This window comes from Mercenaria mercenaria, chromosome 17 (genome assembly GCF_021730395.1).
Source record: "Mercenaria mercenaria strain notata chromosome 17, MADL_Memer_1, whole genome shotgun sequence".
Classification (NCBI taxonomy): Eukaryota; Metazoa; Mollusca; class Bivalvia; order Venerida; family Veneridae; genus Mercenaria; species Mercenaria mercenaria.
The window spans coordinates 28948210-29020298 of NC_069377.1; the positions used below are offsets into that span (position 1 = coordinate 28948210).

Below are 72089 nucleotides of genomic sequence, written 5' to 3' on the forward strand. Positions count from 1 at the left end.
CGACAGATTACATACTCTCCTTCTGTGATTTCGGCATTCTCTATATTTCTCTGTAAAGTCATGTGCGCATTGTGCTGTATTTATGTCCAAAGACTGACGAATTGCCAAACCAAAGTACGTAGTCATTAGGTAACTGCAAAGTGGAATTAAGGTTCAATTTGTGTGCGTCTACATTTGAAAACTTGAGACATTTGAAAAACATATCTTTTTAAACTATTCCATCAACTAAGATTAGTGAGAATGCCACCTCTAATTATATGGAAATGCATCTTATACCTTTTATTTGTACATCATTGCAGAAAATCAATTGATAATTACAAAAATAAACGAAATTGTAACGTTGCTATTATAAGAAACAGTGTACTGGTTAATTATGAAAACGTTAGCACGAATGTGAGACAACCATTTTAATTCTTTAAAGAAGAAGTGTATATTTTGCCCACGATGAATACAATTTCAAATATATATATATTTATAAAAGTTTCAATGAGTTATGAAATATTCTCAGATTAGTTCGATATCGTATGCTTCAGTTTTAGAATCTGTTTTAATATTGTTCAGTGAAAGGGGTAGGAACATTTCGAAAACTGAACGGTTCAACACCACACGTTTACCTTTCGCTGTATTCTCATTTTATTCTGAAAAAGACCGAAAATCGTCATTAACATTTAAAATATCTTAAATACGTTTTACACATTTTGGCATATTTGACTATTTTAATATCAGTGCTATTTTTTTCTTGTATTTTTGCACTGTACAGAATTACTGAACTTCTTTCGTTTGAATGTGTGTTGATGTTATATTATTGCCAGAAGTAATATGAAGTTTTTACCAGAGGAATCCTTTCAACTTTGTTTTACAAATCGTATGTCGGAACAATATTATGACTGACAGTTTTGTGTTAACTGAGTAAACTAACTTTTATTATAATTGGAAACCCGTCTGCTTTCTTCGCACTGCGGAAAAGAACTTCAGATTTTACGGGCAGAAGTTCATTGAATACGCGTCTAGTTTGTTTTGGCTGGGAAAACAAGGCGGAGTATCAGTTCTGTTATCAAGTTTGTAATCTATAATTGAATTAACTTCGTGACGTTACTTCTTGATGCCGTGTGGCATTGAATGATATAAGAAAATATGTTTAATTTCTGAGGTTTACCTCATCGTAATATAATCGGGCAAAGTAAACAAGAAAAAAGTCAGATTGTCTGCAGTGCTGTTATTGATATTTATTAATATTTTCATTTGTAGATTTTTTAGCTCTTTTATTCGAAGAATAGGTAGAGCTATTTGACACAATCGTGCATCGGTGTCTGCGGTTAAGCTATTGTATTTACATTGGTATCTCAGTAACCAATCATGGGAATGGATTGAAACTTCACACACTTATTCACTGTGATAAAGTGACTTACATTGCACAGGTTCCATTACTCTATTTAGCTTTCTTTTTAAAAAAGTATGCCCCTTTTTCGACTTAGCAATTTTTAGTTCAGTTTTGTATGTAAGCTGTTATAGCAGTGCCCATTTATTAGAATGGATTCAAACTGCACTCCTTTGATCACTGTCATGAACTGACATGCAATGTACAGGTTTCATGTCACTCGTTTGGATTTTCACAAACTTATGCCTTTTAATCGACTATAAAATATTTGGTAAAACTTTTGTATGTGAGCTAGTATCTCAGTATCCACTTAAGGGAATGTATTGAAACTTCACTCACTTATAAACTGTGTTTATCGTATATGTAGTATACAGGTTCTATAACTCTACTTACAAACATATGCCCCTTTTTGCATGTAAGCTGGTGTCACAGAATGGATTAACACTTCATACATATGTGCACTGTGATGATCTGACATGCTTTGTACTAATGTTCTAATTTACATTTGTACAAAGTAATGCCCGTTTTTCTAGTTTTATATTCAATCAGTAGACAAGGCTTTGACTAGTCGAGCGTTGCTGCCATTTGACAGCGCTTGTTCAATTAACTGTTATTTTCTATCATAATTATGGAAGTGGTTTGTGATTAAAATAAACTTAGGAAATCTGCGCACAAGCTAATTTATACTATAAAGCAGTTTCATTTATGTGAAGGGATAAATGAAATATAATTTTGTGTTGAAGCTAAACGGTTTTGTTCCATTGATAATATAAAGTCAGAGCATTGTAAACACTAAAGGACGGATTGTCTTGCAAAGTATTGACTCTGTCAGGTTCGAGATCAGCAATGTCCCTTTTCTGTTCGGACTGTTAAACTAGTAAATGTCTTTTTCGGTTGTTCTTTTTACAACAGTGTAATCATTTTCTTGGCAAATTTCAATGTTCACTGTGAATTTAATGACTAAATATGAGCAATGCAGCCTATCATGATCAGACTGCACAGATGTGCATGTAGACACATAAACACAATTACAAAACAATCATACATTTTTAAGGTCACAGAGACGATCAGACTTTTAAGGAATACACATATAACTGATTACCGTGTTGTAAAATAAAATAGGCTGTAATAGCGAGATCATTTGAGCATGAAATATTTTGTTTTTGCTCTAAAAGTAGTAATAAATTTTACAGATTTACCGAGAGCTAAGTAATATTCTATTCGGCAATATAATAAATTATTTTCTCAATAAATTTCCAAGTATCATAAATCATTGGAAATTTAAAGTATTTTACTTCTTTTGATTATCAAAAGCATTTAGCAAAGTTGTATTATTCTGTTTCACTTCTTTGTAGTGATTAAACATAACAAATAGCCTAGCTTTTACTTCCTCTAAATTCTGAATTGTTAGTACAGCTAATTTATTTGCGAACTCTATTGATGTAAAATCGTCAATGAAACATCCGTCATCCAACGATAAGAACACTGTCTCGTATATAAAGCGTGCTTAGTTTATTGGTGAGCAGGCACATCGTCTGCTAGCGTTTATACTGCACTAATCGTCTGCATTCAATTAAAGCACGCAGTGAAGCGTGGACATTTCGGTTGTTCAATGTGCTGCCATTTGGGAACTATTTTCTTTCGGCGGAGTGTGAAATATATGGTGGTTATCAAAAAATCGATTAAGCCGAAATTCGTATAATGTAGTATTGTGGTTCCACTGGACGGAATTGTCTTCGACAATCCGTCCAAAAAAGCATGTGCGCAGGAAATTGCAATTGTACACTTTTCAATTCCATGTCTGTTTTTAATAAGTTGGAAAATACTGTTGAAATGTACTTCTCATAGGTCGAACATTTTACATTCCGGTATTTAGTAACGGTATAATAACATGAATGATAATGAATAATTTGTTCCAACCAGTTAAAAATAATATTTGTCCTATCTTAATAACCTTAATGCAATCGTCAAGATACATGTTCCAATATTCCACGTGTGCAACTTCGGCATTCTCTGTTGTTTGTTTGTTTCCTTTTTCTGCGAAAAGTCATGTTAGCGAGGAGCTATATTTGTATCCGAAGAATGCCGAATTGCCTTACGAGAGAACGTAATCACACGGTAATTGTCGAGTGCGATTACGGATCCATTTCTTTAATACACAACGACTACATTTGAAAGCTAGGGACATTTAAAAAAAACAAATTTCTTTGTAACATATTTCAACAACCACGATTAGAAAGAATGCTAATTCCTGCTCTCTTTTTTAACGGGAACCATACGGAAGTGAATCTGTAAAATGTTTCAGAAAGTCAATTGGCAATTACAAAAATAAACGAGACTTTAACGAGGCAATTATAAGAAACAGTTTTACTAGTTAACTATGAAAATGAGGTTGAAGAATATTTTTGTAAGATAGGGAAACAAATAAATTAGTCTGCTTAAATTAACATCCTATTAAATAGGCAGATATTCTTATATTTTCATTGAAACTAAAACCACATATAAGTCTGATATGCCAGCAACAAATATTTTGAGACAGAAGCATTCGGTGGATTTAATATGACCCACTAAAAATACAAAAATGAAAGACTCCACGTGCGGAAAAAAATGAGCAATGTAGCCTGTCGGTTGTGCTTTTAAAAATATTTTATTAGAACATATTAATTGAATCACATAATATCATAGTTTACCGAAAGTCAGCTAAATAAATATAAAAACACATTGACTTTCCTCTTGTTAACAATACGCTGATATACAATCAAGTACCACTTTGACAGCATATTGACGTTTACGAAGAAAGAGTTTTAAGTAGAACCTCTAAACTAGCTTCCTTATATACTCACGCTTTATCATGGTGTTCAGATGATTGCATAATAAGCATTGTGAAGTAGAAAAGCAATATGTATTGTCAAAGTGTTCTGTGTTTTAAATAACAGCATATGATTTAAGCCATATATCAGTACTGTGCTTTGATGAAGAAAAAACAACGTACCAACGTACTTTTCCATAATGTAAGTATGGAGCTTGCAATGCAATCATGAAGTAATCCGGACGTATGAAAGTAAATTCACTTACACTTTAGATATGCAAGCATCAGCAATATGTTTTCAATTATCTAATTAAGTACAGCCTTATTACGTTACACAAAATGTGCAAATTATTATGAAAGTTTTTAATGGAACGGAAAATTTGGCACTTACATGTAATAAATATTTTTAGAGGTCTTATCTACTGCATTACATCACGATGAATAATATGACCCGGAAAGATATCGTACAGTCTGCAATGTAAGCCAGGCCAAGTTATCAATAAACCATTGCCGAACACATTTATTCTTTCGATTGGTTTTCAATCTCTTTAATGAAGCATACTCTTACATAGAACATTAGGTTGTTGTTTTTTTTGATAGATCAGTATTTCGGGAGGGTCTAAAACTTGAGCTCAGTGGAATAAAAGTCTTCTTTGTAGAAATGTTAAGCAAAATGTACTTTATATTGACAGTCATTAAATTTTGAAAAATGCCCCAAAAATCGCAACTATGGGGACAGATGGTGCAGTGGTTAAAGGTGGCAGCCACTCAATCCGGGTCGTGGGTTCGAACAACACCGGGACCTTCTCACATAATATCAGTTATTGGTTTTCCAGGAAGCTGACTCGAGGATTGTACAAACAAGACTGTAGCTTTTATCGCAATCGAGCTATTGAATTACTATATACTAAATAATTCTATTCAATTCAATTAAAGCCTACAGTTCTTATAATAATTGATTAGACCTTGCAAGCACAGAACGGAGCAAAATGTAACATATTCGATTTCGCTATACTAAATATTTATGAGAGTTTGTTTTGAGAAGTAAATTATACACAATTCATCACCCTACTAGTCACATACTTCAACACCCTACTAGCCGTAATTGCAATCAATAGCATTCAATTTAAATGATGACGTATTTCGCCGGGAGAATTGATCTGCATAGAACTGTATTTCATATTTGCATAATATTGTTCTAAGCCATGCACTTAATGATATAAGGTTTTAATTTGTATATATAATTGATAACAGAAAAACTTACTGACACGTTGAAAGATTTTTTATATGTTTAGTTTCATTATCAGTGTACTGACTAAACTTAAGATAACTTTCTGATGTAACTCAGTCTGAGGTAAGCAAATATTTGCGAATTTACTAAAGAGCTGTTACTACCGAAAATACCCTCAGACAGATTGGTTACATTTCGTACGTTGCAAACCTGTGAAAAATGTTACACTTGACAGAATTTAATTGATTCAAACTGTAAGTGTATTTAATAAATCTGTCACCCTTCCCAGAATTTAATTGACGTAAACTGTGGCTGTATTTAACAAATCTGTAACGCTTGACAAAATTTAATCGACTTTAACTGTGACTATATTTAACAAATCTGTAGCGCTTGGCAAGATTTAATCGACTTAAACTGTGGCTATATGTAACAAATCTGTAACGCTTGAGATAATTTAATTGACTTAAACTGCGACTGTATTTATTAAATATGTAACTCTTGACAGAATTTAATCGACTTAAGGTGGAGTGCAACCTTTAACTCTTTTTTAAATACATCTATGAAAACCTAACGAAATTTCTGATTTATTCCCGTTTTCAGTTTGGCTCTTATTTAAACCACATTTGTTTGGTGCGCTGTCAAACTTGGCCTCTAACGGCACTTTTTGGGCGTCATTTTCATTGTTTCTATAAGGTTTTCAGCATATCCCTGTTTTAGTTGAAAGCGGACACAAATGAAATTTATACATTTATAAAAGATTTAAAATTCCCTTTCCTGTAATGTAAATTTCGTGAATGATCTATGATGTACCTTAAGGTTATGACGCAATAAAACGTCAGACTTGCATAAAATGTAACGTGGAGTTTAGCTGGAAAATTGTCCGTTTTTCGAGTATAACATTTTTTCGGGTCGAGGAATTTTGTTTAAATTTCAATCATAAATGCGCAAGTATCTTTACTTGCGTTTGTTTAACTAAATATTGTATGTCACTGCATTCGTTTATTCAGTATGACCGATTTTGTTTTCCCAACCCCCGAGCTAAAATGCGACGTTATTTGGTGGTATTTTTAAAATTACGCTAAAGTTTCGGACGATTTTGGAAAACTTGTACTATGAAATATGTTGTCGACATTCTATCTTAAAAAAATATACGTTCAATGAAAGCATATTCTGAAATATAAGAAATAACACATTATACAGTAAATCGAATAATAATAGAAAAAAGAAGTCCCGGCTAGTTTTGAGTTGCGAACTTTTGGTTACTTCAATTATAATAAACTTTATTAGCGTTCGATTTTAATACGTGATTTTAATGAAATTACTTCTGTCAAAAAGCGCATCATTAAATGTTTGTATTATCTTCATTATTAGTATTTGATGTGAATATGTGCTATAATGGACTCATGCATCGTGTTAGAATCGAAATAAGAAGTTCCCAAGTGAGATTGGTTGGGGTTAACGTCGCACTCCGTAGAAGCAATATAAAACTGATCAGGAGATGGTACGGGTGTACGGACAATGTCATAGCATATGAGTATGTTGTTGTCTTGGCCATTGACTAATAAAGTTTGTGTCGGCAGATTGCTGTTGCTCTTTTATCAAAATTTCGATCAAAATTTATAAATTTTGTTGTTTATTTTTCTTGCTCCACTTGCACTTGCACTTGTTATTGTAAATACATATTTAAATCTAAATACACTTAAAATTCTAAATACATACATGAATTCAGATGCATATATACTATAGCTGCTATTGACCATAAGAACAATTTTCTTAATGGAAATTGTCCATTACTAGTAAAATTTGGAAGGATAAGCAACCATGTCTGTAACAACAGACTATGAATTCCATAGCATTATTTCCTCAATAAAAGCCTAAAGTTACCTATCCCATAATCAAAGAGAATCAACGACAGCAAAAAGAACAGATCATGAATTAACATTAAGACTTTGTTATCCTCATTGCCATAGTATAACACTCAATTTCAGTCATATAAACTTTCACTTCATTAATTTCTACATGAAAATCATACCGTTTTGACAATATATTTCCATGTCATTATACTGCAAAGCACTTACTCAACCCTACATCACTCCGTCGAGGGAGGGGTTAGTATAAAGAAACCAAATTTCAATTCCAGCCGCCTTCTTCTTATGCCCTTACACTCATCTCCAAAAATGTATTGCAGAAAAAATACATCAATTAAAATTAATCATGTCATGAATTTCCCAGTCCAATACTTCCACTTTATATTTCCCGCAGCAGTGAAACTATGACAGGTCTATATCTGCATGTAGTTCTCGTGCGGCTAGCAGTGTTTAACATTATTAACCTTTAATAAGTAGGCTATAGTATTTATATAGTAGTCGCAACTTGACCCCGATGGTTGACCTTTGCATTTTAATACATAATAAAAGCACAATCTATTATTAAAAAGGAGTGCACGTAAACACGAGCTGCACGAGAACAAGGAAACATGAATATGTATAATATAAATTAGTGTATTGGAAAGTTTTAACTGATCAAATGTAAGTATATATACTTTGATACTGTACTGTATACAAACTAATTCCATAGAAATATACACGGCTACCCTAAGCACCCTTGATTTCTACAATGAAATAATCGATATGAATAATCAGCCTAAGGTCAACCATCGCAGTCAAGTTGCGACTTCTATACGACTTTACAACTATGCTTTGCACGGAATGTCACAGGTCAGAGGGTTAGGTAGACTGCCTGTACTAATCACTATAATCTGGCGCTGAGTTAACAAACTGTAGAGAATCTAAAATGATAGTATATTCATGGCATGTAACGCGCGAAATGATTATACGTCCTACACCTTAATACGTTTGAAATACGGTAATACCTCGATTTCTTTAAATTAAAAAAGTGGAAAACCACAGGTCACCCAACACGACATAAACGAAAATGTTGCAGGTTCGGTTTGATTGACGGTAGTGGAAGTGCAAGCCCTCTAGCCCCGAGATGAGCAGAACTAAACATTTTTACACATGTTATAAGTACCAGAAAATATTTAGAAACCTAGGATATACATATGTGCATATTGCTTTTTGTTTGAATAAACTCTCTCTCTCTCTCTCTCTCTCTCTCTCTCTCTCTCTCTCTCTCTCTCTCTCTCTGTTATTAAGTAAAAGAATTTCAGATTGAAACTTGTGAACATATACTCTCCAAGTGACAAAGCTCTATCCCTTGACAAAGTTACAACTGATGAAACCAGGTTCATCATTGTAGGAGACTTTAACAGTTACTCACAAAGCTTGGGATATGACCATCTGGATAAACGTGGAGAGGAAGTGGAGACCTGGCAAGATGATAACAAGCTAAACCTCATCAACAAGCCAGATGATCCCCCAACTTTTTACTCCAGAAGCTGGCGAACAACATCAATCCCTGATCTTGCTTTATGTACTGATGACATACATGGACATATCAAGCGGGAAGTCAGTGAACAACTAGGAGGTAGCGACCACCGCCCAGTCCAACTCATTATGGACCGTATAGCCTCTACTTCATCTAACATCCCCAGATGGAACTACAAGAAGGCCAGATGGACCTTTTACCAAAGTCTGAGTGATGAGCTCTGTAAAGACATCGGAGTGGAAGGTAGAGACATCAACCGGGTTGTCAAAGACTTCAACGCCAGTATACTTAAGGCTGCTTACAGCGCCATTCCAAGGGGAGCAAGAAAGGACTATAAGCCCTACTGGAGTGATGAGTTGGAGAATCTACAGGCAAAGTTATCAGAAGCCAGGGAGGAAGCAGAAAACAATCCCTCACAAGAAAATAACCTCTCTCTACAGCAAGCCAAGGCCAAAGTCCTCAGGCACAAACGGGAAGCACAGAGAAAGAGCTGGAGAAACAAACAGCCTCGCTCAACCTAGAGCGAGATGGCCAAAAGCTGTGGAGATTGACGAGACAGCTGAACGATGAAGAAACAGGAAGAGGCTCAGTAACTTTGGAAGAGAATGGTGAACTGTTGACGGGTAAACAAGCGGCAAACACTTTTGCCTCTAATTACAAAGATGTTTCCAACATCCCCATCAACAGGGAACGGCAAAGGGAAGCCCGAAGAGAACAAAGGGAAAGGCAGACAAGCCAAGTGACACCAGAATGCATGAAGCAGGGTCTTAAACTGCATGAGCTTCAGACAGCCCTTAGGCAGTTGAAGACAAAGAAGTCTCCTGGGCCAGATGGAATCACAAATGAAATGCTGACCCATCTAGGCACTGAAGCAATTTGCAAACTCCTGGAAATTTACAACTACAGCTTGACACAAGTACTGCTTCCACAGATATGGAAAGAGGCAGTCATGATCCCCATCCACAAGAAAGGGAAGGATCCAAAGAAAGTTGCAAGCTACCGCCCAATCAGCCTAACCAGCTGTGTTGGAAAGACCATGGAGAGGATTGTGAATGCACGCCTGAAGTGGTACATGGAGACTAACAACCTATTTGCAACGCAACAAGCTGGCTTCAGACAATTCCGCTCCACTGAGGACCAGACCACTTATCTATCGCAAGAGATAGAGGACGCCTTCCAAGAGCAGAAAGTCATGCTTACAGCATGGATTGATCTGCAGAGGGCGTTTGACAAAGTCTGGACTGATGGACTCCTCGTCAAGCTGATGAGGACTGGAGTAGGAGGTCACATGCTGAGGTGGATTAAGTCATACCTCCACAACAGGAGAGCAAGAGTCAGTTTAGAACATGCCAGTAGTAGGAAGTTCCTGTTGCGTCATGGTGTCCCACAAGGTGGAGTCTTATCCCCTACACTCTTCTTGCTTTTCATCAATGATCTGGTGTCTGAACTACCGAAAGGAGTTAAGGCTGCTCTCTACGCTGACGATCTGGTGTTATGGTGTAAGGAAGAACATGCCACTACAGCCACATACAGGATGCAAGAAGCCATCAAAAGCTTTCAGCTTGGGCTGAAGATTGGTGTGTATCGATCAATACAGAGAAATCGTCCACCACACTATTCTCCCTGTCGTCAAAGCAGAGGGCGGGTAAAATCAAGATGGGAAATACTTCGCTGATTGAAGCAGACGAGGCAAAATACCTTGGAGTGACCTTTGACAAACGGCTAACCTGGAAGCCCCACATTAGTCAAGCAGAAGGGAAGGCCCATAAAAAGCTTGCCATGATGCGCAAACTTGCTGGAACAACGTGGGGAGCAAACGAGCAAATACTCAAGACAGTATATCAGGGAACAGTGAGACCCCATTTAGAGTATAGCTCAACTGCCTGGTCCATTACTGCCAAAACTAACCAACAGGCTTTAGACAAGGTTCAGAACCAAGCATTGCGGATCATGACAGGTGCTACAAAGTCTACACCAATCTCTTTCATGGAGAAGCTAACAGGCACACAGCCGTTACAAGACAGAAGACTTGCAAAGGTTTTGCTTCAAGCAGAGAAGTTCAGGTCTTTTCAAGACCATCCCATGAAAGCCAAGCTAGATGGCTTTACAAAGAATCGGCTCAAACGTAGCAGCTTCGTACATGAGGCAAAGAAACTCAACCGAGAGTTCAAAACTGAGCTGAGCATTCCAACGACTCCATTAGGTAGTGAAGACATCATAAACCCACTAGCGAATGATCTGTCCTCAGTGACTGTGAGACTTGATGTTCCTCGTCTTGACCGCGGGAAGCAAGAGGATGAAGGCATTCGGAAGAGCCTCACAATTGCTATGATCAATGAAGACTATCCTCCGGAATTATGGACTCATGTCTATACAGACGGATCAGCCACATGCGCCGTCAAAGATGGAGGAGCAGGAGTTTTCATTCAGTACCCATCTGGCAAGAGAGAAACACTACATGCAGCCACAGGAAAACACTGCAACAACTATAAGGCAGAGACTGAAGCACTCATGAAGGCCGTCTCAATGGTTGAAGACTCGGCAGAAGAAAGCTCCTCAGTCGTCTTTTTCACAGATGCACTGTCTGTCATGGAAGCCCTGATCAACAATAAAGCTCCGCAGCTAGCCAGGAGAATGCAGAGCCTGAGTATGACCTGAAAAGTAGCACTTCAGTGAATTCCTTCCCATTGTGGACTTGCAGGCAATGAAGAGGCAGACAAACTGGCTAAGCTAGGAGCTCAGTCAGAACAACCAACAGTACCTGTGAGTTACAAGGAGAAAGTCACCATCATCAAGACACTAACGAGACCAAGGATGGAGGAAGATGCTTTTCATCTCCTTGATCGGTCTGAACAAGGGATGATGGTCAGGCTTCGCTCAGGGCACAACAAGCTTAATGCTCACATGTACAAGAAATACAGACTGACATCATCGCCAACTTGTCCATGTGATGAAGAAGATCAGACTGCGGAGCATATACTTCAGAGATGCAAAAGGCACGACCAGGAGCGAGCTGCGACTTGGCCAATAGATACCTAAATCCACCAGAAACTGTATGGAGGCATTGAGGATCTTAGGCAAACCACAAGTTTCATCGAGGCTACTGGTCTGAAAGTGTAGATGCGAACGACAAGAAGAAGAAGAAGTAAAAGAATTTACCGTAATAATATATATAAGTTAATATTTAATTACTAAATTATATCGTCTGCACAATTCCTTTATCGTTGTTTCGTGATATAGATTTTATATTTCAGCCTTAACACCTGTCACAAGACTTTTGTCTCTGCGTATTTATTTACTTGATGGTTTCCAATAACGTAGTGATTCATTTCACTGAAACTGTTTTGAAGTTTTGAAAGGAAGACGATTATGATATCAAAAACATGCAACAGATGGCAAACAATAACTTGGTCTAGAAATCAATATGATGCTTACAACATTTTCCTAACTGCAATATTTAAAAAAGAATTTACCGTAAATTTAGGTGAAGAATGAAATAAGAATCTGTTGAAATAGCTTCATCATTTTGTCTGTTTTTAAATTGTGCATAAGTCGAAATTTGCCCTCAGCAGTCTGATCAGTTCATAGGCATTCTAGAGTATTTACTGCAAGGTACTTTGCATATATTCTGTTGTAACACGTATGAACACATGTATACTTTATTTAAGAATTGAATAATAATTTCTGTGCGTTTATACGGGTATAAAGTACATTAGGACTTCCTGCAAATTCATGAATCACACAAGCGATACTTGGCCTTCCAGTGTGGTTCATAACCATATGAACGCACAAAAAAATAGCATTCAATTCTTGTATTTACATTTTACGATACCTTGCTACAAAAATAACTGATTTGCTTTCTAGAAGTAACAGAAAATCAAAATAAATGTCAAGATATTCTTCCGTCATCCTATAGCAGAACAGTCAAAAAGGCCCGCCCACGTTCAACGATAATTCGCCTTCCGATAAAAATAGTTCCTGGTTTTGGTTTGAAATATTTTAACTCCAGTGAAAATTCATACAGTCGTGTTCTGTGATCTTTGACACCAGAAAATTAGTTAAAGCTATAATTAAATGTTCTTTTTCCAAGTTTTGGCGTCCAATTTTGAAATAATTTTTGAAACATGACCATTCTGTTCATTGATAAAGTATGTTGATGTTTTAATGTATTTAAAAGTTAATGCCTTATGTAATACAACAATGATGCTTGTTCTACAGAAATTAGCCTTGAATATTATGCCATTCTTTATAAAACTTCCATTTGGCAAGTGATTTGAAGTCAGTGACCTTATCGTAGAATAACCCGAGTTTTTCGTTCTTATGAGTAGGCCTTCGTGATATATTCTTACGCATAAGAATTCAATCATAATCACACATAAAACTCGAATGCTAACTAAGTTAATTATAATTGAAAAAAATCCAGAAAATTCACAGCTCAAAACTAGCCGGGACTTCATTTTTCTATTTTAATTCGAATTATAGGCCTATGTGTGATTTTCTTATATTTCAGTATATTATGCTAACATTAAACGTGTAAATTAACGAAATCATGTCGACAATAAGCTCCATAGTACAATTTTCCGAAATCGTTCGAAACTATCAGCGTAACTTTAAAAATACCACCAAGTAACATCGCGTTTACTTCATTTTTCTATTATAATTCGATTAACTGTATATGTGATATTTTTTTTATATTTCAGTATATGCTTTCATTGAACGTATATTTTTACGATAAATGTAGACAACTTGTTCCATAGTACAAGTTTTCCGAAATCGTCCGAAACTTTAGCGTAACTTTAAAAATACCATCAAATAACGTCGCATTTAGCTCGAGGGTGGGGAAACAAAATCGGTCGTACTGAAAAAACGAATTAGGTGACATACAAATTTAGGTAATCAAACGCAAATAAATATACTTCCGCATTTATGATTTAAATTTAAACAAAATTCCTCGACTCAAACAAATGTTATACTCAAAAAAACGGACAATTTTCCAGCTAAACTCTACGTTACATTTTGTGTAAGTCTGGCGCTTTAATGCGTCATAATCTTAAGGTACGTCATAGATCATTCACGAAATTTATATCGCAGGAAAGAGAATTTTAAATCTTTTAAAAATATATATATTTCATTTGTGTCCGCTTCCAACTGAAATAGGGATATGCTGAAAACCTTACAGAAACAATGAAAATGACGCCCAAAAAGTGCCGTTAGAGGCCAAGTTTGACAGCGCACCAAACAAATGTGGCTTAAATAAGAGCCAAACGGAAAACGGGAATAAATCAGAAATATCCTCATTTTTTTTTCGTTAATTTTTCATAGATGTATTTAAAAAAATTTAAAGGTCGCACTCCACCTTAAACTGTGACTATATTTAACGAATCTGTAGCGCTTGACAGAATTTATTAGACTTAAACTGTGACTATAATTAACAAATATGTAACGTTTGACAGAATTTAACCGACTTAATCTGTGACTATATTTTTCAAATCTGTAACGCTTGACAGAATTAAATTGACTAAAACAATGCTAAATTGATTAAGGCTCTAACGCCTGACAGAAGTCATGACTTAAACTGTGACTATAACTGATAAATTTGTAATACTTGACAAAGTTTGATTCACTTAAACAATGACAATATTTGACAAATCTGTTACGCTTTACAGAATTTAGTCGACTTAAACTGTGTTTATATTTAACAAATTTGTAACGTTTGACATAATTTAACTGACTTTAACTATGCCCTGTGACTATATTTCTCAAATCTTTTATTTGGCTTGATTATTCTTTTAATAAAAGTATGTAGGAAATGTTATTGTGAAGCAAATTTCTTCATTGGAACAACCCAATTACCTGTAGGAATAACGCTTTGAAATGATATCAGTTATTTATGTACAAACCCTAACCATGATAAATCATTGATAAATGTTGTCTAAAAGATTATTCCTTTCAATACAACTAATTATCTAGATATACTGGAAGTGAGCGTTCTAATATGAGCCATGTTCATAATTCACCCTATTAAAACCGCGAAAAATGCAATGTTACATTTTACCTGATACTATCAAGTACGGTTTAAATCAAAGTTTGTAGGTCAACAAAAATTTGTAACAGTCAGGAAAGGAAAAATATTTTGATGATATTTCAGCATTGTATAAGGCAGGACATTCAAACAATTGTTTTTCCAATATTCCGTTAAGCTATAGCGTGCAACCTTCTTTTTTGACCAGTCAGAGAAAGCTAATTTTTTAAATGCGGCTTCTTATTCCTGAACACCAATGTGACTGTAGCAATAATTGTCGAAGAACAGCTCTACACGCTGAAAAGCGTTGACAATACTGATTCTGCAATTCTGATTTGTCGAACGTGGATTTCCAATTACTCTCCGTTTTCTTCCCTATCGGTATCTTTTTCATGAACAATTCACTTCATAAACTCTATCTTAATGCAGTATCGTTTTATTACCAAGGATTTTGCACATACCTTAAGTATATACAAAGCCTGTCAAGATTTAAACAAGAAATATCTTTAAAAATGATGGTCGGCGAATTGTAATAAGGAAAGAAGTTTATAATTTTTTTCATCTAACATTCATCTTTCATCTAACATTTTTCAAATTGCAAAACTAAACACCGCACTTTAACAATTTAAATGGTTCTCTTTTAATTTTTCGTAAAGGTTTCGTAGGGTTGCAATTTTGTTTATCCTTAGACGAATAATTACAGCAGTAGTTTGATGACTTCATTTCAGTATAATGAGATTCAGTCATTATATAGCATATATATAATGAAACAGATTTCAACTGAGTTCAATATTTGCATACCATACTAAAGAAAAATATTCATATATAATAAATCAGTCAAATAATTTATAACAAATATATCAAAGCAAACAAGTACTCATTTTAATATGCAATCTGAATAAGTCACAAAAGCAAGAAACCTTTTCATATACAGACGACAATTGTAACAAGGAAAATCTTTTAAAAAGCACTTCTCTACATAAAAGACTCTTATCACACCCTTATTCATGTGATACACAGACCGTATTCAGCTCTTTCTTCAATTTGATATATGTTGGTATTTGAAAAGGTTTTTATCATATTTATCAAACTTACTTATCATTTTGAGATATATCAATATTCTTGCTAAATATACTGAGCCAAGGTTAGCTTTAAAACTGTGAACAGCGTCGTTTAGGGTAAACGCTTTGTCTACGTTTCACTCAGCGTAGCACAATCAACAGAGAGAAAGAAATGGACACTTTCGTCCAATCAGGCAGATATTGCATAAATCTTCCATTTTGATAAATTATCTATAATGCGTTATCAAGTAGTTTGATTTGCAAACTGAAGTCACGTGGCATAGGTAACGAAAACGACTTTAGACGGCGTCGCCGAAAAAAAAAATATAATACGAAGTGTAACCATTGCATTTAGTAAAAACACCGGTGATTGTCAACAGGTAATCCTTTACTGACTTCCTCACTGCTGATCGTAGTTGTTAGCCCCGCAATACGATGTTGTGGCATACAATTTGTATATTGACACATTTTGATTAAACTGTCATACAACAGACCCTTGAGCTCTAATGTAAACAAGAATACCTATTTTTTCTTTAAAATTTAACAGATTTGAAAAGCAAATCTAAATTAATGCACAGTTGCATATGTACTGTACTGTTTTAGCCTATTAAGTTCGAAATGAATGAGGAGTAGTGGAATTAATTAAGCCCGCTTTCTATGATTATATCTGTATATTCAAAAACGTGACTTCAAAGAAAATCAATTAAGTTTCCTAGGGTTTGAGTCCGTGACATCAAAGAAAATCAATTAAGTTTCCTAGGGTTTGAGTCCGTGACATCAAAGAAAATCAATTAAGTCTCCTAGGGTTTGAGTCCCTTGTAATATTAGATGCAAATTATTTCTTGTCTTCTGCATAGCAATCTGTTTAAAATTTCTTGAGAAAGAATATATTTGATTTGGAAGATTAACCGTATAAATGTGTATTAAAACACTATTCTGACACGGCAATCATGTTCCAGGGAAAGAAAGTTGTCCTGCAAGGTTACCTCCTATCGCAAGTTATGGCAACAGGGCATGATATGACAATATTGACCCATTACAAACACTTGTTGCAAAATGGATGGTCGTAAAAATACTGCATGCTTTGTCATTTTTAAGAGATATGCGAATTGTTAAAGAAACCCATAACATGGTAAAATGATGAGTAGTCACAATTACAGTGAACTTGTGACAGTACTTCGTGTACTTGATTTTGACAGACATACACATTATCCATGACAGGTCAGTTTGACTGAAGCAACAGAACATTTCTGTAATATCCGGAGTGAAAAATAGATATCCCTTCATGTCTCAAGCCATGTAAAGTTTAAAGCGCTGCTGAAAGGTTAGTCAGAATACTAACACTGAGTAAATAGTTTTGCCATATTTATCCTTCAAACATTCAGAAGAGAACATGTATTGGAAGTGCACCGGACCAATACCATATCTTAATGACAATGTACGCCTTATCATTTGTCCGTTTATTTCATTTTGTCTTGTTTAATGAAAGCTGTAGCAAGTAATTACGCAAATTAATCAGCGAGAGAGAGGGAGAGAGAGAGAGCACTTAGACGATCACGTGGGACAATTGTGTTTTGAATCGGTTTTGGACACCAGAACAAATGTGTTTTCCGAAAAACTATTACTATCTCAAATTTACAGAATACTTGATATTTTGAAAATTCTGAACTCCTCTAAAGCTTGTTGAAACAAAATTTATTTCCAAAATCTTAATGAATTATTTATCGTGAATATCTAAAACTGTGCACGACTTGATAACACCTGTGTATCATTGGCATTTGTTGTATTAAAAGGCACGCCATTATGTGTATAATTTTGATGTTTATTCAAAGAACGTTTGAGTTTTAATGCACCCAATAACACCTGAATTTTGCTAAAAACTTTTACATGTACAAAGGTTTAGGATGCGGTGTAGGCAAAGCAATATTTTACGTATTAGTAAAACTTCGGTAGCTACGTTTTGTCAGATATTTTCATTAGCATAAAAAGGTTTACTTTTTTTTTTGTTTTAGTAAATGAATTCAATGAACAGTATGAAACAATTTTAACTGGCCCGATCACGCTGTGTCAGTCGTCTGTCGTGCGTGCTTGCGTGCGTGCGTCCGTTTATCCGTCGTCAACGATTTCTTTAAACGACATTTCCTCCAAAACGACTGAATGGATTTTGAATAAACTTTACACAAAGTTGTTTAAATGGATCTGGTTCATTGAACATGAGAGTCACTAAAGTAAAAATAGATTTTCAGCGATCAGACAAAAAAATCTTCGTCTTTGCATTTTATTTTGTTGTTAAAAAACTATAAATTTTAACCAAATGAATACGCTGAAATGCTGATGGCGATAAAACTAATACATGTTCCATCACAACGTAAAAGTTGACTAATGATAAAGCCAGCGCAACTTAACTTGCTGATAAATAGTGGCAGACATTATATAGTCAATCATTTACAAGCAACTTGATGGTTTGGCTTATTTGGACTTTTAAAAATACATGTGCCACCATTTTGATCTTTGAGTAACGATAAAACCAACGCAGCTGATAAATGGTGTCAGACAGTACCAAATCAATCACATATACCGACAATTGATAAGAATAATGAACGTTCAGATAACGTTGCTGCTAATTCAGATTTGTCAAGTGTGATAAATGTACTTCGTGAACATATATTTCCAGCCATGTGTTACATGGTACCATATGTAACATGACTGCACTGCAATAGCTCATTTTCTGTGTATGCGCGCAATAAATCGTTCCTAGACCTATAATACTGTCTTTTGCATATCCGTTTTATGAACAGGTTGTCAGGCATATATACCTGTGACCTTCAGCACCATACCACCGACTGTCGAACAACCTTATCATATTTGAAGGAAAATAAAATCTACAGTAAGATCCTTTGGAGCATAGAAAGAAGCCAAGCAAAATAAAAACAGAGTCGGTATAATTGAGTCTGTTCATGAGAGGCAATGGACAGTGCAACACCCCCCCCCCCCCCCCCCCCCCCCCCCCCGCTTCCTAGCACCGTCTTACGCGTATTTTTTGTTACATAGATATTGAATGGACCCCATGATCCCAAAGGACCATAAAATATTACATCACTGATTCAAAATGCGGTTAGACTTTTTACGGCCGCCGTACGACACTTAAAAATTGTTGTAACACTTAAGTTTAATGTTTACATAAAGATAATATTTGGCAATTTGTACATAAGCTAAATGTCTTATCTACTTAACGGGGAGTAATTTGACCTGGAAAGATCAAAACTTGCAAAATATTCAATTATTGTCTAAACATCTGACTTCAGAGTCTCAAATATGGCATACCTTTTACACACCACACTAACGAATTATGACGTAACTAAAAAGCAAACTAAACATCAACATTAGACCTCATGGCGTTATATAAGACGAATTTGAACTATTTTGAGGATGTATAACAAAAGTGGAGATTTATTCATCAATGCAATGGGAAGGGCATTGGTTTCATTGTATGAAATATATTTTCATGCCGGAACATAAACATTGTTTACAATAGGATAAACATGAGGTTTTAACAAATATTATTCAATATATTACGGTAAAACATATATATTAAGTATCTGTACAGTCAATCATAAATTGTGAATAATTGTCAAATTGCAGTTAAAATGTATATCATCTAAGTATGTGCTATATAATCGTCACAGTAATTACTGCCTATTTAAATGATTATCTTGTGTTGTAAAGCTCTGAAACTCTGTATAAGAAGCTACGACAATTGGCACCAATATATATTGTCTACAGTAAAATGTCACAAAGAAGAAAATATATGGTATTATATACGCTTAAATCTGGACGTATCAGCATAAAAGAGGTTATGAATTCAAAAGTCAAAGTTCTGACAAAACGAAGATTCAATTTGGCATAATTGCCTTATCGACAAATCAATACTTCCTCAAATTTTGAAATTGCTTCATTCGTACCAAGTACCTCTCTGGAATCTGAAATTGAATACACAATCGTCAGAAATTCGACACACACGCTGGCGTATCTAAATAAACTGAATATACTAACAACAACTCTGCCACGGAAGCTCCTCACGCTTTTATCCATGTACATGTTTGTGAATATGTTGATAATGTACACATCCATACATAAATTGCTAATGGATTGCTGTTTTAGGAGTTTGCATACTTGAAACATTGTTTTTCAATTGGATTTTATGTTCGTTAAGACGAGTACAAACCGCATTTTGGCTTCTTGAAAATCATTCAGGAATTCTTTTCTTTGATTTTCCAGAAATATATATGTACTACTATATGTTTATACCTATGTTTTGCATTTGTTTGTTATTCCATATTTTATTTTTACATAAATTTTTATTGCCAATACATTTGTACGTATCTAAATAAACTGAATATACTAACAACAACTCTGCCACGGAAGCTCCTCACGCTTTTATCCATGTACATGTTTGTGAATATGTTGATAATGTACACATCCATACATAAATTGCTAATGGATTGCTGTTTTAGGAGTTTGCATACTTGAAACATTGTTTTTCAATTGGATTTTATGTTCGTTAAGACGAGTACAAACCGCATTTTGGCTTCTTGAAAATCATTCAGGAATTCTGTTCTTGGAGTTTCCAGAAATATATATGTACTACTATATGTTTATACCTATGTTTTGCATTTGTTTGTTATTCCATATTTTATTTTTTCATAAATTTTTATTGCCAATACATTTGTACGTACACTGATGAACGGATTTGTAAAAAATATGTAGCCGCGTTCTTGAAACACGGTCGTTTGTATTAGATCTTTGTACATGTGTTCAAAACGAATTAAAAGCGAAATCCTTAATGTCAATAATTCCATCTAGAACAAAGACTAAATCTTTCATGTGGAACAAATATTCTACCATTATATATTAATTTGCAGTTTTACCGGCGATGTTACCTGAACGATGTTTACAATAGCTTTTCAATTATACAAACTGATCAATATTACTAGCAAAACGATGTGTTTTAACATGTTTAAAGAATTACGAAGAGCGTTATGTGCACAGTTTGATTGAACCTTTTAATTAATTACTTTGTCAAGGTTGTTGGTTCTGACGGAAGTTTTACAGTAATTACAGGTGGCATTATCCTTCCCTAGGTAGTACAAAATTCTTGATTAATCGGAAGCTGAAAAATCAACTGAAAGTACACAGGAGGAACAATTAAAGAATTCTAATATGTTTCAAGCTTTAATTTGATTCACTTATTTCATGCATCATTATTTTCTCATGAAAAACCTGTTAATAGGCATAGTTCTTAATGAATTTGAAATTGATGTTTTGGCCATTATCGCAATGTTATGCTTTCTGCCGCTTGTTTAAAAGCAAGTAAAATCAATCTAATTTATCTTCAAACTCTTACATAACATTGAAGTAAAAATGATAAAAAGCAAACCGTTCTGCTAAATCCTTTATCAAGTTTATAAAACTCCACAAACTTTGCAAGGTTGTACGGATGATACGACATATGCAAGTGTAATATCCGACGTATGCAAAAGTGATGTCCGACGTATGCAAAAGTAATGTCCGACGCTGCTTTAACAACTCTCATTCCACAAACAAAGTTTAAATATCCCTGTGGATGTATTTTTGACATTTGGTACGAAAAATAGGATATGAGGTTGTATTTAGTGAATTGAAACTCAATTTTAGTATGAGTAGTACTTCCAGGTCACAGCAGTGCGATTTTGATGTGATTTTTACAGTAAGCAAATCTCTCCTAGAAGACACATGACCCCTTCTTTTCACTTCATTTTATATCAGTTTTATCATAACTCTCTAAAATGAGGTTAGGATTTGTTCTCTGTCATTGGTCTAGCTATGTTTGGTAGCTCTTTAAATTATGTCAGTTTTATATAGAATATATAGGGAATACTATTTACTGGTATGTGACAAATATGTGCCTATTATAGCATACGTCTAGATTGATATGTTTTGCACAAGATTTAATATTCGCATAATGTTTAATATAATAAACTTACAATGCAGATATCATTGATCTAGATATCAATGTTTGCATATAATTCAGTATTTGCATAATGTTAATATATTACTTTCACTTGACGGTCCTGGTGGCCTCTGTGACAGGGTGGTTAAGGTCGCTGATTTTGAATCACTTGTTCCGGTTTGATCCTCACTCGGGGCGTTGAATTATTCATGTGAGGAAGCCATAGAGCTAGCTTATTGAAAATCGGTGGTTATACCCAGGTACCCGCATGTGATGTCATAATGCACGGAGAGGCACCTGAGTTCTTCATTCAGCATAAAAGCTTGAAAGTCGCCATATGACCTAACTTGTGTCGGGGCGACTTTAAACTTACCAAAAAAAAGAAAAAATTGACTGTACTATGTGAACTTAATTTGGATATTCAGGTACTTAGTGGAAAGTTAGTTAGTTGATAAAGGTACTAAGTTGAAAATGTGCTTACATTTCGAAAGATCTTACGCGGTCTATTGTTTGTATTTGTCAAGCAATAAACATACTTTAGCGCCTTCAAGATTTGATTTACTTCAAGACATGAACACTTTATGATGTAACAGTTAAACGACTTGTACACAATTCCTTGTAACTACTATATTATGTACAAAACTCATATTTATGAAATGTAGCAGAGTCTTCTGTAGTAATGGGGTACTGTGCACAAATGGCTTTTTAATTTATAATTGGGTTTGCTTCAAGTTGTGGTAGGCATAGTGTTCATATATGTCACTTAAATACTCATATGACGGTAGAGCAAAACTTTTTTGTTTGTTTGGGTTTAACGCCGTTTTTCAAAAGTATTTCAGTCATGTAACGGCGGGCAGTTAACCTAACCAGTGTTCCTGGATTCTGTACCAGTACAAACCTGTTCTCCGCAAGTAACTGCCAACTTCCCCACATGAATCAGAGGTGGAGGACTAATGATTTCAGACACAATGTCGTTTATCAAATAGTCACGGAGAACATACGCCCCGTCCGATGATCGAACTCACGACCCCGCGATCCGTAGGTCGACACTCTACCTACTGGGCTAAGCGGGCGCGCTAGAGCAAGACTTAAATCAACGGAAAAGGTTAGTCTGTTAAATAAATAACTGCCTCTTCATTGTCATATATTTATATATTTCTGGGCACGAATGTCAATTGAAAATTCAAGTTGACCATCATTTTTATCTTTTATTTCCTCTGTGCATGTTCGGAAATTTAACCCTTACTGCTCATATATCTTGTACTCAAAATCAATTTGTTTGCAACTTTTAAGAGAGGGAAAGTGATAGAGTGTGTCTATTATTCAACTTTGCTACCTTTGCAAAATACATTGATATGTCTAGTAAGATGATATATTATTATTCTCCGACAAGTTTAAACGTAGAGAAGAATATATGTTCGGACATTATTTTTCTGCTAACTCCCACATGGTTTGGAAACAGTCTTAATGACGTTGTTTATTTCAAAAAGCTGTTAACAAAAAAAACTGAGATTGCTGAAACATCGTCACTTAGGTACATTAACATTGTGCAGAAGCGATTTCATTCAGAAACAATGGCGCATCAGAGAAATTAGACATTTCCAATAAAATGAGAACATAAGTGAAATTATCAGAACCCGAGTTTTACACATTTAATCGCATTTAATGATTTCTTTCCTGTGAGATGGACTTAGTATGAAATAAAATTTGAAATCTTTTAACATTTAAATATTGAAATATCATTTGATGCTAGCACAGAGACTTTCAGAATGATTCGTTACGTTGAAACTTCGTACTTTGCAAGGATGTGACGTAAATGAACGTATTGGAAACATTTAAATGACTTTAAAGCAATTCTCCATAATAAACACATCCAAAACAAGAAATGTCTTTAAAAAAGACAAACGGCGTAGAGGTAATGCAATTTAATGTTACACAATTTCAACTCATTTATGTATAGTGCAAATCTTGCAACCTGGTACGTTAGTAGATTTTATACCGGTTTATCAATACAAAAACACAAGTCTCCTTTATCTATCTTTTTTCCTATTAATTTTCATTTTCTTATCATAATAATTATAAATTTAACGATTACCTAAGACTTACATATTAAATAGATACAGTTTTTCAAATAAATAATTCAGATACATCATTAAATAATTACCTCCCTTTATTATTATTATTTTTAATTTCTAAATAAGGGTTTTCTTGTGGAAACCTATAACTTTCCATAAGTAGCGCAGGTTGAAGTAGAGAGAATGTACCCCAATTTTGGCGGGTGTACGTCGATTGTATTCTTTACGTAAACGTCACTTCCGTGATTCCATATAACGTTACTTATCCTACGTATTTGCTAGCCAGAATAATTGCAAAGTATGTAATCTAAGAATTGTGCATGTGACTTGATAAAGGCCCTGGAGTGATACGGTGTTGCAATTATTGATAATAAAACTAAAAGTTAAACAATCTCTACGGATATTTATTATATATACAGTACAACTCGTAAATGACTTACTTATATACAGTACCAATAAAAGTAACACAATAAAAAGGTTTAAAAATTAGCATAAATTAACTTTAAAAAGCAGTATCCGGACTTTCGTTTGAATAAAAGATCTGTACCATCTATCAGGGATAATAGATGTTGCAAAAAACAAAACAATGCTAACAATATAATAAATCAATATTTCAAATAACATAGAAAATAAAATTATAATACACGAAAAAAGAAACCTTCATTCTGACGCATTCATCAAATTGAAAACGAAAGGAATTTTCAGAGTGATGTCCGACACAAATTGCTTTCTTATCTGCACTTTGATTTTTTTTCCTGCTTCTTTATTCTGGTGAAACTTATTTTTCTCCTTTGTGTTGTTTAATCTGATGCCACTTTATTGGTCAGAGTAGACATTTACAATAAAAATTTAAAATTTTGCAAATCAAAAGGAAAAAATCTTCATTTGAGATTGAAAGCGAAGTACGCAACGGGGAAAGAAGTGTACTTTCGATTTCTCTTAAGATGATAAATTACTAAAGGCTTTAAAGTTAGAATAAATCATTTATTTTTGGGTTAAAATGACTAAATATCCTCTATTTAATATGTGCCTTCTAATATTCAATATTATTTAAGACATAGTAATAAATGGTTTATCTTTTCAGCGCGCACCTGTTCCGTGCCCCGCTTACTATAGAATATAGGTCAAAATCCATGTTATTCAGCTACGCCAAAAAAGGAAATGCTCGTAGCATAGTTTATACAAACAGCTTAACATACACAGCAGAGGGCCCCTGATGCTGACCAGTTAAGGCCGTTGACTTCAAAGCACTTGTTACAATTCTACGAATAATTTAAACCCTATATGTTACCTAAGGTAATCATTTTGTGTAGGTGTGACTCTAAACTCAACTCAAATGTCAGCTCTTAACGTTTAGCCGGCTTAATTTCTAAAATAGATTGGTTCGTCATTCAATTCGGGCAATACCATTTATTAAATGAAGGGATGTCCAATGAAAATGTACAGACTGCAGACTGATCTTGGACTGCCCTGGTCGCAAAGGCAGAATTACTTACCACCTGCGGGTTAAAGGTTATACTGTATTGTGGAAATAAAATAAAATTAGTTAAATGCAAATCTGTGTCAAAATATTTTTTAAAGCACTCGGATATAAGAAAAAACGTAGGCACCTATCTAAGGATAGGAAAATAAAATTAATGCTAACTTTTGTCTGAATCAGTATTGGTTTTGAAAAAAAAAACTCTTTCACGATTTCTGTGTTTGCCATTTGATTTAATATGAAAGTCGTGGAGATAAATACCTTAAATTGCATTATATTAAACTGGATAAGTTGTTTGCACTTAGGAAAAAATGGCCTCCCACCTTATATTTCGTTGCTTAAAACATAGTTTTGTTATGCATCAGACAAAATGAAAAATAAAACTGTTTAATACAGCCAGTGTGGGCAGCACCGTCATAATGACGAGTATTGGAAGTAACCATGCAACTCGACACCCGATGGACTCCCAGCGGACTGCTAGCTTACAACTTCTGCTTGCTGGGTTTATGTCATTCAACTGACTAGTGGTTAGAGTATTAAAATGAAATAGACTTGTGTTATAATGCTGGATTATACTCGGATATATATACTCGTTAGTTTACAGAAATCTTTTCTTTTAAAAATGAAGAGGAATTCAAGCGGCGTAGCTAACATTCGTGTTAGAATCTAAAACCAAATTAAAGTTCTTTAGAGTTTTCGATATTTTCTTTCACTTAAATTATATTCCTTAGCGACAATGGACTTTATGGAATATATAGATGGAGAAAATTTTACATTAGACATTTATCAAAATGTTTCATACATGTATCCAACAGAAATGTTTGAATATATTGACTTTGCGGTAAGATTTTTCTTTTAGAATTACAAGTTTCTTTACTGTAGCTTAACCTTCACCCTGCTTAATTTCTACAATGGACTGGTCTATCATTCAATTTTGGCAGTTCCATTTATTGTTCGAAGGGGTGTTCACTGAGAATTTATATACTGAATAACGGATTTGTGACTGATCTTGGTCTGCACTAATCGCAAAGGCAGAATCATTTGCCACCAGTAGGCTAAAAGTTCAGATAAGAATATGTTAAGAAAACTGTTCTGCAAGAAATAGCAATTAAAATGATGACAATATTTTCTATTTCTCAGAACTTTATCTCAGTTATATATAACAGTTGCTATTTTCAACGGAATGCCCTTTTACAATTATGAAATTATTTAAGTAAATCCGATTAGTTTTAATTAATTCATGTTAGTTTCAAAGGGTTGGTGGGAGCTAAACAAAACTGATAGAAATTGGAGAAAATGTTTTCAAAAGATAAGTTTCTGAATATAATAATTCAAGTAACAACCACATGTAACACGTCTGTATATTTGCAACGTTTTCGTATGTATACATTTTCTCTGTAATCTTATGGAAGCGTTATCTCTATAGGCATATTCTGCATTGAATATCAATTAGTCTAAGAGTTCTTGTAAAATGGTTGTTTCTACCTGTATTAAGTATTGGCTTTGGCATAGTAATATTCTAAATTTGATATGCATGCATGTATGCGTGATGTACTTGTTGGCCGCTGAATTGTGCAGCATTGCTGAAATACTGTATTTTAATCTGTTTAAATGCTTGTTATTGTGTGGAGTAAAAATATTCTCGCAACACAATATATGTTCTTACATGAGACTGAACCCGTAATACTTAGTTTACTGTTGACTTTTAATAATTACTGTCTTGAAAGTGTTAATATGCATATTCCGATGTAGTGGAGCACATCTGTCTTCGACACGGCGTGTGAATGAACCCTTTAACCCTTAGCCTGCTGGCGGCAAGTGATTCTGCCTTTGCGATCAGTGCAGAACAAGATCAGCCTGCACATCCGTTCAGTCTGATCATGGTCTGCACTGTTCGTTACTCAGCTAATACATTTTCAGTAAACATCCCTTCAAATAATAAGTGTCCAAATTAAATGATGGAACTGTCCATTCTAGTAATATAGCAGGGTAAAAGTTAAGGTGATTATTCTGAATTTTGATCTTGGTAGAATAATTGATCTATTCAAAGCTTGAACGACGGAGCATTATCACTGAGTTGTGTGAAACATGTTAAAGGTATTTTTTTTTATTTTATTTATCTATCCTGGTCCACGATCCGAGATAAATGTTGTTGCTACGATAGTCAGTATATGACAATATGTTAAATCGCGAAAACATATGTAAAATTGTCTCATCAGTATTTTGACCATGCAATTCAAAATAAGTTTACAATGTTCGTAGTAGAAATAAGTTACAGTAAGAAATAAAAGTTGAAAATGACATTTCATATCAGTTTTAAGCCGTGTGTTTTAACAACCTGGCATTCATAGGTCAGGTGAGTAAAGTAATGAAAATGACGAAATCATTTCGTCAAAATATGAAATAATGTTGAAGCTTTTACACTAAAACATTTTTCCAAACACGAGTGATGTTGAATAAACGCATTGGCCACATCTTGCATCAAACTATATAGCCGACAGAGGCAAATTAAACTAATCATATTTGACAATATTTCTAAATTAGAAATTAAATTACAACTTGAAATTCCTAACTAAATTAAAATGATCTATGTGCTGTATAATTTGAGGAAACTGAAAATCTACATTAATACAGAAATCATTGTTTTAACATTCTTATTCACTTAAATTTGTAGGCTTTGTATTTAAGCACTTTCATGTTCATTTTAATTTATTTAAGGCCACAGACGCTGCATTGAAGCTTTAGTTTGTTGTAAGCTCTGTATTGAAGTACATTCTTATTCATTTAGATTTGTTCCTAGCTCTGTACTGAAACATATTCTTATTTATTAACATGTGCTATAGGCTCTGTATTAACGTGCATTCTTATTCTATGGAATTGGACGGACATACAATATTCTGTCTTTCATACATCTTACAAACGCTGTTTCCAAGTTCACCGGAAATTTCTAGAACTCTACTGTACGACACTGACAATCCAATATATGAAGTTTATCAACTAGACCATGTTTGCGTGTTCTGCATGAACAAGCATGCCAACATACATTGGCAAGGGACATTCGCGATCCTTTGCATCGTATATCCTCCTAGCATCATTGCAATTACTGCTTGTAATGAGCGAGGAATAGACTCTTCTTTACATCCTAAGTTAAGAAAACCATTGAAAACAAACCTCTTATGCTCTTTACGTATAATATTTGCTGCTTTAGCAAGGATGAAAGCTTCATTGTCAAAATCATGTTCAGAAGCTTGCTGAAGAGCATCATCTATATCTTCATTGTATACTAATAATGTTTCACGACCTTGCTTACATGTATGAGGTTGTAACTCTGGAATGTTTGCCAGTATTGTTTTTTTTTTCAGTTTTGTGGCATGAATATATGTTACTAGTTTTCCCTAACTGCTTAACTGTAGCTTTATAAAGCTTCAAAGATCTGAGAGTTTGAAAACAGGTAGAACATCTGAATCTGAATGTACATCTTCAATGTAATTAACTAATTCAGCCAGTGCTATAACATTAATTTGTTTTTCTTCCATAGTCTCTTTAGTTGTAACATCATTTTCCCTTCTAGCTCGATGGAATAGCTCTCTATAACATTTTATATGATATACTGCTTCTTGGGATATCATGCTCTAGAACTCAGTTTTTGCAAATGAACAGTATCTTGTAATTCAAGCGCATATTTCCTAACATTTCGGCCTATTTTCAATGTAGATACTTCGTGAAGATTTCCTTTGTTATCTCCACAGAAGAAACATTTATCTATTTCACTTCCTGGCAGCGGCTCCAGTACTTTTACGGGTCAATCTTGCTGGTGTTACGTTCAATGATGCATCCATACCATTTGTACGCTTTTCAGCCTTTTGCACTTTAAGATCCCGATTTCCTGCCTACAAACGTTATGCCATCTTGCATTGTTAACACAAAATGCTTCTGTAACGGCAGGACCATCTTAAAGTAACTGAACCAAACTATCTGGTAATGAAATATCGTTTGATTTAAAAGTTTTTTTATGTCATCTTCTAATGAATGATCTGCACATTTGTAGTTTTGCTGGTATGTATTTTTGTCTTGACGTTGCAGGACATTGTAATGGTTCTTCTGCTGATCGCTGACATATTATACATTTTCCCCAATCAATAGGTGATCTAGAACATGTTGCAGAACCTTCTTTGCTCTTGTTATGTTCAATGTTAATGATTTTAACAGGTTTTGACATTGTGTTTGTCTAGGTTTGTAGTACATTAGGATAAACACTGAAAATAAATATATATATATATATATATATATATATATATATATATATATATATATATATATATATATATATATGATATAATTTTGCTATGCCTTTTCCCAAAAAGTGATGAACATGTGTTGATAATGTATCAAATTCATGATCATCAAGCACTGCTTTTTTACACTCAGCTTAAAAATTATACAGTAAATACATTGCATATCAAACTATAGCACAAACATGACTTGTTCTATAGAAATTTTACTGTGTCATAGAACTATAACGTATTTATCTTTGTAATGTATCAGAACAACAAACTTAAAAAGATGAACATTTTATTTAATAAGCGTATTATTTATAAGAAATATAAGAATATGATAACATGATAAGTTGACAGGCCTCATTGATTTTTTTAAACATTCTCTAAGAAATGTTTAGCCTTCTTTAATGAAGTTAAACAGACCATGATGTCTGCTATACAAATGGCGTAACTGCAACAAAGGGAAGCAACTCAGTTATGTAATAATTTAGTTAATAATACTTATATCTATAAAATAAGTATAATTAAACAATATATGTATAAAGATGATAAAAAGACATACATTTAGTCACAAAAATAACTGACGATTGTCTTAGATCCTTGTTTTCCTTCCAATTTTCTATCAATTGCGGCCATTTTGAATAGTTCGACCACTTTCCAGTTTTAACTTTTAGACATCTTATTCTCACTTTCTACCAAGTTTCATGCTTTTCCCACAAACAGCACGATTTTTCACGATAATGCTGCACTATTACCTCATTTTTAAAAGAATAACAGTGTTACACTCACATTATGATCGAACCTTATAATCAATCAAAGTTATCGGTTCTGTCGGGATTTTCATAATAATTACGCGTGCATTATGCTTCCCTAGCTAATATGGATTTGCTCGACACCTGATAAATACAAAGCTAAAAATAATCAAATAGCGGGAAAGTGATTAATTAGATAGCAAATTGAAGATCTAAATGATGTGAACCATTTGAATAGAAATGCTGTAAACTTTTTGATGCATCTATTTCATGTGTTCTTAATTTAATACTTAAAACCTGTTACATTTAATGTGTGAAGTCTTTGATAAAGATTTGACGGTTCGGACTAATGAACGAATAAACTAAGTGGCTTAAAGGAGCTTATCTAAGTCATGCTAACTCTCAATCTCAAAGAAAATATTTTCCTTCACATCTAATTGTATTTATAAGCGTTTATTTCAATATGTAACAGTTTTTTCTTAAGCTTTTTTGTGCTAACAATGGTACGCGAAATAATTAACTTACTAAAGGAGGTCTTGATAATACAGTGATGATTTCATCCCTTTGTGCCAATTGTTTGCTGTCAGTGTTGTCTTTATTTCACTACTGAAATCATCCAAAATATAAAGTTATAGTAACAAAGAGTAAAGAAAATAAATGAAGGTTATTATAGTATTCTTCTCATTCAAAATTTTACAGAACTCTTCTTGCGAGATGGTCGAGATGATACTATATATACAAAAGTAATATGTTTTCGCGATGACGCTTAAGCAAAACAATAACTCATTTACATACAAATCTAACAAATACCAGATAACATGCAGAATTACCATACCAGACAACCACATGCCATTTTATATGATTGCATTATAGTATATAATGATGGCAAACTTGATTTAGACTTTTTAATGCAATTGCAATCAATACAGTCCATTTTCAGTGATGAAATATTGTGCAGATAGAATTGATCTGGGAAGCATTTTGATATTTGTACAATATTATTGTAATGCCAGTCTCTTCATCAATCTAGAAGGTAAACTACGTTTATTAATAATAATGAAATACTGTGCCGATAAATTGGTCGTAACTAAATCATTAATACAGGTTTCGATAATTGCTTAATATTAATGTTATATAAATCACTTTATTTTACCAGGTAAACATAGTTCGTTCAAAAAGGTACAAGGTGGAAATAAAAAAAAGACCGTGTAACAGAATATAGCACATATGTATGTAATCATAATTCAAATGCTTTTAAACAGACAAACATTTTGCATTGCTTAACTCACGAATATGAGAGAGTGGGACACACAGTTTATGTTTTTGAATCGTAAATGATATCTACTAAAATCAGATTGACTTTATTCCCTGACAATAAAATATTTTATTCAATTTACATGTTCTGATTTCCATTATGACCAGCATGGTCGCAAACGCACTTTGTTGGTTTTCTCATGGTGCGGATAATTTTTGTATTTTTACAGTTGTGGTATCAAAAAATAAAATGTTAAGGTATATTTGCCAGAAGCACAGAGCAACACAAATCCGCATTTAGCATATAAGTTAATGACACTTCAAAGGAGTATTTATGTGTACAGATAAGACCTTAATGACTTCGTGTAAAAGAGGGGGACATCAGTTATTTGCAAAAACAAAAATATTGCTAAAAAGACTACGTTATACCTATATAATACGAAACAAACATGTTTGTGTGTGAAAATGATAGTGTTTTATGTTAAAATAGTATGTACTTAACAAATAGATAGCTTGCCATGGTAAACAATAAAAACACTGCCGACGTTATTTGTTAAACGAATGACTGTTACTAGATGCTGTTTTATTGTGTACTATATTTTGAACTCGAAACAACGAATGTTAAATGTTATAATTTTTCTTTAAACAGAGAAGTTGAAAGTATTCCATATCGTACTGCATTAACGCAGGAAATTATCCAAATTGCCATGCTCCGTACTAAAATATATTGTTTATTATTTACTAAATTGTACATTAAAAGTAATTTTCTGGTATCTGTGAGACTACCTCTTTCTGAAATGTATTCATGTGACAGAAGCTGTTTCGAAAGGAAATTTTTTCCCGTTTTTGACGTACAAAAAGTAGAAAAGTAGGCACGCACTGTAAATTATATTGATTATCATCCTAGACAAAGATGTTAAGTTAATTATTTTAGAGTAAGAGGAAACTACATTACCGTACGGAATCGCTAATTTCTCTAAAGCTGTCTCTTCTATCATATTAAGATCTGAAGCCTGAAATTTTCAAAAACATTTCACGTCTCATCAGAGTCCCATATGTATTTGAAGGACGTTTTTATCAGGGTATTCAGATTACTTCAGAATCTATAAATTGAATATTCACGTCATTTTGACGCAAAGGTTTATTAAGAAATCCAAATGAACAGATATTAGCGCTCAACTTTGTGTTTCCAAATCAACAGCAATATACAGCAGCTGAAATGATACTTAAATTGCTATTTCTGAGCGGACACGTTAAGCAGATTGTCTGTAGCGGTATTTATGACTTTTCATATTTTATTTTTCTATCGAATAATGTGACGTCTTTCACGTATCTCAATACAGATTATCCTAATGTGTTCTTGGATGAATCCGAACATGTTTTAATGGTAATCATACGAACTGTTATCAAAGCAGTTGTAAGAAACAAATATCCCAAATTTCTTTTAAGCTTTGCTGTTAAGCAAGGTGAATTCTGCTTTCCAATTATTTTTAGATAGAAATGCTACCAAAATTTTATGCTGTTGCATATAGCCCTGCTATGTGTTATCAGCAATATATTGCAACTATATTTAAGAAAAGAATGCTTTCAAGGGCAAAAAATAGAGAACTGTTCGGATTCACATGTTTGCAACATTCCTTTCTTTTTTCTTGAACTTGTATGTTTAGAGCATCTTTACTTTAAAATTACACATTTATTTAGATTAATATGCCAATTGTTGTTACGGGTCCACAGTCTTATACGCGAAACTGTACAGATCTTTAAACAGTTTTACCATTTGCTTTGACCGTTACGAAATAAGTGGAAACATTGTGCATCTTTTAATGTAAATGCTAGAAGTGATGAGCTACAAAGAAACATACTATAGTTAAGAAATATATTTTTAGAATTTGCCGAAGGTCATTTACTGGGAATAGTTTGTGAAATTTGCCTTCTCATATTGAAACGATCGATTTTGGAGAACAATTTTTAAAGTCTTCGTTTTGATACTGAAATGGTTACTTCCTGAGAATAATTTGTAAACGTTGCCTTTATATATTTGATCAATCATATCATTTTTTTTTTTCAAGTTTTGAGTTATCATTTGTTATTGTTAAGTCTTACATTCAATGTAAAATGTCACGAAAATCACATTACTAAAATATAGATTTTGGAAGTTGACAAAACTTAAATAGAATTGAAAATAACAGTGCACACCTGGTCAAGGGCGATAATTGGATAGATTTTTATAGTTCATCAGAGGCATGTGTTTATTTCCATCTGCGTGGGTGATTCTGGTAGAATGAACAAAAACATACCTGACTCTCGATGTATTTATGCATGTTTTATTGTCATTTTGAATTTGAAATTAAAAACAAATCTCATTTAATCTGGGGAGTTTTGAAATAAATTTATATTAAAGTCAAAGAAAGCACGCAAAAACAATAATGAAACATAATTATTTTGCAATTGATTATAACCCAAAACTTGCAGTGAACGAAGCTGACACAATAACATTCCGCCTAATCTGCCCAAATAGTAAAAGTAGTACTTCTTTATTTTAATTAAATGTTATTTTTATGCGTTCATAAGGTTATAAACTACGTGGTGACTTCTTGCAAATAACAATCGCGCACCAATCCTCAAATTTTCATTTCGTTACAGTTGCCACAAAATTAAATAGACAAGTTTGTATTCCATGGGTATAGATTCAGGACCTTCTCGATATCTAAACAGAACAGCCATAAAAAGAACCGCCCACGTCCAATTGTAATTCGCCTTCAGGTAAAAATTGGTGCATTTTCATATAATAAATCCATTAAGAAATATCAAGCCATACAATGTATTGATTAAACTTTGATCTGAACCTTCAATAAAATTAATTTTAGCTATGGTTTAATGCTCTGTTGAAATTTTGGTGAATTTTCTGAACGACGCCATTTTCTCCGTATAACTGATATAACAACACCGATGTTGTTTAATAAACAGAAATAAACTTTATTTATGCAAAATGTTTAGTAAATGCAAGTATTAGGCTATAAACGTGTTCACGTCTTATGGAAATTCTGTCTGCATGCAACTATATTTCGTTGCAAAATATACTATGTCTATATGAAAGTTGTCGTTACAAAAATATAAGGAAACTTATACATTACGTTGCTTGCTTGTATTATTTCGTAAAGCAGTGAAAAAATGCGTGTATCTGAAAAAAAAAGACGTTCATGTAAATGTGTGGGTATATTTAAATTGGCGTTCACTTGCACAGATAAATTTAGCATTCAGGCTGCCATTATAAACACAAATAAATATGTAAAATCTATAACCTGTATCAACAGAATATAGAATGTATACTAAGTTGTAAGACCTATTTCTTACTTGTACGAAACACGTCTAGACAACAATGATATATTAGCATTATTAACTAGTTCAAAGCTTTTCAATCTACATGTTTTAAGTATGTATTGAGCGTAAATTTTCAATGTAAAATATAATACAAACAATCAAGTAAATAAGAAATTGTTTAAGAAGCATGGAACGTTACCATGATAAAACATACGGTTTTAAATGGTATTCAAAGTGCAACACCAACCGTAACCCCTAGCACAGACTTTAACTGAAGCGCGTGATGAAATTCTAATAGCATTACAAAAGTCAGGAAATAAGTTTTCAGACACGGATTATTTTACCGTTAGAAGTTAGCTTTCGCCTGCGAGTGATAAAATATGTTTGTAATATATGCAATTTTATCAAATTCTAATCATTTTAAAAGCAATTATAGCAGAAATTAGAACAAATATTTACGTCATGGGAATAATCACATAATTCAAAACGGCAATGAAAATCCTCGTAGACATTCCGTGTTTCCGTCTTTTATAACTCATTACCAGAGTACTTTATCACATAAGATGATCTACAAAACTGAATAAAAGTAAGTTGCGTGCTTTTCATAAACATGAACGCTGAAAAAAAAATTATTAAAAATACACCTACTCGTATTTATAAATGAGGGAGAAACCAATAATAGAAGGTTGTGACGTAAGGATATGAAAATGGACAAAATGTACGTTACGTTTACTATATGGTTTGATGGATAGAAATACTTTGATGTGATATAATTTAAATTTCTGAAATAATTTGCAGCATGCCTCGAGTAAGGGTACCTATTTTGAATAGTATAACGCTTTGTACATTATGGCTTGATATGCGGCAAGTCGAGGGTTCACTCCCTGGGCGGGTTATGCCTATGACATGAAAAATGGTACCGGTCGCTTCCTCGCCTGGCTATCAGCATAAAATATAAAAAGTGGAAAAGCACTTGTCAACCCAGAGTTAGCATAATGTAACTTGATGGGGAGTTGGCATAATGTAACTTGATGTCACGTGCCTATATCGTGATATTCTAGTGAGACAGCAATATTAAATTGGGCATTTTGCTCACTGCTACAAGTAGACACCGTCGTTTGAATGGCCGAACAAATGATGAAAAAGACGCTAACCTCGAATCCCGAAGAGATCATAGTCTCATTTATCCCTGTTTAATAAAATAGAAAAAGTGGAAAGGCTATTTAAAGATTCTTTGGAAGCAAACAATGCATCCCAGCAAAATGGTAGCAGACTCTGTTTAACTGAGTCTGTTTAAGAAAGGTTGTTAAATGTGCACAACCCTCATATCCCCTTGATCTCGGCTTTAGTGTTGTTCGTTTATACATGTACATTGAGTGAACTTAATGAGTAATACTGATTCCAAGTACGGGGAGTCGCAGTTCGCAGTCTAGTATATTAAAATAAATATCTATGTCAAAATCAAATTAAAGTCTCGCATACACAAACCTATAAAATAAAATTCATTAAAGAAAATCAATACAATTTATGTTGCCTAAGAGAGTAGTTTACGGATACCATTCGTTTTTATTATGAAATGAATTCTTTTGAATTTGATTATGTAAACAGTGTCATTTTTCCGGAATAGCTTTTTCCTTAATTGTACGTGCACCTAACGACCCTGATAAGTTAAAATTAGATAGTGTTGTGTTTGTTTGTTTCTGGGTTTAACGCCGTTTATGCAGAAAAATCTACATGTTCAGCCAAAGCAAGGGCAGTCAGGGACAAAGACTTAAACCATTAAATACTTCAGAGAAAATGTAAACCTTAACGTTTTTACACAGTCATTATATGTTTATAAGTCAATTAGGAGTTGAAATATTTGCTTTCGATCTATTTTGCTATATCCCATAAACCTAATTGTTTTGTGATGTGAAGTATGACGCTGATAAGACAACCATTTCCATTGTAAATCTTGTGGAGCATACGTTATACATCAATACTATCACAGCTTACAACTGCTAATTGATCGAGTTATGCTATGCGACATTAGTGGCCTTATTCTGACAGGTTACATGAAAAAGTTCCGATGTTTTTGCAGGATATGGAAGTTTGCAGGAATTGTATGAAAATGTCTGAAAGCTAATCGTTTCGGCGACAAATTTCTTAAGGTAGCAGACCTGAAATTGCTATCAGTAATGTCTGATCAATTTTCTTTTCACCGCATCTGTTTCCTGCATTCTAAAGTTGTTATAGAAGATATTGCTCGTAAGAGCTACAATAATGTACAGCCAAATAACACCGAAACGACAGACAAGAATACTTAATCGCACTGAAATTGCCGATTGTCAATACTGATCCATTACTTTTAATAAATAGTAAATATATATTTTACTTATCTGAATGAAATATGACAACGTTCAAGATATAAGTTACTGCGAAACTGAACCAGGAGAATATATGAAACTAGGACTGAAATGTAAACATGTGTACATGGCATTTTGGTGATGTTCTTAATAAAGATAATCTGATTTGCATCAAATATCTCAGTGTATACGTTTTTTTAGTTATTTTGAGGAAGTGACAGATAAAGAGTTTATATGTTGTGACATAATAGAAATGTTTCCAGAATTGAAGAATTCATATGTTGAGACATAAAAGACAGGGTTTCAAGAATTGATATATTAAACTGTCGGAAAAGGCAAGATGTACATATAAGCAGTATATCACTTAAATCTATTAACACGTAATGTAATTAGAAGACATGACGGGATGAAACACGTTCTGTAAATGTGCTCTCTTGTGAAAGGAGGAGCTTTCATGGCCATTTTGTAATATGATTCATTAAAGAATGTTCACGGTGCTAAGAAAGTGTATATACATTAATGCACTGTGTAAGGAAATTTTGCATTATTTTGCCAGGTAATAGTTACGACATTTTCAACATACTTCCAAGATCAGTAAAAATAACCACTATTTGAAACAGTTTTATTGCTTCTAAGACTTGGGAATACATTGAAGAAAATAAACACTATTTGTTGTTCGTTTATTTTTATTTTCTGAACAGTTTTTAAAGCGGCATGCCTCCAGATCGTTCAATAACAAAAAAAAAAATATTTTTTTAGATATCTGCTATATTTCTTAAGAAGGCTTTAAAACTTAATTCCATGTACTGACAAACTTTATGTTACGGAAACACATAAGAATTTGCTGTTTTTACTGCTTTTTACGATGAAAATCAAAAAGCGTTTGTGACGCTTTTACTCCAGGTAAACTTTCTCGATTATAAATATCTATATTTTAAAGTCATTATTCACTACTTCAGCTATAGCGCTATTGGTTACGACGATGAGAAAATGTTTTTATTGCCGCGGCGGCCCGAGGTTCGATTCCCGACGCGGTCATCTTTTTTTCTTGATTTGGAATTTTTAAAATATTTTAGAAACAAAAAATCATATTCTAATGTTCATAATATGACCAAACTTCAATTTGAAAGAAAGATTACTTTTTCAGCCAAATCTGGAGGCATGCTGCTTTAAAGCTCGCACACTGTTTTTAAATGCTATAATTAGGTTCTTTATGAAATAAACAATGTTCTGATAGTTGACACACATATATTATAAAAATAAACTACTAAACTTAGTTCTTAAAATAGCTTCAAACCACAAGAAAACACGAAGAAAAATAGAGGTCACATATCCTCTAAGAGAGATTTTTTGTCCGATATCTGTACAGGAGACTGACAGCTAAAATATGGGTATGAACATATTATATTATGCCGTATGCTTTTTGTTTCATTTTTAAAGAACTTATACAAACAATCCTCGTGAAAAGTCAAGTATGGATTGACAATGAAATAAAACAGGAACTGGCTCACATAATTCATGAAAATACCACTTGAGATTTTCTTTCTTTCGTTATTATGGAAGTACTGCTTGTTTACATATTGAGTTATTTGATACCTACACTAGATCCAACACCGCAACTATAAAATGTCACAAAAAACAACAATAAACTATGATGTGCAAGTTAAAACTTTCATTCATTTCACAGGAAATTAAAGGAAACAAAACGCTTCGTCGCATATGTTCTCAATAATTAACATACTGTTTAATATTTCATTTAAATTTGTACCATTATAATAGGACCCGTGCTCACAATCATCCCAAACTCATTTTCGATTAATGAACATGGCTTTTCTATAAATAATAAACTCAAACACTCACCCATCTGTATCATTTATCCCAGTGGGAAATTTCAATCACTTTTACAAAAATTTATTTTCAGACGTAATAAGCACCAGACCTCATAAACTTCATGCGTACATTTGAATACCTCAAGCCTCTATCATTGTATACCGTTTTGTGCGTGCGTGCGTGTGAGTCTATTTGCAAATATCTGGGACAGAGGACTTTGGTAGCAGAACAATGTCTGACAGTTCCTCGTTCCCAGGCTGTCACTTTACCTCATTTTAGCAATAAGTCTGTGTTTAGACCCTGTGTCTTGTTCACGAGGCCATTCAAATTTGTGGTTTCTTCTCAAAACGCTAGATAATCAGAGCAAAGAAGAAAAGGTCAGAATATATGAGAAATGGTTAAAAAAAAGAAAGATTATCTAGTCGGTAGCCAGACTAATTAGCAACCTATCGTAGAATGCCGTAGTCACCTACGGAGAATATATAATCACACGCAAATTTGCCGATATGCGTTATGGGTCCATTACCTTTTCAACAAATTACCGGTATATAGATTTGATATTTTTAAATGTCATGCCAGTCAAAGCTCAAGCAAAAGTGCTATGATCCCTACTAGCAAATTAAAGTACATATACAATTTTGGAGTGTGTAAACTGTGTTAAGGAATTATGCTTTTAATCTTTTTTTTTTTTAAATACAGTATTTTTAAATGTAAATAAAATATTTGTCAGAATGTACATACCAATATTATGACGGAATCAGATAGAATTACTGTAAAGCTATTCATGATATTAATAATAGCTGATTAATGCCAAATTGGGGTAACAAATTCAAATTGGCTTAAGAAGCGACAACGTTTAACATCTAAGGATGTTCGGGCTTCTATGCTACATGAAACACATGAAAAATGATTAATTGTATTGAAAATCAGCTTTTTAGATAAGTGGTTGTGACGCTACAACTTGAGAAGTAAATACTTGTAGGTCAGCCAAGTGGATCATGTTTGTTTAATTTTCAGCACTTGAAGTACAATATTTCGTTGCTTTTCTGCTACGAAACATTTTATCAATACATTATCTATCAAATGGAACACCAGACTGAATATCGCTTATATAGTGTGTAAATGTTTATACACAACAGATAAAACATCTTGATAACAAATGTAATACTTGTCAAGAATTATAAAAACCTTCCTTATCGCTACAAGAACGTTTCGGTTGAAAGTTGTTGGTTGAAAATTGTTGCTATTTGTTAAGGAGGATAAAACTTCAATCAGTCAGATCAAGTGCAGGCGCCAAAATAATAATGTTCCAAGTCGTTTGTAATACAGTTATATAGAAAAGCACCATTTTGAACTAAGTCGGGTTGGCGGGATGCGGGGAACGTTTTACTTATTATATGATTTAATTATAAGAGCCATATTTTAATAATTGAAACGAAGAGGTAAAAACGCCTGCCGAATGATTTCACAAGGGCGTAGCCCTATTGAGTTTTACAGCTGTATAATCGAAACAAACTGTTATTAAGATAATTATATTGATATATAGTAATGCAGTGTAATATTTCGATTCTATTCTCTCCATTATGTAAACAAGTACAAGAAATATGGAAGCACAATTTTATGGCACATGTATGGCGCCTAACATAGTTGGTCGATTTGACCTCAGTTTGTAATAGTATTATAACAGTGTTGAAATACGGGAAGAAATACTTCCCGCGGAATAGCTTAAACATCGAGTGAATAATTTTTCACACAATATTCAATACAGTGTTCGAGAATTAAGAGTGACACCGGTCTGTTTTTTTTTTTTTTTTTTTTTGTTTTTTTATTTTTTGTTTGTTTGTTTGTTTTTTTTTTTTCATTTTGATTCTGAAACGTCTTTTATATAATAAAGTACATCAAATGCCAAAACATAATTTCTTTGGTGTGAATAAGTCAAGTCAGATCTATGTCTCTATAAACATTAGACATAGAAAACGCTTGCTAAACGCTGACTAAATGTTAAACATACTTGTCACACAATAAAAACAATAAACAAATAAAACAGTAATCGACTCTTGAGCCATATGCCAAAATAAAACACGTAATGGGGTTTATGGTTTTGATTCCTGTTTCTAGAAACGGATGTTTACTTTTTGGCAAGATGTCTTCAATAACACATGCATTAACTCAATAAATGTATCATGGGTGATATTTAAACATAATTTAACATATTGACTTCCTGTGATTTATATCTAAATAAAACACAGCTAGACCTTGCACTCGAAACACGAACTCTGCTTGAGAGCAATTTAGTTAGAATGGTTTGGCATAGATTTATCTCAAATAATAAACAAGTCAAATGGTTTATCGCGGCCAGAATTTGTACAAACCGGACAGAAGTTGCGAAATTTGATATTTGTGCAGGAAAGAAGCGTTTACCATAATGTCCAGTACTGGACAGGTATAGTGACCATGCATAGAAACAGCCAATTTTCTCAGAGGGGGTCCGATCCCCCCCCCCCCCCCCTGGAAATTTTGAAATTTAGCATTTCATTTTTTGCATTCTGGGACAGAGTTTTATGGACTAACCTGTTAAATTTGGGAAAATGATAAAATCAAGCTTTCTTGAAGGTAAAATTCTTAGTTTCTTTTAGATAAATAATATGAATTTTGTCGGCGTCGTATGTAGCAGCAGCCGCATATACTTTACATGCAGTCCTAATGTTGCCTTTTTCGAAAAACATTTTCTTTCCTTCTTGTCTTCTTTCCTTTTTTAAAGATTTTCCAAAGGGGGTCCAGACCCCCGGTTTCTCCTCCCCCTCCCCTCTCTGGATCCTCGCATGGTGACATATCATGCTTTCTGTTTATGCAGGTAAACTTGTGTTTGGTTAAATTGGTAGACAATGAAAGCAGTAACAGTTTTATTAAAAAAAAACAAACAATGAGACAAACATTTCCAACATTTTTGGACGGTTCAAATATCCCATGTTAAACATACGATAAAGCCCGAAACGCGTGAAAATGTTCCGAATGTAAATCGGGTGAAGTAGGTATAGAGTTAGTTTATGCGTCTAGATTGATTAAACTGGGCGAGTCTACTTACTTATTACTTGAGGATGGAAAAAAAAACGTGTTTTTTAAATGTTGCTCTTAAACAAGGGTGGCGGGTGAACTACTAAAAGTACAACAACAGTTAATTCACAACAAATCGTACGGTATGTTTTATAATCAGTAGAAGCTAGTCGTATTTACGCTTATGAGACCTGTTTCACCCATAAGTAAAGAATTCACAGGTCCATCATGAAATATTTTCCCCAACGCGCATATACTTTACCTATTCAATATGATCGCGGCCTCATCGGCGATCAATAACAGACAGGTTTAGATAAAGAAAGCAATAAATATCATTCTTAATAAAATATTACAAAAGGATCAGCTTCTCAACTTTTGTAACTACATGTGTTCGCTGATATAATAAAAATGAAATCTGTAAGTAGACTCTGTGGAAGCAGAAACCTTAATGCAAAACAACATGTTGATATGAGCCGCACCATGGGAAAACCAACATAGTGGCTTTGCGACCAGCATGGATCCAGACCAGCCTGCGCATCCGCACAGTCTGGTCAGGATCCATGCTGTTCGTTTCCAAAGCCTAATGCAATTAGAGAAACCGTTAGCGAACAGCATGGATCCTGACCAGACTGCGCAGATGCGCAGGCTGGTCTGGATCCATGCTGGTCGCAAAGACACTATGTTGATTTTCTCGTGGTGCGGCTCATATATTCCTTACATGTACACTTCCTGACAACAGCATTGAAACGGACGTTATGATCCCCAATAACAATACGGAGTTCCGTCCATTCTATACAAACTCGAAACAACAATAGCTGATCGTGAAACTAGAATGGTTATAAGCGGAGGTACGTGCGAAGCTACTATGGTTCGATCGTGGCGTCGCAGTTTGCCGTCACAGATTCGCACTTTTCCAACGCACTAACACACACCACGCTTCATATTTAATTAGGTTGTGGATTTTGTTTTAGATTTAGTCCATTGTGACGTAAATAAAGGGAAAGAATCAGCAGTCAAACAATTCAGCAGTCAAATGATAAAGAATCAGTAGTCAAACGAAAAGAATCAGCAGTCAAACTATAATCAGCAGTCAAACTGTAATTAGCAGTCAAATCACTCAATAGTCAAACTATAACGACTCACTAGTCAAACAATAAAAAAATCTAGAGTCAAACTATTAAGCCGTAATATTTAAAAATAACCAATTCATTAAAACAATCTGATATATGAGGGAAAACTGTGGCATGTCAAACGTTGCTAAATTATATATGTATGTTATTATTATTGTATGTTTGTTATCTTGTCATTCATATTCTAAAAGTCATTATTGTTATTCTATATTTTGTTATTCTTATTGTATCTTTGATATTGTTATTCAATGTCGTGTCATTCATATTCTAAGTCTTACCATTGTTATTGTATATGTCGTTATTCTTATTGTATGTTCGATATTCTTATGGTAAAATTCATTATTGTTATTCTATATTTCGTTATTCTTATTGTATCTTTGATATTGTTATTCAGTGTCGTGTCATTCGTATTCTAAGTAACCATTTCTATTGTACATGTCGTTATTCTTATTGTATGTTCGATATTCTTATGGTAAAAGTCATCATTGCTGTTCAATATCTGACGTCATTCTTATTCTGTGTTATGTGATTGTATAATTTGTATAGCGTCGCTGTGCTATTTATATCGCGTGTGTTATTTATATCGCGGGAAATCCCACATACAATAAGAATATCAAGCTTACAACAACAATAACGTCTTTTACAATAAGAATATCGAACATACAATAACAATAACGACATATAGAATAACAATGGTAACACTTAGAATATGAATGACACGACATTGAATAACAATAACAAACATACAATAATAATATCATACATATATAATTTAGCAACGTTTGACATGCCATAGAAACCAATGCATATTGGAGTTCATGAGAATCATAAAAATTAAAAAATCATGTTTTTTAACTTCAGCCGTTTGATCAAGCTGCTGCTGTTGTTTCATTCGTCCTGTTTGCCGCAATAATCTCCCTAAATGGACTGGTCATTTATGTTCTGCTGTTCAAGAAACAGAAGAAAAGTCGTTTGTTCTACTTTGTACTCCAGCTCGCCATAGCGGGTAAGTAATTTAACGATGGCTTTCAAATATTATTATCGAAGAGGCTGGCGATCATATTTTATAATGGTAACGATATGTTATATGGAGAATATGTTTCTGCCGATTGTTATAAAGGGACCACTACCTTAACCAAAGAAAACTATAATTTCTGTAATAAATGTTTTGCTATTTATCTCAAAAATTGAGCATAGAAATTAGATATTATTTACTTGATACAAGATATATTTTTATGAAGTCTTCTTTTAAGCATAAATATAATACGAAATTATTTGTTCAAGAAAATGCGGAAATAAAGCTACACGTGCATCGATGTTAGGCTGTGATAATGTGTAATTTCATTTGTTTGAAACTGCAGATTTCCTCGTTGGTGTATTTTGTGTGCTTGGTGATGGTATAACGAGTGCCATGTACGGAGAGTATCACGGAGGAGATTTTGTATGTAGGATGTGGAGATTTAGTAAAACCATGACCATTATCGCCTCCAACAATATCCTCATTGGTATGAGTGTAGACAGATTTCTGGCAATAAAATATCCCTTAAATGTCGTGCGATTAGGTATGTGTTTTTTTTTCTTATTTGAGCCGCGCCATGAGAAAACCAACATAGTGGGTTTGCGACCAGCATGGATCCTGACCAGACTGCGCTTCCAAAGCCTATTGCAATTATAGAAACTGTTAGCGAACAGCATGGATCCTGACCAGACTGCGCGGATGAGCAGGCTGGTCGGATCCATGCTGGTCGCAAACCCACTATGTTGGTTTTCTCATGGCGCGGCTCATTTTACTCTGCCAGTTTTAAGATAAAATAAAAACGATAACAAAAATGTGTTATACAAGTAACTCGTTCAACCATTAGCATTCAACATCTAGTCTTGAACGTTAAAAAACAAAACAAGCCCATATGAAGTACATTAGCCTAATTGATAACATTAGCCCGTATGAATTACATTAGCAAGAATACTCATAAATATTCTAGATATATAGTGTTGTCTTTATCATAAATTCAGGACATGATCCCTTGTATGTGTGGGCTTAACAGGATAGCAAAGGGTTACAGTATACGCTTACTGAATGACTTGCTTGTCAACAGTTAAAACTATTGCCCGAGATCTAAAGGATCAATAATGTTGTCTACTGACTGGCAAGTCATTCTGTCAGTGTTTTACTTACATGACCTCAGACACAGATTTTCAAATATTTGATTTATTAACCAAGTAAACACGTGCTGAATATAAACAGGATAAACAGCACACACTATGGACTGGTAATTCATATAAAGATGCATAATACGCTGGAGATTTCAACGTTTAAGAACGAGAACTTTTATTAATATGTAGAAAGAAGCGCCGCTCTGTGAAAATCATCGTAAGGGCTTGCGTATGGATCCAGATCAGTCTGCACATCCATTGTTTGTCAATCAGTCACATACAACTGCTGAAATTGAAAAAGAACAGCATGCATGTGCGGATAAACGAACAATATGGATTCACTATTCTAAATTCTTGCTGGTCGGAAAGCCCTTAGAGCAGCACTCAAATGAATATCAATTGCTTGTTTCCATGTCAGATCACTTGAAACTAAAAGTGATTATCATTTGTTTATTGCATACTGAAAATAGAGTCGTATCAATATCTAGAAAGTAGAGAGTATCTTGATATTGAAGTTTTTTTGTTGTTTTTTTTAAATAAAGATGCTAAGCTTACAATTTTGCTGATGTTGCGTTCTACGTTTCCAAATTCTCTTGTTACAGATTTGATTGCTTGAACTTTCAGGAATGTGTAGGTTTCTAGACAAGGCTATGGTATTTGGAGCTTGGTTTATAAGTTTAGTTGTTGCAAGTTTCTATATTCCGTACAGTAAAGGGGTAAATGCTAACGCGTCGGCAACCAACCCGATGGATCAAATTGGCGAATGTAAAATCGAGTTTCCAGAGCACTGGTGGAAGGTAATAACGTTTAACGTAATATAATAAATAATATATGTTTGTTTCAACGTCGTATTGAAATATCTGTAATTTAATTATTGGACACCATATGCAATATTTTACGTCTTGAAGCCACGAGTAAAATGTATTTTTTTTGTGTGTGTGTTTAGGACGGAAAATTATTTTGATCTAACATGTTTAAAAATAAATTTGTTTATATCTGATATATTTATTAGTATTTTAACAGTTATACATGCGCAGTAATGTCATATACCGGTAGTTCTATGAAATTTCAAAATTTATTTTACTTTTTGATATGAAAGGTTTCTGTTTTTTACTGCAGTATGTATTAATAAGAATATCCTATTATTTACACTCAGTTCCAAAAGAAAGTGTGCACTTAGTTTTCTGTTATTTTTTTCCGGTTATTTTCGTGAAAACTTATAATGTTTGGTACCAAAATTTAAATCAGTTCGTAAACAAATTGGTGTGCATTTTAGATTTTGAGTTATACCTGAGAGTTAGTGTATGAAAAAATGAAACAAAAACGTCGGGGAATTTTTTGAAATATTTAAATTTGAAAAGTGCACACTTTCTTTTGGAACTGAGTATATAATTTGTGTCATTCTATATATTTTAGCGTTGTAATATTTGATAATTTCACTTATAATAACAATTATTATGTTTTGCTTACTGTTTTATTTCAATACTCACATCTGTGAACTATAAAGACGAATTTTAAATGATAGATAAAATATATTAATTTCAGCGACCCATTAATATATAACAGAAATTATTTAGCTAACATTGTACGAGCTAGGCTGCACTTATGAAATAAAATAGTTTTAGTTCAGTAAATGTATCTGAATACATTTTAAAGGTGTTTTTCTTACTTATATTGGTACTGAGATATTTGTTTGAATATCTAAGGCAAGTCGTTCACACATTTCAGGTGATTTTTTTTTCTTTCAAATCCATAAAAGTGGGTACTGTGAAAGTGATTAGTCGTACAAACTGACTGATCTATTATATTTACAAGGTTTCTTTAACAAGAACCAAAACTATTGTACAGAAGGAAGTAAACCGTTGTAACGCTTTTGAAATAATGAAGAAAATCATTCATTTTCCTTTTTACTAATATCTTACATTTTTTGTCAGTCACTTTGTCATTTCTTTATGTAATATACATATTCTATGCGAAACTTGGTGAACATGAAAATGTTGAAGAATTTCACCTCAACTGTGTGCAGGTAGCTTTAACTGAAAATATGAATTCTACACTGAAGTATATTGATTTCCTTCCATGACGTTAGTATTTAAAAGTTTATGCGAATGAATATAGAAGTGAATTTATAATATTGATTATTCACAGCCGTACGTGTTGACGGTAGCAATGATTGTATACATATTACCTACCATTGGTATAACTGTATGTTATGTTGGTATATGTGTCATCGTCTGGATGAAATGGCGTTCAAGACTAAAGTTGTCGGAGATTAGCACCAACGCTAGCAGTGGTAAAAATTCTCATATTAATTCTGTTTACATTAAGTGTGGACAGGGTAGTCTTCGCGTTGCTTTTGTTTCACGATACAATATTCGCAAGTCTTGTCTGGTTCCTTAGTCAATTAGATTTTTTTTCTCTCTTTCCGTAATTTTTTTTAAACCTTATATCTGACAATTCTATCTTGGATTACATTTTTTCTACAGTCCGAACAAGGATCCGCCATTTAGTATAATCTAACATTAATTTCACACCAATGGGAGGACCGATTTCAAATGCTGGTAAAACTTGTGGTCCAACACTTTTCTGTTATCACACTATTGCAGAGTTACTGTACTGAATATATCTAGTATATATTGATGTACTGTAGTCTAATAATATGTCTTGATATACTGTTGGTTCGTCGTTTATCTGTATATTAATGTTTTAATGTACATTTACTATTATGACTTGTGTAATAATTACAATAAAACATGATTAATCTAGATCTAGTTTAGATATTTTTGCGTCGCTTTCCTTTCACGATACAATGATCAGAAGACTAGTTCCCTTGTCGATTTGGCATTTCTTTCACGATATAATAATTAAAATCTGGTGTCAATTAGGAATTGTTATCGTTGCTTTTGTTTCGCGATAAAATGATCAGAAGTTTGGTTCCCTTGTAAAACTAGGTATTCTTCGCGTCTCTTTTTTTCACATTTGAAACATGATAAGAAAAGGTGATTTATTACCGTCATACAGTTCAATATATAATATGAATAGTGTACATTTTCTTTAACTAATTGAGGTTCTTCCATAATAACTATAGCAACATGCAATAAGTGTCCCTTTTTATATTTAATCATAGTTAAACTTCAAGGAGACAAATCATTGAATAAAGGACTGCTCCCAAAGGCGAAGGTGAAGAGCATAAAAATGACCTTGGTGGTATGTCTAGGTATGTATTCTTCTCTCACCGGGTGTATTGCAATGAAATATGCCAGTTGGTTGTATGTCTAGGCATGTATTCTTCCCTCACAGGGTGTATTGCAAAAAAATATGCCAGTTAAAATGGCATTGGTTGTATGTCTAGATACGTATTTTTTTCACTAGGTGTATTGTAATGAAACGTCTGTTAAGAATGACCTTGGTTGTATGTCTAGGCATGTAACACAAGGTGTAGTGTAATGAAATTTTATGTCATTTAAATGTAAATGCTCAAGTAGAACAATTAAAATGAATGCTAAGAAATATTTTGTTTCCAGAGCCTGCTATTCAGCCATCATCATTTTCCGAATCCATTTTAGATAAATATTTTACATCTGAAATAATTTGAACAGTTTACAGTCTTAATTCTGCGTATAGCTTACTAGTATCATAACAGAAGTTCATCCTCACAATCTTACGACTATGAAAAATGACTATTTCACTTGTAAAGCAATGATATAAACATCTGAATGTATTTTTTTTTAAATTTTACAGCGTTTTTTATCTCCTGGACGCCTTATTTTGTGACCATACTGATGAGTTCTAACGACCCAAATTCGGTTGATCCGAGATATTTCGTGATCCTGGGATCCTTATATCCTCTCAACAGTGCCTGCAACCCTTTGATATTCATCCTTTTTAACCACAAGCTTTTCTCGTGTCGACAAAAAGATCAACAATCTGGGCAATCTTATGAAGGTATAAGCAGCACACAAGTGACGACCACGTGACTAGCGACGTTGCTCTTGGCAGTGACAAAAATGTTGCACATGCGCAAAACAAATTCAAATGATTCCAGAAACAAAAAGGAATACACACAGCAATAACGTCATAAACAGAGTCATGTGATAGATAAAAAACTGTAAACGCGCAAGTGCAGTGGTCGGAGCTTTTTCAAATTACCTTTCGGCGGTCTTTAGTGGAGTTTATTTAACATGTGTACAAGACAATATATACTTGCGACGGCTTTCTAAGCACGTCCTGGAGCAGCACTGGTATGTTGTCTGGGCTTATTGAATACTATGACAAAAATTCATTTACATTTTTAGGATACATAATGAGTAACATTAAAGTAAATAGTTCGAAACCAATCTATTGTGGTTTCTACATAAATGTACATCGAACATCATTTTCTCATACAGCGTTTCGACGGTTTTGAATAAAAAAAGAATATTACTCATTGAGAAGTGAGACAATTTATATATTGTCACGAGCGCGTGAAATTTTCTTACGTCAAGGTATGATATATTCTCTATTCACTCAGAACCTACAAATAATTTTACTGTATGCTTATTTACACCGAAGTACGCATTTTACAACAAATTTCAATCTCACTGCGGGAAACAGATGCGCGAAAACGAATCTTATTGCGTATGTCGTTTAGCTTTAAAAAGACGCACATGACATAAGGATCCAAATTTATTCAATTCATTTTTATTATTTGCAAATAACATGAAATAATTGTCGTTAAAGATTTTTTAATTAATCGAAATAGATTCTATAAAGAGCAAAGCATAACAATTTTCGAAAAGTTAGAAATTCACGTAGTGAGTGATATACATGGAGTAATATGATTATATCTCATAAACACAGCATTTCATCAATTAGCATAAAATAAAATATTTCATTACAATTTGCCTCTCTTCCTACTTCACGTTGGCATAGCTATATACGGCATTTTACATCAGTTTATATTATTTTTTTATACATTCAAAATAGGTGACGGCTTTCTTCGAATGGTGAAGTTCCTTTAGGACTTTTTTACCTTGCGTTTTGACCTCACGTGCCATCCAAATTGACACCGGTGTGTGGATCTCAGTACTGTCAGTTTAGATCGCATGACATGAATTGTTGAAACATATGAGCTCATTTAGAAACTTTTTTCATTCTTTTATATGAATGGTTAAACACAATACTCCCTACTCCGTCTCATATTTTCGCGGATACAGATAGGAATTTTGTACATGTATCTATATGGTATTGTTATGTGATTAACGGTACAATGCAAACATTTTGAAACTCACGTGAAGGTCTCCAAGAAAATAAGATTTTAAAAGTGGTCAGTTTTAAGTTGAACACCTCCCATATACTCATAGTGCACAATCTATAAATATTGTTATACAGTATGTTCTTATTAATATTATATGCCGTGATTTATGGCAACAGATTCAACTTACGAAATGCAGAAAACGTATACAGTTTTGTTAATGGCTGGTATTAGTTTAATGTGTAGAAAACCTGAATGTGACTGCTATTATAATAGAAATAAAAATCCTGAGTGATAAATAGAACAATAAAAATGAGAAGATTAAAAAAACAAATGGGAATCTAATATGTATTTTACGAAGTCATTTAGGATATTCGAATCAGGATAGATTTGTAAATGTCGATCACGTGTGTTCTATGCCGGACTAAATTTTCTGTAAGTCATCTAAGAAAGCATGTTTGAAAAACACTTCTGTATTATAGATATGATTTAAAAGAAACGCGATTGTGTTGTGGCAACATATTTTCATATATCAAATATTGTACTGAATGGTTAATTGTAATAAATAATTGAGAAAACTCAACAACCATGTTGGACATAAATTTTCAACGATGTTAAATTTTGGGTTTAACTTTGTTACATTTTTGGTTTCTTGGTATCTTGGAATTCATTGAATATATTCTACAATAGTATTACGCTTGTGGCGAGAGAGGTGTTACGAATTGCTTCTTTTAGATTGCTCGGTTGCATTCTATGCTTCCTAGGACTTTATAAACTGCAACATCATCCGTCTTGAAGGGTCTTTTGGCGGCCACAAAATACAACACCGTACTTGAAGACGGCATTATATGTTTATACATATCAGAAAGCTAATTAAGGTTCAATTCAAGCATGCAGACTGTCATTAGTATTCATTTGTGTACTTATCATATGCTTTTATTGTTTAAGTTCTGCATAAAATATAAACAAAGAACTGTTGTTTGCTCGTTGAATGTAAAAAAGCCATTGTAAAGTTGAATTTTTGAACAAATTTTACAGTGGAAAAGCATGTTCTGGCCAGATTTTCGCAACAAAGCCTGAATAGATGTAAAATGTCACGACAATATGAGCCGCGCCATGAGACATAGTGGGTTTGCGACCAGCATGGATCCAGACCAGCCTGCGCATCCGCGCAGTCTGGTCAGGATCCAAGCTGTTCGCTAACAGTTTCTCCAATTCCAATAGGCTTTAAAAGCGAACAGCATGGATCCTGACCAGACTGCGCGGATGCGCAGGCTGGTCTGGATCCATGCTGGTCGCAAACCCACTATGTTGGTTTTCTCATGGCACGGCTCATATGATATTTATTATAAAATATGTGTTATGGTATTTTTATACAATCAAAATTGTTGACAAATCTTACATGCATATATAATGTCACTTTTCTTTCGGACAAGAATTATGACTACAGAAGTAAATCGATAAAACCTAGAAAGATCCTTTTGATGCCAGAAACTGGAGAGAACTTATCGGTGAGCAATGTTTGTAAGAAGAATGCAATATAACTTGCAATCGATAAGCATATCAACGTAAGAAGTTAAAAGAAATAAATGAAAAACAAAGAAGCAAAAAGTAAAATAAAATACTGTAACATAACATATTACAACTGCAAATTTCACACAAACGGATATAATCCGCAACAGTTTGCAAGTGATTTTATATGACACTTTAGCTATCCTTCAAAATATTTTGTTAACGAAACATTTTAGATTATAGATGATGCAAAACTGTCAACTTTGAATTTATTTACAAATCACGAATTATCTTGTTTTAAGTTGAATAATTATATGATAATAACATTAGATTTCGAAGTGATGATTCATAACAATTCTAAAATGAGGAAGCAGCCGACATCATAATGCGACAGCTTGCATAGTGCAATGTAACATAATATAGGCTGAGGTTGATCAAATTACGTTACGAATTAGTTTGTAAGAGTAATTTAGCGACTGTTTACAAAGAGTTTAATATCGTCAAGTGATAGGGTCTGAAGCATTTAAATTGAAATGCATTCTTTTATTGCAAGTAATATAGAGACTTTGAGGGATTTGTCAGAGTAAGTATTAAAGATTTTTATGGAATGAAACCAAATGATCCCGTACTTACGCGGCAAACTTGCAAGCGTAAACATCACAGTATGTTGAAATGGATGCAAGCTGCAAGATAGTCTTTTCATATACAGATATAGATCCAGCCTATCAGGAACATATTCTTCTCTAAATAAAGCTAAAACAAAATCAATAAATGATACACAAAATGTAGAAATACACATTGCAGTAAACTACTAACATCGGTGTGTTTAAGGCGTTTTGACCATAACAGTGGCTATTTCAATTTATTGTACTAAGTTATTGGACCAATAATGACAATCAGGAGTTTCCGTTCGGTTAGGTACTCTCGGTATGTCATTTCGTCCTTCTCCGGTATGACTGGAACGCCATGTGCTCGTATGAGCCACGTGAACCTCCGAAGAATGCCGAAACCTAATACGAAAACATAATCGCATTACCACGAGGACGAAACGAACAAATACAGGAACACATTTGGGCACCGCCTTGGAACGGTCAGAAGCAAAACACCACTAACCTTACTCTTACCTCCGCCATATTCTGTTCCAAAGCCACAAGGCAGTGTAAATAAAAGGTATCCCCGCTAGATGAGTCCCTAATACAAAATCCGGACATAAAAACTTATTTTTTTCAACGTGTTATACTAGATGTTATTGTTTTGTAAAATACTATCACTTGTATCAGTAATACCATATTTCCATAATCGCCAGTCACTAAAATGCAACACTGATTTGTCGATAGCTATATAGTGTTGCTACTCTCGTAAAATCTTTATAACGACCATTAACATAATGCTCGTCTAAAATACCCTAGTCTGTTATATAATGTTATCAATCAAGCAATTTCATATTGGCCTTGTTATTTGTCCAAAGGGTTGTCGTATTGGCCCAAGGCCGTATGCCGAGGGCCAATACGACTGTCCGAGGACAAATAACTAGGCCAATAGGAAATCGCTTGATTAATGATAATATTATTATTCAACTTTAGACTGTTGGCGGTAACACCATAAGAACTCTGTGAGTCACCTTATGGCAGCTATGCACGTTCAGATGAAAATTCTTGACAAGTTCTTTAGACTTATTTTAGAAAGCATCATCATTTTAGCCAGTAAAACAAAATGAGTTGTATGTAGGTACGTACTTCAGAATAATTTTGAGATATAATTTTGATGCGACATAATCAGCAGTAACTGGAACTTACCTTATTTTTTGGAATTCTTACTTAGTGAGTATCTTGTCATTTGAACTGTTATATAAACTGATTTAAAAGTCATTTCTTTTAAGTCTGCAGGCAACGAGACACAAACTTGTACACATATGTGTTGATCAAGATAATACAACCAACCAAGCACATATTATACACCCCCATGCCTCATTTAATTCTTATCCGAAATTGTTTGCAGTTCAACTGACACTCGTGTTCGCCAATTTATCCATCCACTTTCCAGCATGTGAATCATCAGAGCACAAATAGTCCACACTATCAAAATGTCTGTTTTAGATAAGTCGCATCCTTTTAAATAATCTGAGTTTCGCATATTTTCTCATTATTTTCCTTGACAATTGTCAGAAATTCTGACAGGAAACACTTGTTTGTACACAATACCGAATAAGCGAAAGTATCGTTGTAATATATCCTTTCCGCACCTGTAACGTAATTAAGCGTATTAGCGTCTGATGGCCCTTTCACGCTTCCGTAGAATCAACATTTATTACACGAAATTCATTTTGAAAATATTTCTGAAATGTCTAGGCCTTCAGCTCACAAATACGGAAATATCTTACATCCGAGGCATATACTGACACTTTCAGACAACATCAAAAAGGACCTTTTTAGCGATTTGACGAAGTTCCAAAACTCTCTATGTAGCCTTACTCCGTTACGGACCCCTGTGGGATTTGTGTTTATCCTGAGCTCAAATATGTTTTCGTAGATGCAAGGCTGACATGTGGTGCTAAAGCCCAGGTAATTTCAAATTGTTAGAAACTGCTGAAAATTGACTCCCCATTAGTAAAAAAAAGAAAAAGAAAAAGAGGTCAACGCGCATACATTTTGACGGGGTGACCCCTGCGCGTGACCCCTGACTATCGACCAATCCAAAGGCGACTTTCGTTTTCAAGTTTAGCATGTCTACTGTCATTTTCTTTACTCTCGGAAATAGCTGAAGGTCGAGTGACATCATTTTCTGTGTTGTCAAAAACATACATATGCCTGGCGAGATTGCATAAAAATGTGCCCGCTGTCCTAAGGATATAAAGACGTACATCATCGTACGTCCGCTCAGTCATACTTGGTTGAACATGTTAGATGAAATTTTTGTCAAAAATGTGAAAATGTTGTAATGTATAACTTTAATATAAAACAAAATGGCGTCATTTAAAAATCTAACGGAAGTGACTTCTCCGTATTGGCCCTCTCTTTTGAACCAGTCAGAATGCTTGAATTCCGTACTGGCCCTATTTTCTCGTATTGGCCCTGCTTTTCTCATATTGGCTGAGTTATGCTTTGTAATAGCTCTACTTCTTTCATATGATGTGCGCAATTGATCTAATACAGTGTGTAATATTGTAAAATTGAATAATAATATAGTATATAACGTTTTATGTAAACGTCAAAAAGAGTATACTAAGTATCTATACGCAACTTTACACTACCGGCAAATAATATAAGTGTTCTATTAACTGTCCTGTTTTCGAACACATATGAGCTAACACTGGATGGCAAAATATATTCTTTATTGATATATCTTGCTCATACGGGCAAACATTGCTATCCGACACATCCATTTGATTCCAGTATGTGCCAGTTAAGTCAGGTCCCGCTGTAGTACTGTTGTGAAACTATTAAGTAGGCTATCTGCTATACCAAAATTATATTTTTCTGTCAGAGAGTGAAAAGTAATTTAAAATTCAGATCGAAAGAAACTATCACTATATATCGGTATGTGCCTTTTATCTATCCTTTTTATCAAAATACATTTAATCCTTTAGATTTTATCTTGTTTGCCGTCTTTACAGTTCAGTTTTCTAGGCATAAGAGATATAAAATAATCATTTTAGATACGTTACAAGTTTAGTTTACAGTTTTTTCTTTACATGACACAGTGCAAATAATAAGGATAGTGTAACTACCTGTTGAAAATAACCCTCTAACAGATAGACAGATAGTTCTAATCTGGCCATTTCTTTTTCACATAAATAAAATACCTTAAACGTTTCAAATAAAACTAAAAAGTATTCATAAAAGGCCAGCAGCACCAAAATACAAAAACAGTTCGGCAGTCTGAAAAACCGAGATTTTATGAATGAAAATGCACATATCTACAACTCCAATGAAAACAGACATTCCTGTTGTCTTGTTTCAAGTTCAGCTTGTAGATAAAATTCTCCTGCCCAGTGCGAACCACAGTAATATAATCAGAAATCATAATGATAAGGTCCCAACACAGAAAGTGCAAGTTCTGTAGCAGAACAGTTAACATTGCACTGTGTGATATTCATGTTGCAAATGATATTTGTCACCAATAAACGGATACTTTAACTCATACTAAAAACTGATTGACATTTAAAATGCACCTTACTCTTTTCACTTGGCTCAGATAATTATGTAAAATCTGTTAACAAATGTATGTATGAACACTTTTTAAAGTCTCTGTTATTTAATATCATTGCTTATTTTCTATAAGGGAAGCATCCCCTTCAGATATCTTTTTCAGAATTAAATGAATAATTTTTATCCAAAATATATTAAATGCAACAATTTGTTTTATGTTGCCATAGGAGCAAAATGGCAGACATTTTATCAAACAATTAATCATTTCAAGACGATTATGGGTTAACAGTTATAGATTGATAACTTATATGAACATAACAAACCACTCAGCTCAGTTTACAATTTATCAGATGTAAATGCTAAACGTATCATAAAATCTAACAATTCATCAAAATAAAACACTCTTCAGGGATTTAAGTCGTTTTTCTACTGGATCCAATGCCCTCTCAAGAGCTATAAGATATCATTTGTCACGTTGTTTGATATAGTGTCATAATGCTTAATCTGACAAGCGGAATTCTAAGAAAACCTGTTGACATAGAAAATTCCATTGAGGTACGCGCTTACTTTTTATGATATTCAAGATATTAAGTTCAAATTACATAATATATACTAAAGTATTCACTTGTTGAATTAATGGAGCGACTTAGCGTCGTTTACTATCAAGGGATTTAGTCTAAGCAAGTGTGACCACATAAAGTCCTAGCTTGAAAACTGTTCATTGTATTAAAATTAAAAGATAACATTACCAATCCGTTTTTCGATACTAGCCAACTTTTGACCTACTTAAAGACCCAATAAAAGTTGTAAATTTGTAATTCTTCGACCAATTAAAACAGCGGGACTGGACAGCAATGAATAAATGCACATTTTAGTTGGCTGAAATTAGTATGCTGTTTCACAAAAAAGTTTCGTTACATTTTAACAGAGTATTACATACTGTCTCCAATGACGTTTATCGGAGAAGCATAAAAGATTACTGTAAACAGGAGAGGTATTTATACACGTAATATTGGATGTTTACCTGAATGATGATTGGTCTTTAATACATGAGTCTTTGAACTCCAAATCTGTGTAACTATTTATGTATAGTGTAGTTGGCGGTCGTGGTGAGTTCGGCTTTCTCCGTAAACATTGTAATGTACTTGCGGATTGATTTTCCAGCTTGATTAAACTAAAGGTTATATATGCAAGTGTTTGATATGACTGTGAATCACAAATTGCCGTCTATTTCCTGGTATATCTACCGAAATGTGTCAGAAATGCAGTATTAATTTTGAAATGCACAGGAATATTCTCTTTTGTAAATCGTCATAGTTTTGTCAAGAAATATTGTATTACTTTTGTAATCAACGCTTTATCAATACTGCAATCAAAAATTTTCTTTACATCAAATCTCGACCAATGTCGAATATCTTTCTTTTAATTATTTCTTGCTTAAAACTATTAGCAAGAACATAAAATGAGAGAACCTTTATATGAAAGTAAGGACAGATGTCGACCATTAACATAGTGCTCGTCTAAAAAGCTCGGTTTTACTGAGCCTGTTCATGGACGGTAGTGGAAATGCAAGCTACCGTCTATGCCCTCTAGCCCCGGGTTGAGCAGAACTCAACATTTACACATGTTATAAGTGCCAGAATACAATTTAGAGACATCCGCAGATGTATTCATACGGCGGTGCACATGGAACCTGCAATGATGCACAGGATGAAATTCCATGAAAAGCGGCGTATGGTCTCCAGATAAAATAATGGTTTAAAAGCTCCGTGGCCGAGTGGTTACGGTCGCTGACTTCAAATCACTTGCCCCTCACCGATATGGGTCGAGCCTCACTCGGGGCGTTGAATTCTTCATGTAAGGAAGGTCGGTGGATCTACCCAGGTGCCCGCATGTGATGAAATATTGCATGGAGGGACACCTGGTTTCTTTCTCTGCCATCAAATCTGGAAAGTTGCCATGTGACCTGAATTGTGTCGGTGCGACGTTAAACCAAACAAAACAAACAAAGTTTAAAGTCTATATTTGTCTTAACGCAACCTTACATTACCTGCAAAATGGTAATTGTGTGTAAGAGTTCACAAAACGTACTGTTCGCGCTATTATATTTATAATTCCCTCGACTGTTCCTACCAGACAAAACCTTTTACTGAACATGGTAACTCACTCGCAGTTGCCCTCCAGGATTCCTTAAAAGGATTTTGATGTATATATTTGCTTACTATTAGACACATTGCCTATTGGCGAACATTTATCCACTAATACATCAAACGAACGGCAACGTACAATGTATATGATAAGTTAATATATCTTGCTCGTATTGGCAACATTTCTTATCCGGTACACAATGTTTGATACCAGTATGTGCCAGGTAAGGCAAGTTCCGTTGTAGAACTGTTGTGAGTTATTGAAAACAAGTTTTCTCTTTTCTCTTAGTGACAAATGATATCCAACCTATATCAAATGATATTAAATGGCGGTTTGTGGATTATCAAACTGCTATTAATCCTGTAGATAAGGAAAATGACAAAAAAGTCAGAAAGAAATATCCTTGTTCGTCGAGTACCTAAAGCATAAGAAGTATAAAACAGGCATGTCTGAAGCGTTGCAAGAAATGATGAAATGTATGTAACTAATGTACGTTTTCTATGAAAATAGTAAAAACCTTGGGCTTATCCTCATCATTATATCTTTGCATTTAGATTTAAAATGTTTGCTATATTCGGAGACCTACAACCAATTCAGCTGAAATGTATGGACACACTATTTATTCTATTTAGCAATACTAAAATTCTTTGATAGCACAGTGAGTGTGGACGTTTTATCAAATGCTATTGAATATAAAATGAACCTGGAACTGCCTTGTATAGTGTATTTTCCCTTGACCTCTCCGAATAAAGTAACGCAACTGATAATAAAGCGGTTATGTCAACACTGCATTGTAAACAAAGATATATATGAGCCGTGCCATGAGAAAACCAACATAGTGGGTTTGCGACCAGCTTGGATCCAGACCAGCCTGCGCATCCGCGCAGTCTGGTCAGGATCCATGCTGTTCGCTAACAGTTTCTCCAATTCCAATAGGCTTTAAAAGCGAACAGCAGGGAGCCTGACCAGACTGCGCGGATGCGCAGGCTGGTCTGGATCCATGCTGGTCGCACACCCACTATGTTGGTTTTCCCATGGCACGGCTTATATATTATACTGAAATGCCGATCTTGTTAATGTATATGCACATAAAAAGAATAGTTTGTTGTTTTTTTTGTAGATGTTTTTGAAGCATCACTTTCAAAAGAAACAAAAATGGCTGTCAATAAAAAAGGTTAATCATTTAAAGACGGTTATGAAACTTCAGTGTTGGACTGATACCTTACACAAGAACAAAAATAACTGATCAGTATACAGTTAATCAGAGGTGAGTGTCAAATGGATCACAATATCTAGCAATTTATCAAAATAAAAAAACTCTCCAGAGATTGAAGTCGTTTTTCTGTTGGATCCAATGCCCACATTAGAGCAATAAGATATGATTTGCCACGTAGGCAGATGATTTATTGTCATGGTGGTTAATCTATCAGGCGGAGTTCTAAGAAAACAAGTTGACATAAAGCGAGTTTTCAGAAAGCTTGTGTTTCTAATACAGTTTCGATCAGAGTAAGAAGAAAATAACAAAAAGAAGAATGCGTTTTTACGAATTAGGAATAATGTCATATTTATTATCATTGACTCAAACACTAGACCATAAAAAAGGAAACTGAACCTCACTGTGCTGATTCCATAAAATTCCCTATAATTATGTAATTGAAACACTACATATCCCGGAGTCTTCTACATGTAGCATCAGCTATATTGAGAGTCGAAATCGTAGTGTCTAATTTGTAAAAGAACTTAACATTAAACATGCAGTGCGTCTCAAAATTGTCGGTCTCTCGTTTAATAAATAATAATGTTAACAAAACCAGTCCGAAAATCACAAAGACCAAGTATTTTATGATGCTTTTAAATAATATTGTCATAAATATAGAGGTTCTTTGTCAAAGATGTGTCTTCAGATTGCTGTAAATTTTGAAATTCATGTATGAACACAGATAGCAAAATTTAGATAAATATTTGTAGCCCGGTGAAAAAAATCCCTAGAAATATAAATACAGAACGCGTTTTACTTTTTGGTAAGTTAAGTGGCATTTATGTCTCACATGTAGAAGTCTGTTGAACACGCATACATATTGGAATCATCACAAAATGTAACTGGACTGTTTCCCTTCAAACATAACTGGAATACTTGATTTTCAACTGCTGGTTTTAAACTTAAAATTTAAATGTATTTATATTCGGTTATATTCAAGTAAAAGTTATTTATTGCAAGAGTTGATTGGCATACACATTTTAAGCTACAATTATAAGTTTTTATGATATTCCACTCGTTTGAAGTGGAAACACCAATTAACTAATTTCTTTTAATTAAAACATTAAACCTGTTGGAAGTTTAATATTATAATTGTCATCAAGCGTCATTCAGTACAAGTGTTTTATGCTTTGCAATCAAATTTGAAGAGATGCCAAATAAAGTTTTATGTATCTAGCTAGTATTAATTTGTTGAATTAACGAACCGACAAAGCGTTGTTTACCGTCAAGGTGTTTAGTCTGAAGCAAGCATGACTACATAAATTCATGGTTTGCAAAATTATAACATTTTTACAGGGATTTGTTGTATTAAAAATTACTCTGTTTTTTCTCTTTTATTTTCTTTATTTTTTGTTTCTTTTTTCAATAATGTAAGCAAGCACGTGCATACTTGCCTGTGTAAATGGCTGACATTAACAAATGAAGGACCGCTTTGGATCAGTCAGTGACACAATCACCACTGGAAAGTTTAATGGTGCGCTTTAAACCTCATTCTTAACTCACTCTGACCATGTTCTAAAGTAACAGAACAGTTTAAATAAAAGCAGTTATCCCTGCCAGGTGAATCTGCCATACACACAAAGGTAACAGAATGTGCAAAAACGCTCGTGTAAATAATCATAACAATAAGTTAATAAACAGGTTAAGTTTGTCCACAATGTCTTTGAAGAGGGCAGAAAAACAAGGGAAACCCTTAAAGGATCTAATCGTTGGAACAGGCCAGTAGACGAATTTCAAAGTACCTCAGCTGCAGGAGGCTTTCATAAGTGTTTTCACTTTTTTTTCCTGTGGGATATATGCTATGTTCCTTTCATAAAATGTTGTACCGATTACGCAGTAAGTTTTGCTCACAACGTGTTAGTTGAGCCTGTAATTCTCCGATATCTGTGAGATATACATCTTGATATGTAGCTGCTTGAAAAACAGGACAGCTACAATATTAAATACGCTCTATGTGATACTTAGTGTAAGAAAGTTATTTCCTCCGAGGCAGATATAATTTAACTGTTACATATCAAGAGGAAAATAGCACTACACACTTTAATAAGCTCCCTGGGCTGTTCAGCCACAATTATCTAATATATATTTGCAAAACGTTTCTTCAAAGTTTTGGAAGGCTTTTCTATGAACTTTTGGAAAAACCCGAATTTTTTTTTAAATGTCTTGTAACAAAAGTAACGAAAACAGGATATACGCAAACTTTGGTAAACAGCAGATGTAATACGAGGGATGTTCAGTAAATACATAGACTGACTTTACAGCCTTTTACCGGCAGGTGCAATTTAGTATACCTAGTATAGTTATAACCAGTAAAATGTCCGGTAACAACTGTAATTATTGCAACGGAAAGACATCACAAGGTAAAAAAAGAAGAGGTTATACATTATCTATAGTAGAGCACTAGCGGCCCAGTCCATGTTTTGACATTTTAAATGTAAATCACCAATAACTGCAAATAAAATTACACAATGTTTTGCAACGGAAAATTTCTGTAATTCCATGAATATGTAATAACGCTATAATATTTAACTTCAATTGTTCGTTCTAGTCTAAAAGAAACTTGCCTGTGGGTTGATCTAAACGTAACGCAAAAGCCATTTAGTACTCTGACCAAAGTTGTCGCCGACGTGTAATGGGATGCATCCGTGCAGTCTGATCATGATCGGCCAGTTTTTTTGTTTTTTTTTTTGGTAAACACCCCTTTTAACAGTTAATGGTACTGTCCAAATTGAAAGATGGACAAGTTCATTATAGAAATTTAGCAGGGTAAGGGTTAAGACGTCTTTGTTTGCTGAGTTATTGTTCCTTCTCTTGAGAAGGAACGCTTTGAATTGGTAAGTCACACTTGACTGAGCAACTGACCTAGAAAGCTGTTGTAATTACAAGCTGGCCAATCAAACTCCATGACCTTAGAAATAACCTCTGACGTTAAAATTATTATTTCCTAATTGAGGCGGCTCTCTGACTGAACGCGCTCCGCGGATTACATATTACTAAACCCGAGGATGGAAAAGTGGCTTTTTTAAACATGCCAAACATCTTATTTGTAACAAAGGTTAACATACATCGTTACCTTCGAATGCATGAAAACAAACCCCATTGCGACTTTCTAATTGTGCGCAACAAATTCACGCATCAAATGGTACTCTACATGTGGACTGACCGGGCAGTGTTTCTTAATTGCCGTATTTACTCTTAATTGCCGTATTTACTCAACTGAAAGTGGTAACGGATTTACTTTGTTGTAGGCTTTAACAACTTACATGTATGTTAGCGTAAATACTTTGGAAATAGCGGACTTGACATTTTTCGGTAGTAGAAAACAACATAATTCTTTTTCAAAAGTCTAGTTATTTTTGTATTTGGTACAGAAATAAACGCACCCATGGTGCAAAATGTAACGCGGGGATACGGAATGTCAATAAGATAAAATGGTCTTGTCCTTGTGTCCTGGGGTTCCACACACGGATGACCAATATTTAAAACAGACATTGCAACCAAAATTTTACAAGATTATCATTATATATTTATATAGATGTGCCCTAGAAGGAACTTTTGCTCTGCTTTAACTTGTGAAACTATGGCATCCGTCTACGCGTCGGATGTTTTATGTAGGCCACGATTTGGTGTTCTGGGGAAAATGTAGTACAATTTTAGTCAAGAACATGACGCAACGTCTGTAAAAAGAAAAATAGTTCGATATCATGACGGGGTGTATTCTGTGTTCCAATGAGGAATCGTGAATATCTTATCTTTTACTGTAACTGTTATTATTTTTCCACCGATGCCGATAAATGTCATACATTATTGAGATAAAATTTCTCGTTATGTTTTAGAAAAAAAATCTGAAAAGCATGAAATAAATTTTGCTGGTTTGAATAAGTGTTACACAGTAGTCAATTTACAAAAATGAATCTTTGACTACAATATTATGAATAGCACTAGTTGATCTTAGAACTAGATGTAGATCTTCTAAAGCTTAGACAGTTTAATGGACTTTGTTTTTAGACAGTTGCACAAAGTTCATTGACAGGATAATGACTTTATCTATAATTCTGTGTATGATTTTATATGTTACTTAACATGTTTTCTGAAAAATGATGACAGATTCCAAGTACAATTTTGTTAAATTTCATTTTGAGTTAATTTGGACAACCATTCACTATCATGGTAAATCATGTCCCGTCTTGTTACACTCTGTTTGTCGCGATTTATGTGAAAAATCAGATGAGCTTTCTTTTTAAGTAACACTGCTAGCCGTGATCCATGTGAAGTTAATGTGATTTTTTTTAACACTCTACTAACCGTGATCCATGTAAATTTCATGTTAAAGTGATTTTTCTTTTAAGTGGCAATCTGCTTGCCGTGATCCATATGAATTTAAAGGTGATTTTCCTTTTAATTAGCACTCTGCCAGCCGTGATCTAATAACACGTTATATAAATTCTATGTGAATTTAAGGTGGCAGTGGAGCGAGTTTTGAAGCACGTCCAGGAAATACAAAAAAAAATCCATTTGTATTAAATCGGATAAAAAATAGCAGCACTTATTCTTTATTCTGTAATAGGCAAGTCATGTTCAAAGCCCTGCTAATCAAAGGATCTGCCATACAATGAGTTTTAGGAGAAACACCAGGTTAAAGACAATTTTCATTTTTGCTACAGAAACTACACCGCTTCGTTCAAACATACTTCCAAAAAGATTGATTCACAAAATTGGATCTAGATGTAGCCAAATATTCGCATCTGCTTTTTATAGTTACATGTAAGAAGACATTGATTTATATACCTTTCCATAATTCCATATATTAATACATTTTGGAGAAAAGTAACCAAAATATTAAAGATAATCGACCCGACCGAGAGCATAAGCATACTGCTCCCCTTCCATCTATTACGTAACACTCCACTAGTTGCGATCTATGTAAATAAAAGATGGTAAAAAAATATAAAAAAGTTTGTCGTTAAAACTTCAAAAAACTTTTTTTAGTCGAAAGAAATTACTACTGCCAAGGTTGGTAAACAATAGTTTGCTATCATAAACAAAAACTGGAGGTATCAGTTGTTTTGTTACGGACTATGTTTTCTTACGAGCTCCTTTGGGTTGTTGTTTAATCAAATAATATACGTAATCGCATTTTCTTTGATGCGGACTATGTGGGAATATTTGCCTAATTCAAGGAATATGTGAGTTTTTAATATAACCAACTTATAGGACCAATATTTATCTCAATTATGTGACATATACAATTTATCTTCAAACAAATCTCCATGGAGCGTTGGCCATTTTACACGCGAAGGCTGGAATATGTTTCGTGGAAAAAATACAATTTGTACTTCAGGCATCTTCATTTATCTAAAAAGGTACATGCAAATCAGGTTGAATAAAGTCCCATATATTTATATTTGTTAATTAGGAACAATGAATTCAAAAAGCATCATATTCACCGCAGTGGTGAGCAATTATTGGATTAAAACCATATGTATATCTATGCAATGCACCTGAAGAGTTAAATGAATATTGTGATGTAAAATATCAGTGATAACAAGCCTTTTGGTAAAAATTTCCATAAACTCTTGACAAGAAAGGCAGAAAATCCGAATATTTATACTTCAATAAGTGAAACAGGCACTGGAGATGATAATAGTGTCAACTCAAATAGCAAAAGAAAACATTTTAATGCGGTTGATGCACCTTCATGACCACTGTGTAATATAACTTATATCGCAAGGTCTAACCATCTTTTAAGTTCATGTTTTTTTTCCAGTAGTCCTTCATTGAAATATAACAGTGGATTATATTTTAAAGTTTCACTGTTCTAGAATATTTTCACGATCAATACACTTAAAAGCGAACGAATTTAAATTTTAAATAATCGGAAATGCTATTTAAACTGACATAAATTCTTTCCAAAATATACGTAAAAAAATGATACAGAAGTATAAAAATACCTAAGAAAACATTAGATAAGCGGTTTATCGAATTAGACGTTAAAGAATCCTAAAAACTCACGTAACTATTTTTAACTTGTTACCAATATTTACTTGTGACATCACTATTTTGCGTGTTACCAAACGTGCAAACACTCGATTTCCAGCCTTTTGCTCTCGTTCTTGGCCTAGCTGGGAAGCGACAACATTAGAATGTCTTACAATGGCTTACACCATGTGGTCGGGTATACAGAAATAAAAAATATTTACCTTTTGACTAGGTAATTTCAATATGTAATAATTCTGACAAAATTTCCCTAAAATCTGCATTTGTCCTTTTACAAATCCTACATCGTCAGGAGTTCTTTTCAAATTTACAGACATGTGAAGATGTTCAAAATTTGAAAAAGTACGTAAAAAAAAACATTTATAGTATAGGAAGCTCCTACGAACAAAATACAATTTAGCTTCTGAAGAACATAGCTATGAAATGAACCGCATTTCTCAATGATAAAATGAGTCAATTCACATCCTCTATCCTACTAGGCATTTGATTGCAAGTGTTTTTTTACGTTTTTCAAAGTGGGTGCAAATAAATCAGCCTCTTAATAACTATCTTCCAAAATGTTCTACAATTTGTAAAGTCTTCACGAGTAAGTATTGGAAAAAAATGAAAATGTCTTGAATGTGATTGGTTGAAAACGTAAGGTAAATACTATATGTCTCTGGGCTGGGCACTAAAACAGCTGACGTGGAAATCTTCTGAATGAAATGGTACCAAACTTGGATAGACATAAATCTAGCCTGGTCCCGAGCTAGGGTGATTTGATGTCTAGGCGTGTCACTTTTGACATGAAACAACCGCTATAGGTTGTATCATATTGTTATCTTAGGACTTTCAAAATTTCACTGTTCCGCTTTTCCTATAATAGTCTACCAGGTCTGATTATGCATTTTCTAACACAGTTATTGCATAACCGTTTATTACCACTTTGTTTATGTGCTGGTGTTACATTTCATTTCTTGAATTTTTATAATCCATATGCTGAGTCAGCAATGACCTATTTCGAAAGAAATTTTATTTTTTATATTTTACAGTACGGGTACAGCAATGGTATTAGGAATAGCGACACAAACTGTGTATCAAAAACACTGCAGACGCTCTGAACATTTCCCAGTCATCACAGCTATAATACTATTATATGGACCCATCTGTTGCTTGGCAAAAATAACGGTATAAAATGGAAAGAAAGGGTCAAATCTTTTTACAGTCGACATCGTACTTGCGACCACCTCTAGTAAACGATTCTTGTATTAAACGACCGGTTAAAATCCCTCCCGAACGTTTTCAGTACATAATTCATTCCATTAAACGGCGTTTTTATTAAACGACTAGCGACCACATTAATGTAGTCCCAACAGGGAAAATATTCGACAAAAATATCTATTAAGCAGCCGGGTATCAAATTCCCGCCGGGCATTTCTTCACCTGTGTAATTAGCGAGTACGTTTTGCACCTGCCTGAATGCAATTAACATTTGTAACAGTCGAACTGACGAACAATCCAGCTATAATTTTCACAGTTTGTGAAATATATATACATATATGTATGTTCATAATAAATACAGTTATATTTACAGTTAAAAATAACTTTTCTCTTCACCTGACTGAAATTCATTAAGAGACCATTCCATTAGAGACCACTTTTTAGCAGTCCCTTGGGCGGTCTCTTAATACAATGTCGACTGTACCTTGAAATCCAAACGTGAAATGTTTAAAGGTTGTACATTTACAAAGTCAGTTACAATTATTCTTTATTTTAAGCTCTATTCTGGAAATATAAGTAACTGTTATAGAATTGAATTTTGTAATATCTGAATGTAGTTTCCTGTTTTCAAATATAATGCCAGAAATAGAATCTATAACTCACATGAATCTCTTCAGATCTTCATCAATGCATTTCATACACGGAGAACAATACGTAACACTGTCATTTAGCAGCTTCGCAGTTTAAAACGACTCGTTCACCCATTGCAGGAATAATTGTTTTTCTCTCAAAAATCAGTAAAATATGGATCATGGGAAAATTACTAATGGTACATGTACGAACGTATTGACATATGGTTTTTGCAAGATATCCTCATAAATAACCAAAGCAAAAAAAGTGTACAGAATGGAGTAAACTGTTGTAACGGTTTTGATTAATAAAAATGGAGATAACCAACATTCCTCTTGCTTTTTGCCATGCGATATCTAACAGATAATATCGCTCACTTTACAATGTTTCAATGTTAAATACACATTCTATGTCAAACTTGCTGAAAAATGAACATGATGAAAAATTTCAACACGTCTGCGGCGAGTAGCTTTAAGGCTGTCTTGATAAGAAATTTTTTTCAATAAAACTTGAAAAACTGAAAATCTGATTGTTATCTTTCGCTTTTAATTGCCTGAAAAATAAATGTACAAAAAGAAAACTGCATCGTTTAAATCACTGATAATTTTAAAGGTGATTGATTAGATTTTGGTCAACTAATGGATTTGTTCAAAACTCTAACTATTTACACTTATTTGTGTTCACTGAGTTCTTAATACATGTTAGATTTTCACTGGAAGTATTTCTAAAATTTGATTTTCTTATCCTGGTTGCCCGACCAAGATAACTTTATTTTAGCGTAAGTATAAATCTATTAAACGTACTTTGCCTAAATGAATATAAGACTATTGTTTTAAAATTATCACATTTTGCATTGACAAGAATATATTTTGCAAAAATTCATTAGAAATGCAAGTTAATAGAATTATTATTACCTCCTTTTGCCTACTTCAGTTGTGCAACTAAGATAGATTGAAAATTGATGAATTCCGAATGTATGCGCTGTTTTACCACTTTCGTTTTGTTTCAAGTAGTCGAAACATCCCAAAATATATCAAATGAAAATGTAAAATTAGAAATTATATTGGAATCTAAAGAAAAAGACCACTGCTTTTATATTAAAGGGAGGTCATTACAAATTTTTCAATTTCACGAAAAGTAATAAAATATACATTTCAAGTAGTAGGAATCTAACTCTATGTTATAGGTCTTTTTGTTCCTTAAATATATCTTTAACAGGATATATGACAACTGAAAATGTCATAAAATGTTGCTCAAATGTTATTGATAACCTTTCATACATATGTCAAGACATAGAAGCTTCCGACTAAATAACCTCATCAAAAGATCTTTACATGTTCTTTGATCATCGACTTGCCATTTTAAATGTTTGAAAAGTCAAACGATAGATTTTATTTTTACCTTGTGTTTTGCGATCTCGTTTTTCGAAACCTTTGACTGAAACCTTGCATTTTAGTGAAGCATTACTTCTAAATGTTTCAATTAGTCGAGCTCTAAGAAAACGGTCATCCCGGGTGGTCCTTGATTATGTTTGTGTTCTTATCAATATATATCAAATGAACGTGTACCCAGAATGACCCTTGCTGTCTAAGACATTAAGAAGGGTAATTTTTTTATGTCTTTGAGCATGTTTTTGTTTAAATGTATTTTAAGGATATCCATACATAAATAACTAAACTAAATCTCAACGCAAATCATTTTAGTTCATAACTACTACGTCAGGATGACCTGCAAGATAAGAAAAATTATATGATGCGCTAACCTGATAATATACACTATCTAAGTGTTTTATACGTGCACGTGACATTTTACATGTACATAGAAACAACAGAAAATTATGATGTACGTTCTAAACAACATACAATGTATGAATCCGTTTTCATTTTCTCATAAGAATAATGAATTACCATTCAAGCATAAAGATCCAATAGGAAGAATGAAGTTCCTTCACACCGAGACACAAGCAATGTTACGAATGAATATGTGGATGTGTACATTATGAAAGTATAAAAATACATAGACAAAGTAAAAAAATTGTAAAGACAACTAAGACAAAAACAAACACAATAATAAAAGAATACAGTGTAGCATCGCAATGGAACAGAGAGTGACAAAAATATCAAACTGGAGATTAAACCGGTTAAAGGTACACCAAACATCACATTATTTCCAGGCATAGACAGTGTAAATACAAATGTTCCCAGCGTAACGGCTACAGAAGGTATGGTATACAAAACAGAAAAATGTTATTTCTGTTTATATCACAAGCGAGCCTCGGGAACAATATATGCATGTGCCCAGTGTCATTGCAGCAGTCAGAGCAACAGGAGACGACCCATCAAAGTAAATATCAAAGATAGGCTTTTATATCCGCAGACTTTTGTAACAGGACTATAATACAATGAAAACGTATACTTAAAAATATTGACAATAAAATATTTTATTGAAGCATGGATGCTTCAAAATAATCGCCTCAAGAATAATAGTGAAATAAGTGTGTTAACAATGTCGACGGTATAAAGGTCTTTTGATCAAAAGGTCTATAGATATAAAATACATAAATAACTAGAAGGTGTTTTTGTCACAAAAACATATGTCTCCCCCCTATGTATACCTTTAGCTCTGGTGGCCATTTTGTGCAGCGAAGCGGAACGTTTCGTCGATATGCACAACTAGGCTTGGTACTGATCACTCCTGTGAAGTTTCGTCGAAATCTGTCCAGCAGTTTGACATGTGAAAGCCGGACAAGATTTTAATATTTTTAGCTCTGGTGGTCATTTTATGCAGCGAAGCGGATCTTGCCAGCGATATGCACAACTAGTATGTTTGTGTGTTCCTTTGTTCGTTTTGTCCTCGTGTGTTGGCTTTGTGTGTGTGCACGTGTATGTGTGTGTGTTTGTGGTGTGCACGTCTGCGTGCTGTAGGTTTCGTTTTGGGGAGGCTGCGATTTTGGTACGTGGCATTCCCTGTTTGATATTTGTCTTTGTTTTTTTTTTTTTTTTGGTACTGATCACTCCTGTGAAGTTTCGTCGAAATCCAGCCAGCAGTTTGACCTGTGAAAGCCGGAGTCCGACAAGATTTTTCTATTTTTAGCTCTTGCGGCCATTTTGTGCAGCGAAGCAGAACGTGCCGGCGATATGCACAACTAGGCTTGGTACTGATCACTCCTGTGAAGTTTCGTCGAAATCCGGTCAGCAGTATGACCTGTGAAAGCCGGACAAGCTTAATGCATACGGACGGACAGACGGACGGACGGACCGACGGACAGACAGACCGCGAATGTCTCCCCCACCTATGGGGGAGACATAGATATCCTTTGAAAATGTTTTAACAATGATTCTAATCTACTGTCATCGGTGCAAAAAATATTTTAATTTGTGCAGATAAGTAATGTCACTAACTACATGTAAACATTTACTAATTCTTACCTTACGCCGTTTTCGATGATTAGACAACTAAACAACCCAGGACTTTGTTAAAAGCAGTACAGTAGAACTGAACAAAGAACACCTTGATATTTTCCCAAATTAGAAATGGCCTTTATTGTGCATTTTGCTGACTTTTCTAATGGTCGCTATATAAATTAAGGGTCGTTATTAAATAGAAAATTCAAATGGTCGGACATGAAGGTGAAACTTCTAAGCAAGGTCACGCTATATACAGGTCACCACTAATGCAGGTTAGACGGTATTGTTTGTATGCCAGCATGATTGTTAGTTTCCAGGCAACTACTTTGAACAGTTTTACGAGTATCACATAAATTCAATTAGCTCACAAATGTAAGTTCCATCAAAACCAAAAACCGATTACACTATTCAATTTAATGAGAAATGGTATATAAATTCGTGTTACTGCATCAACAATTACCCTATGTATTTCTTTTGAGTGCTTTCTTGCGTTCGAAATAATCATCTCATAAATTAAATTAACATTTACAACAGCAGTCTCAGGGTTATTCTACCGCCGTAACAGACACTTAAATATTAAGTAAAAGGAGCATGCCACAAGGCAAAAATCGAAATATACTTCCTCATTTACAATAGTTTGATGCTTCAATTACAGTGTCTGCTTCTAATTTGCTGCGTAAAAAAGTCAGTGTTTTTGTTACGTAAGGGGGCATTGCTTTTTAAAACACAGTTCGATATACTTCACAAATGAAAATCTTTTATCAACAGTCACCCATCATTTAAAGAAAACATTGATTCTTTGAAATTAATATTACCCTCGTATTTTTTATCTTGCATATTTACGTAAATATCCAGAATAAAAACAATCAAATTTAAAATATTCTTTTTAATGTAAACATAAAACATATAAACAATAATCATCTCAAAAATGTTGTCATATAATGTAATATGAGCCGCGCCATGAGAAAACCAACAAAGTGCGTTTGCGACCAGCATGGATCCAGACC

At 33.9% G+C, this 72089-nt stretch overlaps 1 protein-coding gene across 1 annotated transcript; it reads left to right on the top strand.

Moving 5' to 3' along the window:
• The first annotated feature begins 25945 nt into the window (after positions 1 to 25945).
• LOC123536210 (neuropeptide S receptor-like) lies at positions 25946 to 51755 on the top strand. The gene is made up of 7 exons (XM_045319183.2): positions 25946 to 26273; positions 44257 to 44401; positions 44757 to 44957; positions 46174 to 46346; positions 47698 to 47842; positions 48677 to 48766; positions 49291 to 51755. Exons 1-7 carry the CDS (start codon positions 26169 to 26171, stop codon positions 49524 to 49526), a joined length of 1095 nt encoding a protein of 364 aa, XP_045175118.1. The 5' UTR covers positions 25946 to 26168; the 3' UTR covers positions 49527 to 51755.
• The last annotated feature ends 20334 nt before the right edge of the window (positions 51756 to 72089 follow it).

Bases quoted from the DNA above. Each gene is read 5' to 3' on its own strand.
- LOC123536210 (XM_045319183.2), top strand. From the start codon at position 26,169: ATGGACTTTATGGAATATATAGATGGAGAAAATTTTACATTAGACATT. The intron at 44,402-44,756 runs GTAAGTAATTTA...TTGAAACTGCAG, and splicing joins ACTCCAGCTCGCCATAGCGG to ATTTCCTCGTTGGTGTATTT. The intron at 47,843-48,676 runs GTAAAAATTCTC...ATTTAATCATAG, and splicing joins TAGCACCAACGCTAGCAGTG to TTAAACTTCAAGGAGACAAA.